Raw genomic sequence first — 72,089 nt, forward strand, 5'->3', positions numbered from 1 at the left:
TCATTCGGTTATGGAAGTCTCAAGTTCCTAGCAAAATCAAATTTTCGCTTGGAGATTATTTCACAATAGGTTACAAACTCGGGATCAATTAGCGAAGAGAGGAATTATTTCGGGTCAGCTTAATTTGATGTGCCCGCTTTGTTTAGGTCAGGAAGAGAATCTCATTCATCTTTTTTTCACTTGCTCGGTAGCGGTTTAGGTTTGGCATCAGGTTTCCCTTTGGATTGGTCTTGTTTCTTTCATGTCCTTTGTTTTTGTTTTCAACCACTTTGTGGGGCTGCTGCATTTTCTCAGTAAGAAGGTGACAAAGTCCTTTGGTTCTATTTTTAGGTTGGCTCTAGTTTGATCGATTTGGCTTGTGAAGAACGACACCCTTTTTAAGGGTGATCACAAAAGAGTCCGGGAAATTTTTGAGTTGGCTAAATCTCTTGCTTGAGACTGGTTTCATTCTAGGACTAAGGGGACCCTAGTTGCACTTGGTTGCTTTGGTTATTAAATCCTTTGACTTGCATTCACGCGGTTTTATTGTAATTTTCTTTCGGTCGTTCTTGTATATGGGTTGAGTATCTCTTATACTCCTTATAATCAATTTTTGCTTATTAAAATAAAACATGGACTAAGTCCAGTAAACACCTTGCTAATTTTAAGAAAGCTTAATTAAATTTCTTATCCATTTTTAATTATTTAGTATGAATCTAGCTTAGCACAACTCTTCAGAGAGTCATATTAAATTCATTATTTAAAATGTAGAAATACAATAATATAAATTAATGAGAAGTATCAGAAGAGGATATCTCAGATAACTCCAAATTTCAATTCTTCTAACAACTTTAGTGTGAATCTTTCTTAGCACAATTTTTTAAAGGGTCATATTAAATTCATTATTTTTAAATGTAGAAATATGATAATATAAAAAAAGGAGAACTATGAGAATAGGATGTCTCAAATAATTCCAATTTTAATAGTCCTAACAACTATAATGTGAACACAATGCAATCCATGAAAACAAGTAAATGAATCATAAATTTTTGACCGATCAAGTCTTCAAATTTCATTAATCAATAGAAGTATAGTTAAAAACCTTCATGCACATAAAAAAAACGCTTATAAAATGGCATTAAGAAACTGTCATTCCAAACACATTCAAATCAAATCCACAAATTAAAAGCCAATTGCCAAAAAATGTCTGCAAATGATAGCAATGGAAACATTGATCTAACCATTTATCGTCAATACATGCTTCATCTACCCAATAAACTCAATTTCAACGCAAAACTCGAAAACTTTGACTACATTTTAGGGTTTGCTAGCGAAGACTATATAGAAGGAAAAGGCACAGGGAATTTCAACCCTACTTGGAACCTAAATGATCTCAGTCCTGAAAATGTAAAGTCATTCAAGGATAACAATCCTCAAGTGAGGGTGGTTATAAGCATAGGAGGCGTTGGCGATGAATATCCATTCAATCCATTCGATAAAAATACATGGATTACCTACGCAGTCAACTCGATCAAACAGATCATCGTTCGTTATGATCAAATCCATAAATACGAAAACTTGATTGATGGTATTGATATTCACTATGATTCCGTCGAATCAAATGAGGATGATTTTTCGTATTGTGTTGGTGAGGTTATAAAGCAACTAAAGAATGATGCACCTTTGTCCATCAATGTGGTATCTATTGCTCCTACAAAAAAAGTTGAATCTTACTATGAAAAATTGTATTTGGACAACAAAGACATGATTGACTTAGTTGATTATCAATTCTACAATCAAGAATTCTCCTCAGAGGATGAAGTTGTTGAACTCTATAAGAAACTAGTAGTTACCTACAGTCCTTGTAAAGTCTTACCAGGATACACCAATCCTCCTGACCCTATACTTATGGATGGCATCATGTACCTTATCAAAAACAAATTAGTCCCTGGAGTTTTTGTTTGGAATGCTAATCACTCTACCACTGGCTTCAACTCTTTCTTTATTGAGAATATGCTACTAGCGGATCAAGAATCATGATCAGTGGTTCTTTGGTGTTTCCTTGAGAATTTGGTCTATTGTTGGTGGATTTGATGTCTGAGCTCTAGCTTGATCCTTATTGATTGGAGATTTGCTGTGTGGGAGATTTCTGAGCTTTCGATTCCTTCGTTTTGATTTTATTGTGTGTATTCGTTAGTTGTATGTTTTCGTTCATTCTCTTTGCTATGTTTTCGTTTTTGTGGTTGTCACGTTGATTGTTGGTTTGCTGGTTTGAGATTTCTTGTATCTGCCTGCTCTTTTTGTATTCTATTGAGTTCTTTCACACTTCTTTTTTATAATATTTTATAATTACATTATGTTTTATAAAACTATAGCTAATAATAAGTTAATACTAGTTATTAGAGAGTTTGTTCTAACCCGGAGATTTGTGAGAATCGGGTCGAAGAGTAGTTTTGGTTTGACAGGATTTATACATGTTTTTATACATGTTGTTGAAGTATATTCACATGCTGGTGTCAAAGACTTGCATATTATAGTCGAAGTTTGCTATAGTATGTGGGTGTGAAAATGATAGGGTTGTTAGTATTTTGAATTTGGTCTGTTTATTATGTCTAATCGTTTAAGTTAGCTTGTAATGAGTATTTGTGAAAAAAGTCAATTAGTTTAGTATTTTAGATTTATTATAAATAACATACTAGTCTCTCATCATTGCATATTGAAAATCATAATTTAGGGTGAGAGAGTTATTTATTAATCTTATTTATAATTTTGATTGAAAGAGAAAGTTAATAATATTAGCTATAAGCTCCTTATCATCTTTTCTATCCTTATGTGTTTCTTAATCACAAAGAAACACAGGTTATACTTTGTTTATCAAGACATTATTTTCATAACACCATTAAATATATATACATATTTTAAAGTCTTCTTATCTTTTTATTTTTGGTCAACAAAACTATATATTTAGTAAAAGTATGTATTATCCATGTTATTTTACTTTTCTTTTATTGGAGAAAAACATAAGTATTAGTCATTTTATATTCTTTATTAAACTTTTTAAAATTATGTATACAATCTAATAACAATAAATTTTATTTAATACAAATTTATTTCAAAGTTCAAACATTGAATAAATAGTCCCACATACTAGTGTTTTAAAAATTGGACCGGCCGGTCGGACCGATTGAATCGGGAACCGGTCAGGTAACCAGTCTGGTTCAATTGTTAGATCGGATATGTCATTGAACCGGTGTGAACCGGTACGTCAAATCTGGTGTAAATCAGTAAAATTGGAAAAACCGGTGGTTTAATTGCATTTTAACAAAAAATTTATTTAAAAAATTAAAACGACGCCATTTTGATTATTTTAATAAAAAATAAAAATAAAAAATAAAAGAAATAAAAATAAAAGAACTTAAATAAAAAATAAAAATAAAGATGTTGCGGACGGTTGACTTTGTTGCATATGGTTTTGATATTGAAGAAGAAGATCCCTACATTTAAACAATTTTCCTTCCTTTAAATTAAATTTAGTAGACAATGAAATTATTTAGTTATAAATTATTTAATTATATATTATTTAAGTAGATTATGTTGCGATTAAAGTTTGTTTGCAGTTCTATTTTATAATTTTGTACTATTTTATTATGTATAATATCTATGTTTAAAATTTGAATTTAAATTATGAACTTGTAAATTTATTTATAGTATGATATTTTAAAAAAATTTAAGTGCTAGTTATATTTTATAGACACTAAATCGTCCGGTTTGACATGTTTTATACCTATATAATTTTGTTATAACGACCGGTCTATTGAACCGAGTTATCCGGTTTAATCTGGGTTAATCATGCAGTTCGACTAGTGACCCAGTGGTTCAACCACTAAACTTGTGGCCCAATACCCTTACCGGTTTGATGTCCGGTCCGGTTTTTAAAACACTGGCACATACAAATATACATTAAAAGTATATTTCAACTATGACTTTGTTTAGTAAAATATGTTTTCGAGCTTATAACCTATGTCTTATAAGTTCATATAATAATTTAGACCCGTTTGGTAACAGTTTTTTCATCACAAGCTTATAGCTTATTTTATTAGCTTATAATTTATTTTCCAGACGCTATTTCAAATAGCGTTTTAGCTTATGTCTTATAGCTTATTATTTTTTCTTCCTTTTTTATCCTTATTATTTTAATAAAAATCCATTTTTAAGCCTTATAATTTATTTTAATTTAAAATAAAATAATTATATATTAAATATCTTTTATGTCATTTTACATTTATAAGTTAATTGAACTGCTAATTTTACCAAACACTTCAATTAGCTTATAAGCTATCAGTTTCAATCATCCGCTACAAGCTATAAGCCATCAGTCATAAGTTATAAGCTATCAGCTAACTTATCAGTCAATCGCTATTTTTACAAAACAGACTCTATATCATCGTGACATATTAAAAAATATACTTCTCCGTTGTTCTAGTAAAAAGGAAAAAATAAACATATATAAAATAATTCACTTATTAGTTTTTTATCTAAGTAATTTACCGGCTGAAAATTGATTGTTTTTATTGGTGAATAAATGGAATTTCGCATATTCAAACCTACATCTTTGGTGGTAGATGCCTATACACAATTACCAACTAAGCCGAAAGGTTATTTATTTTTATATGTACTTTTGTTTTGAAATTAAAAGTTTCAATCACATTAAAAATTTGATGTGAAACGATAAGAATGACAAACAAAATAAATGATTTTGGACAAAAAAATCTTTATATGAATAACACAACAATTTAAATTGACCGAAGAAAATGAAGTAAAGATAATAAACACAATAATTTATTTATCAAGTTTGATCAAATAAATTTAGCCTTAGAGAGAGAGAATGTCTCTTACTCAGTATAATTCATAGAGTTGATACAAAAGATTATAATTACAAATGAATTACAAAAAAGTGTTATCTAATTTTCCAAGAACAGTCCTATTAATTTTCTATTTAAGTGTTTCTTATTCCTCCTTACATATCTCCAAAAAATTTCCAAATTCAAAAAACACAATCTTAAGAATTTATATTTATCTCTCTAAAATTATAATTAAAATTGTCAAACTTTTCTCTTTGTCATCACATCTAAAGTTCTGAAGATTCTTAAGAGAAAAATGATAAAAAAAATACATATTTATAAATGCCGAAACCTAACAAAAATTTAACGAAACCTAAAGAAACTTTATTAACAAACTAATCCACAAACCAAAACAACCAAGACCAATACACGAAAACTACTCGAACCAGACACAATAACTCAACGGACACGAATCACGTCCCCGCAGAAAACTAATCTGGCTGCTGCTGGCAGCCAAACCCTCCAGAGAAAAACTTGCATGGATACGCACATAAATCATTAGTGTTAGAAACAACCAATAAGAAAAGAGAAATTTTTAAATTTATTCAAAATTTAACTTCTTTTTTAATTGGATTCATGGGGTGGTTGTGATTGAGTAGGAAAGAGAAAAAAAATATTTTGTTTTTTAATTAATAAAAATTTGTGATTGGTTGTTTGTAAAACCAGTTGTTATGTTTGTGTTCATGCAAGTATTTTTCAACCCTCCACATCGATTGCGTTGTCACACTTGCCCCACCGCCAGCCTCCGTCGACCTCCAGATTAATTTTCATTTTTTTGTAATTTCAAAATATATTTCTTTTTATTTATCAGTTAAGATTTTGGGTGTACTTTAATTCAGGGGTGGACCTATAGCCCAGCGAGTCCGGGCACGCGCCCGGGCTCAGCCTCTCCTTTCGTTGTATTCTCCCCACCTAATAATTGGTTTTTTAGACAACACTAGGGGAAAAATTAGTAATTTTTAAACAAAATTAAGGGTAAAATTAGTAAAAACAGGGTGTAAAATTTTTGAACAAAATTAAGGGCAAAATTTTTAAACAAAACTAAGGGTAAAATTAGTAGAAACAGAGTGTAAAATTAGTAAAAACAAGATATAAATCTTTTGCCCGAGCTCCCTCCAATTTCTGACTCCGCCACTGCTTTAATTGCTTGATTTTTATTTATTTCATACCTCGATTTTTCTTAAATATTTGTTTTGATTAATTTATAAGAGTAAAATCTCAAAAGAAGCCAATATTTAATTCATTATAGAAGAACGATTAAATAATAATGTTGTCGTGATCTATATCCATCACATAAATACGCAATTAGATCACAACTTAAAAGACTCGTAGAATAATCATTTGGGTCAATTTATTTGAACTAAAAATTTCCTTAGAAATATACTCGCCAAACATTTTCATATTAATACTTTCAAAATACAAAGAAGACCAAGATTACTGATACTTATTTCATTTTATTTTCTTCCTATCAAAAACAAGTAACATAGATATACTACTAGATCATGATGATTTGAACTTGGGAAGACGTTTCTTCTTGGGAGCTTCATTGAGTTGATTCACCTTTCTTGAAGTCCCGGACGACCCAGCATCAACACAAGATTTAGCCGCCAGCATATTAATCTTCTTCGGTCGGCCTCGTTTCTTCGGCTGGATAGATGAATCAGCTGCTGGAAGATCAATAGGATCCATAATTTGGCTGAGAGGTTCGTCCACAACCAGTTTGGATGAGTCAAGGTTCTCATCAAAACTAGTGTTTTGTGGTTCACTAGGTATGAGAACATTCAAAGGTAATTGTGGCTTCAGAGGATTGAAAAAATAGGTGGACAAATCTTCACACATAGGAGCCCTAGCACTCTCAAACATGTCATCCCACTCTGTAGTGTAACAAGCAGAAAGTTCTTCTGTTACATAAATGTATTCATAATCGTTAACATTGTCCACCAATGGTTTGGGTGGTTGACAAGTTTCAGAAGAAGCTGGTGTTGGTGTTGGGAGTTCCATGTTTTCAAATGAACCATTGTTGTAGTTCGACATTTTTCAGCTCAACTATTTGTGTTTTCTAAGTGAACTGAATTGAGTGTGCTTGTGTTTGTGACATTGCACTCTTCCATTTTATAGTGTCACTTTATAATTACATTTTTTATTATTTCATTGAATTTTGATAAGTTTCCGTATGGCAAATTTTATCTTTTAGAGAAATATATTAGTTGTAAATTTTTATATGTCATTTTAAAATATTAATAAAATATTGGATGTTTATTTGTTTTTTTTATCACCGGTTTAGTCCGGTTCGGAGATCAGTTTTGGCATCAAGTGGTTACAGCCTCCTCCCGATCGCAGTTGCACGGGATCGAACCTGTTTATTTTATTTTTGTCAATTACTATTAATTATTCAATTTTTTGATTTGTTTAAATAATTATATTAATAAAGTTCATTTAATAAAATTAATTTTTAATTCTTTTTATATAATATAATTTTAATAATGTCAAATAAAAGAATAGAAATAAAATATATAAATAAATCTAAGAGTTAAATATACGATACCCCTGCCTTTGTAGTGAGTTTTGATTTTTTTTCTCCTTAAAATTTTTTTTTTATTTCATCCAATAATTTTTTTTCTTTTGTGAATTCTCCTCATAAAGGTATAATTTTAACACTGAATTTAGAGGATAAATAAAAATAATAATATTTACAGGGGTAGCTTGTGGTTTTAGTGGACAAAAGACCTAAAATTTTCACATTTCAAAAAAATTACAAAAAAAATTTATAGAAATAAATTGAATTTCGACTATATTGCAGTGGTATTAACCCTAAATCTAATTACAAAAGAGACATAGAAACTCAAAATGATCCAAAACAAAAATACGTCGGCTCCTATAACAAAACAGGAAACTAAGAACAAAAATACTTTAAGAAAACCAGACAACACATCCTTCAACAAACCACCAAAACTAATATCCACTTTGTTATTTTTCTTCTTTTATTATATAAAATTAATTCTAGATGCATTTTTTTTATATTTTTTATTGACTGATTACATAATTAATAATTTGATAGATATAGTATTTAATTCAAATTAAAATAAATTAATACATTTACAAATAGGTGAAATGTTCATTTTTTTTAGCTTATAATTTTATTTATAACATTTAGCAATATGTTTATATACGATGTTTTGTCATGTTTTACAAGTAATTTTTCATTTAAAAAATAGAAACATCGTTAATTTTAAGTGTAAAAGTATGAGAGAGTGACCAACATTGTTTAAATTTCTTTCACATTTTATGTTTGTTTTGTTTAGAACAATTATAAGCCGAAAGACAAATGAACAATCACACGTTGTCTTATTGTTTAAGAAAAATATATTTCATTTGTTGAAGGGTCAGTGAAGTCATATGGTTGAGAGGTATGATAGAGGAGTTGGAGATCACTTAGCCAATCATCATGTATCTCATGAGAGGAAAAACACATTGACAATCGTGTTTGCATTTCATAAGGGACATGATCGAGTCAACGGAGATTTTGGTTCATAAGATGGCTTCAGAAGATAATCTGATAAATATGTCCTCTAAATCATTCCCTAAACTAAGGTTCTAGCAATTAATAGATAAATTGACATCATCGCCGGTTTGAATGTCACAGTGATATATTGTGGTAATTTGGCTTAAAACCCGCAAGGAAAGTTTTGTGAAAATGCAATGGGTGGGCATTAGTATTTTTCGAGCTGATATGGCAAAAAATATATGTTTTGTTGTCATGAGCGATTAGTGGAAGGAAAATTCTTCTGTTTGGGCAATATGGAAAATTTTAATGAGAATGTTAAACCTGGAGGATAAGATTATATAGGGTGGATTTTATGCATGTTGGCATCATGTTGGCCCAAAGACTCCTAGAGTAAAAATATGTAAGTTTTGGGATTAGGATCGTCTCCATTTTCTTAGGAAATGGGCATCTCCATTGTTTCATATATATGGTTGACACCTGGTACACTTAAAAAGTTGCATTTTCACAAAACTTTCCTTGTGGGTTTAAATCCAAATTACCACAATATATCACGATGTCATTCAAACTGATGGTGATTTGAATTTATCTATCAATTGCTAGAACCTTAGTCTAGGGAATAATTGAGGGGACATATTTATCAGATTCTCTTATAAAGCCACCTTATAAACCAAAATCTCCATTGACTCAATGATGTCCTTTATGAAATGAAAACACGAATGTCAATGTGTTTTTCCTCTCATGTGATACATGATGATTGGCTAAGTGATCTCTAGTGATCTCTAACTCCTCAATCATGTCTCTCAACCATATGACTTCCTTTACTCTTCAACAAATGAAATATATTTTTTGCAAAATATCCTTTTTGGTCCTTTTAGTTTACCTAGGGGTCCATTCTGGTCTCTTATCTTTAAAAAGTTTCTAAATGGTCCTTTAATGTTCAAAAAGGTCCACGTTAGTCCTTTTGGCCCAATTTTCATAAACACCGTCAACTTTTGCTTGCAAGGCATCCTACATGTCCATTACTAAATACCACGTATTATTTATTTTTTATATTTATTTTTATCCTAAACTATTTCTAGAACCTCCGTTTCAACAACTTGTTCTGTTCCAAACAGTCCTAAACTCCAATGTAGTACTAACCCCAAAAATTCTAAATCATTCACCCACTCCAATCCCTCTTGCCCAAAATCACCTTCAAGGAACTGCAATTTACATAGCTGAATGCTCTCATACTTTTCATTTTCCTTGCATATCTTCGCACATGACGAAGCAACCATTACACGTGTGTCCTGTTTGTGGAACAATCTGGAAGGAACTACAAGTGCTTGCAATTCACAACGAGAAGAAACCTTTAGAGGGAAACAAAGACGCGAGGAATTTCAAAGTCTATAACGATGATGAACCTCTTATGTCACCAACTTCACTCTCTAGCTTTAATCCAATTCCTGAATCAAAAAACGGAACTGAAGATAAGGATGACACAATGCTTGATTCTGTAAACCCAGATTTTTCGCAAATCTTCCACTTGTTTATGTAAACATGGCATAACTTTTGGTTTTTTTCGATTTCCCCCAAATTCCCACTAGATTTGGTTTCTTCTTGGTGTGTGTATCAATTTGGGGGAAAATTAATCGTAGATTTCAAAATCCCTAATTTTAGTACTTTTTAGATAATGTTCGTATTTTATCATGAATAACCCTGATGAGGGGAATCAATTTCCATGATGATATTAGAAACTGATTTCAATGATGAAATCACTCTGGGTTTTGAAGGTGAAAGTCAATTGGGATTTTGAGGTGAAAACCAAAATTGATTTGGATTATGAACGGTCAAATGAAATGGAAAACTAAAATGAAAGGCAAAATAAAAACTGAAACATGAGGATGAAACAAGAAAATTGATCTGGGAAGGAGAAATCAATTGGGATAAACTATAACATGAAGATAAAACTAAATCGATTTACAGAAATAAACATGGAGCTGAGTTGCACAGTGGTAAAGATGAAATGTAGCACCCAAGGTGTCCTTGGTTAGAATCTTAGATCAAGGCAAAATAAGCTAACAAGTTAACGATGTTTCAAAAAATTGGACGGAAAAGACTGGCGTGGACCTTTTTGAACAATTAAAGGACCACATTGCAACTTTTTAAAGATAAGGGACCAGAATGGACCCCGAGGTAAACTTAAAGGACCAAAAATGATATTTTGCCTATAATTTTCTTAAACAATACATAACACTACCACTGATTGTTCATTTGTCTTTCAGCTTATAAGTGTTCTAAATAATACAAACATAAAATGTGAAAGAAATTTAAACAATTTTGGTCACCCTCTCATACTTTTACACTTAAAATTAACGATGTTTCCATTTTCTAAATGAGAAATTATTTGTAAGACATGACAAATCATCGTATATAAATATATTGCTAAATTTTATAGATATTATAAGCTAAAAAATGAACTTCTCATCTATTTTCTATAAAAAAAACGTGAGAGGGAGACCAAAAATATTAGGATTTAAAATAGACAATCAAAACTGTTTGAATTTAATATAGAAGGACTAATTTAGTGAATTAAGAAAAATTGAACATTCAAAACTGTAATTTAGCCAAAATATTATACCAAAACAAGTTATTCCTTTTTAAGTCGTGTAAATAAGTGAGTTTTTATAGCTAAAAATTAAGAAAAGTGTTATTATAAATTGTCATTTAAAAGATTTTTCATACTATCAATCAATCATAATCGTTTAATTGTTAGAAATATTTAATTATTAATATATAAATAATTTTAAAAATACAAAATATTAGTTGACTGCAATATGTAAAGAAAACCAGTTTCTATGTATTTTATAATTAAAAACTAAGGTTAAATACAATAAAATATTTATTATTATTATTAGGGTAATGCTAACGAGTGTTCCAGGAACACTGGTTAAGAGTTTAAAATGGTATATTTTATTTATTAAATACTTTTATTAAATGTAATGAAAATTAAAATAATTGACTATTATAAAAAATAAAAAGTATGTTTTTCTTAAAAACACTTGTATTCAATGCATTGCAAGTTTAAATAATTGATTTATTTAAAGAATACTTTTTATATTTGGAATCCTTAACGGCACTCGTTAGCATGACCCTTATTATTATTATTATTATTATTATTATTATTATTATTATTATTATTATTATTATTAATATTATTATTATTATTATTATTTTATTTTAATGTATTAATTTATTTTAATTTGAATTATGTAATCAGTCAATAAAAAACATTAAAAAAATACATCTAGAATTAACTTTATATAATAAAAGAAGAAAAATAACAAAAGTGGATATTAGTTTTGGTAGTTTTAAGGATGTGTTTTCTGGTTTTCTTAAAATAATTTTTGTTTTTAGTTTCCTGTTTTGTTATAGGAGCCGAGGTATTTTTGTTTTGGATCATTTTGAGTTTCTACGTGGCTTTTGAAATTTTATTTATTTATTTTAATTATATTTATTCTTATATTTGACATTTTTAAATTTTATATTATGAAAAGAATTATAAAATAATTTTATTAAATGACCTTTATTCATATAATTATCTAAATAAAATTAAAAAAATGGAATAATTAATTGTAAATGACAAAAAGAAAATAAACATCAAATATTTTATTAATAATTTAAAATGTCATCTAATTTACAATAAATATATTACTCTAAAAAAATAAAATTTGTCATAGGTGAAGTTATCAAAATTCAATGAATAATAAAAAAATATAATTATAAAGTGACACTATAAAATGGAAGAGTGCAATGTCACAAAGACAAGCAGACTCAATTCAGTTCACAAAAAACACAAATAGTTGAGCTGAAAAATGTCGAACGACAACAATGGTTCAGTTGAAAACATGGAACTTCCAACACCAACACCAGCTTCTTCTGAAACTTGTCAACCACCCAAACCATTGGTGGACAATGTTAATGATTATGAATACATTTATGTAACAGAAGAACTTTCTGCTTGTTACACTACAGAGTGGGACGACATGTTTGAGAGTGCTAGGGCTCCTATGTGTGAAGATTTGTCCACCTATTTTTTCAATCCGCTAAAGCCACAATTACCTTTGAATGTTCTCATACCAAGTGAGCCACAAAACACTAGTGTTGATGGTGACAACCTTGACTCTTCCAATTTGGTGGTTGATGAATCTAACAACCAAATGATGATTCCTGTTGATGAACCAGCAGCTGATTCATCTGTCAAGCCAAAGAAACGAGGCCGGCCGAAGAAGATTAATCGTCTGGAAGCTAAATCTGATGTTGATGCAGGGTCGTCGGCAACGTCGCCAAAGGTGAATCAGCTCAATGAAGCTCCCAAGAAGAAACGTCTTCCCAAGTTCAAATCATCATGATCTATTAGTATATCTATGTTACTTTTTTTTAATAAATATTTATGTTTGCTAAGAAAATATAATCAAATAATCTACCAGTAATCTTCTTTTGTATTTTGAAAGTAGTAATAAAAATCTTTGTTGAGTATATTTCCAAGGATTTTTCAGTTCAAATATATTTATCCAATTGCGACTCAAATGTTGATCCTATGGATCTTTTAAGTTGTGTTCTAATAGCCGATGTATATGATGGATATATACTAGATTACGACACCATTTTTATTTTAATCATTCTTCTATAATGGACTAAATATTGCCTTCATATGAGATTTAACTCTTTTTAAGTAATCAAATCAAGTACATAAGAAAAAATTGATGTATGAAATAAATAAAAATCAAGAGGTCAAGAATCCCTTAAAATCTTAAGTGATAAAGAGAAAAAATATGTTTCGGCAGCAAGGTCAGTCTGAGTAGAGTTGTTAAAATGGGCTGAAGCCCAAGGGCCGGTCCATCAGGCCCGAAAATAATTAGGACTTGGGCCTTATTTTTCGAGCTCATTTACATTCGGGCCTTTCTAAGCCCGGCCCTAAAAAGCCCTAAAAAATATGGGTCGGCCCGTATGGGCCATGGATAGCCCGTCAGTCCGAAAAAAAATTAAAATTTTTAATATAATTAGAAATTATCTTTTCCTAATTCATAAAGGTATCCTATAAACAATTTGCGTCTTATGTATTTTAATTTTATTTTGGTATTATAAAGGTATAAATATCAAACAAAAGTTGATGGTTTGACTTAATTTCAAATTAAAAGGTTTCATCCTAATATAATTATGTAGATAATATAGAAAAGACACCATGATGTATTCTAATTAAAAATAAGGTTGAAATGAGATTTAAAAAGTTTTGATGTAATTTTTATGGTAGGATAGAGTTAGTACAAATTATATATATAACAATTTGCTATAAAATAATATCCCATTAATCTAATTATAATTGTTATAAAATTTTATAACAATCTGTTGTTATGATTGTTATAAAATTATAATTGTATATTTATATCTCAAAATTTGTTGGAACAAGTTATTTAATTTTGTGTGCTATATTGGATAATTTCTAATATATTTTGAATAGTTGAAATTAAGTTAATATGTTGTTTTACATTTAAATTGTAACTTATATAGATTATTAAGAAATCGTAATTTTAGATATGAAAATTAATAAATGTGAAGAGAGAAAAATAATACTCATTAATTTTAACCATTAGATTGAGAATAATCAACGGTCATGATGAGGAGTAAGTCTTGATAACTTACTCTTGGAGTAAGAATATCCCTCCTATATATATATATATATATATATATATATATATATATATATATATATATATATATATATATATATATATATATATATATATATAGGCCCGTTTAGGGCCAGGGCCGGGTAGCCCGCAGCCCAGACAGGACTGGGTCTGGGTAGTAAAATGGAGCCCATTTAAATATGGGATTTTTGGGCCTGGCCCGTTTAGGGTCGGGTAGCCCATTTTGACAACTATAAGTGTGACAACGGAGCAGGTGTGGAGTGTTTGGTTGTCGACGAGCGGTGGTGGTCGGTAGCTTCAACGATTGAGGTAGTTTCAATGGATAATTTGGACCCATACCAAACCCGACCAGACAATTCGCGTGTATTGGGATTGGTTGTTTTGGTTTGTGGATCATTTTATTAATGAGTTGTGTTTTACATCGTTAAGTATTTGTAGAATTTCAACAATTACAAATATGTATCTATATCACTTTTGTATTTACAATCTTCATAATTTTAGAGCTAGAGACAGAGAGAAATGTTCAGAATTGCTTGTGGTATTCTTAGAGAGACAAGGATAAATTTTTAATAGTGTGCTCTTGGAATTTTGGACACCTTGAAAGATATTTAAGGGAGACTCTGAAACATTTCTAAACACCTTGAACTTGAGTAATTCGTATACAAAAAGTTGGAAAGATTGAGAAATAGTTATACAAAATATGGTTTGTTCTTAGAAACTTTGTAACTATTTTCTTGTAACTCATTGGTAATTTTTTATAACAAATCTTATAATTAGTCATAAATTCTCTATCTCATCTAAGGTAGATCGTTTGATCCAGTTGAATAAACAAGATATTGTGTTTATTATCTTTACTTTTTCTTCGGTCAAGTTAAATTGTTATCTTATTGAATTATTTTTGCTAAAAATCATTTATATTTTAGTTGTCATTATTAATTGTTTTTACGCATCAAAAATTTTTATGTGATTAAACTTATCAATTTCATAATCTAAAACAATTTTTTGGGGTCATGTAATATTTTAAAGTATGGTTTATTTTTCCTTTTTTACTTTAAAGGAGAAATATACTGTTAATATGTCACAAATATATTGTTAATATTTACAATGTTTGAAATAAATTTATATTAAATAAAATTTATTGTTATTAGATTGTATATATTTTAATAAGCTTAATGAATATTATATAATGACTTATACTTATGTTTTGTTCAATAAAAAAAACTTGAATACACCTTTTGATCCGCTTATTTGATATTTTTAATTTTTTACACTCCTTTTAAAAAATTAGTTAAATATGGTAGGCATTTTAATGGCGTGGCAAAGACTGTTTTGTGCCACATGTTATAAGTTGATGCCACGTCACTATTTTTTATTAATTTGAAACCGATAAATATTTTTAATATTGTAAATCATTTAAAGTAATTTTTGTTTTCAATTCAAATTATTATTTGGAATTAAATTTAAGGTTATATCAAGGGAACAACTTCTCTACCCATCACAAAAAGTTGGGTAGTGTACCTCCAACCAATCACATGATTCCATCTCATTTAATACATTTAATTATTTCTTAAAATATTATAAATGTTTGTTGTTTTCAAAGCATTTTACAAAGGAGGTAACTTTACCCAACTTTATGAGTTGGGTAGATAAGAATTCACCTATATCAATTTGTTCTCTTTTGTGTTATTCCAGTTCCTCGCTTTGTACAAGAGCCCTAATTTCCCTCTTTGTATCAGAGAGTGAGTTATCCATTTTTTGTTCTAATTTTTGTAGCACCTTTCATATGAAATCAGTTTTGTTCTTCATTTCCAAGCACTAATAGGATGTTTTTAATGTCTTGCTTGTAACAGAGCGAAGCATTTTTGCAATGAAGAACAACCCACGACATTCATGAAAAAGAGGCGAAGAGGTTAAGTTTAGTCTCAGGTATGTGTATTGTTGTTCCCTCTTTTAGAAACCCAGGTAAATGTTATTATTTCTGAATGTGGTCCATATGTTAAACCCTAATTTTTTGTCAATTGTATGCACTACTAAAAAAAAATTATCTCGGACGCGAATTGCATTTAACCTCGGCTACAGAAGCGATGTAATGAAGGTCGTCATGAAAAACAACCACTTTACTTCTCGGTTATTAAAACACTGAGAGGTAAAGTTATATGCACATGGGTTGGATCATCAGCAAAAGCTTTTTTATATTTTCAAAACTATCGTCGCATACCTCTCGGTTTATGAACAAAACCGAGGGAAAAGATAAATTCTTTTTTTTAAAATACTTGTTAAATTGTTTACACAAAATATTAATAAATTAATGTGTTTACAAACTACATTGTTTACACATAATATTACATTGCTTACATAGAATATTAAAGTAAAAATTAATTTGTCTGTGAAGATCATATGTTGGATCTTCGAATCAATGAATTTTAGGGAAGATCAAATGTTAAATGTGACTATATTCCTAATGGCTTTTGCTTGCATTTGTTTTTTATATAAAAAAAATAGATAAATGAAATAAATATTTAAGTTATATGACTTTCTGCTCTAATAAATATTAAAGAATACAAACCTTAAACCCAAATAGTTTTCTGCACTTGCAATCCATCATAGAAAAATTTTCCAAACATCTTATGTTTAAAGTGCTTCATATTTCATTTTCAATTTTTGATATTCAGAATTCTTTTAAGGTTCACGCAGATCACTAATGGCAGCGTCTTGAGCATTGATACTCATTAAATGGACGGCAAAGATTTATTTAAGAATGGCGAATATCCTTAATAAACATACTTATAAATCCCCTCAATTATGACAAAAAATGAGGTAAAAATTATTTATTTCCATATACCCTTTGGTTTCAGTAGAAAACTGAGGTGAGTAAGCTTTTATTTTTATTTTTAAAAAAAATTACATTGTATACAGAGAATATTAAAATATATTGTTTATAACAAATTCATATTCATCATTATTGTAGTTATTATTTGAGAATAACAAATCTTTGTTATCATCTAGATTTTGTTGCATATCCTTTGTTTAAAGTTCAATGGATTGAATGCATCCAACATCTGATAAGTTATATGCTCCAACCATTGAAAAATGTTTTTCCTACACTTGCAATCCATCATAAAGAACTTTTCAAAGCTTATTTAAGTTTCAAAATTTTATTATCTTGAATAAATGCTTTCACAAGAAAGAGAACAAGAAATATAGTGGTGGATGTAGATATTTTCTTGTGGATTGATGTCTTGGCAATATTTTGAGCAGTGTTTTTTATGAATGTAGGGGTATAGATTCCTTGTTGTCGCTGTGCAAAAAAAACCCTCGTTCCTGTTCTAAAATCGAGGGAACGGTATTTTATTTTTTAATTCAAAAAATAAAATAAAATAAGGAAACCCATTAGTTTTAGTAAAAAACCGAGGTAATAAGTGTCAAGCAAAAAATGGTAAATGATAAAAAATTGAAAGTAACATATCATGCTTTCATTTCAATTTTGTGTCATTCACCTTTTTTGTGTGCAATTTACACCATGTTTAGGAATAAATTTCTCAATGTTGGTAGACGAGGAAAGCAATGTTGTTTTCTTTAACTATTATACGAGATAGATTGCAAGGGCAGAAAAATGTTTTGTTCAAGATAGGATAACACAGAACATTGAATATTTTTTCTTTCTTGCAATCCATCCCAAAGATGAGGAAGAAACCAATATGGCTCTAATGACTTCAACATCTTCAGACATAGAATTTGACTCAGGTTCTGGTTCAGATTCTAAGGAAGAAGGTGAGGTATTTTCTAAACTTTCTCATGCTGATTTAATTACTTTAATTCATGACCTCGTGGATCGTTGTCAAGAGAAAGCCAGACAAATGAAAATTCTGAAAAAGCATTTTGAACAAAAAACTAATGAATTAATATCTTTTCAGAATCAATTTAATGATTTAGAAAGAAGTTAAATTGAAGATGTGTCGGATAAATCCCTGAGTAAGTATGAAATGGTTCTTCAGAAGTTTGTCATTTTTGGTTTTAACAAGACAAAACTTGCATCCATGATTTATGGTGTAAGTATGAGCCAAGGAGAAGGTCTTGGTTATTCTTAGAAACCTATCCATTAATGGTTTGGAACTATAGTTAAACCAAAGGACCCTTCTTCTTCTTCAATTTATGATCAGAAAGGACTTTTTTCATAATTTGTATTAGTTGTTGATCGTGAGGCTCTAAACCTATCAAAAACAAAAACTGTAGAATTAGAGGCTCTGAAGAAATCAGAACCAGATACCTCAAAGTCAAAGGTTTTAGAACTAACCCAAGAGGACCTATGAAATTTGGGTACCTAAATCTAAAATCAGTTTTGCTACAGATTTGTTTAAAGGGAGGAGGAGCAAAGCATCAGTCTTGGTATCTAGTGTTTACCGTGAAAATTGGTAAACAAGCATTAGTCTTTGAAAAACAAAAAGTGTTTGGTTACTCACAGGATCGACTAGAATGATTCTAGGACATGTGCTTTAAGTTTCAAATTTTCTTGTTTGAACTGAAGAACATTTTGACATATAACATGTTCTTTAAGAAGAAAAAAAAGTTGTTTGATCTCTATAGACTTTTAGACGTTCTAACTTGCACGATAAATAACGTAAAGAGCAATAAAAAGGATAAATTGCACTAATAATAAACAACAAGAATGTAAACTTCTGGAAATGGTAAAATTGTATAAAACTGTAAAATAAATATAAAAGATAGTGTTTTTACACGTACATTCTTAGATGACTCGTTTCTCACACGCGGGGACTTTGAATAATTTACTAAGATTTTGTATACAAAGTGAACACCTCTTCGTAGCCTGACTCCCCTGCGAGCCCTCGGCATACTCCCACTGTCTAGGATCATGATGTAGATCACTCTCTTGGCTCTTTCAATTCTTCTTAATTCTCCGCTTTGCCTTGTATTTCACTTGCGGTGGACACATAGAAGTTGTGGATGGGTGTGTTAGTTCCCAAACCTTTTTCTTCAACACCCTCTGGCCTACAATATCCAAAATACTGAAATATGTCTTCAACTCTTCACAATCTACTTCTAAATCTCACTGTGCACAACTCTCATCATTACTGACCTCATGCTCTACAATTTGCAATTTCGTCCAAAATACATGAATTGAGTCTAAAGAAACAAGATTACCTAGTATTTGGAAACCAGGAAGCTGACACGCACACGGTAACCCATGTGTTGTTCTAATGAAACAACTACGTCTTTCTAGGCTTGAACCAATAAATTTTACACTTTTTAGTTCCTTTTCAATGAATGGTATATAATGTCTTGAGACAAAAACATGCAAGTAGGTATAGAATGGAGTGTTATACGGATGCTCAATGTTGACGACACTTTTTTGAAACAACACTCTTATTGAACATAGTTGCAACTTCAACATGGTGTTCAGCGCATCCCAACTTCGGCATAAATCTCTCTGGATTATAGTCAACGTGTTTTTTAGTCTCCAATGAGCATAATTCACCCTAAAACCATAATATATGTGTGTGTGTGTGCAGGGCCGGCCCAATCGGCCCGGAGGCCCCATTCAAATTTTAAAAATAAGATTACATTTACGAAAATACAATTTTAAAAATTATGATTTTACACCTGTTTTTATTTAAAATGATATAAATTGAAAAATAAATTATTAATTTACACCTATTTTTTTAAAAACAGGTGTAAAATCTACTACTTTTGTAATTAAAAAAGAATATTTGGGCCCCTCAAAATTTGAGGCCCAGTGCTGCAGCTCATGCTGCACATGGGGAAGGCCGGCCCTGTGTGTGTGTGTTAAATTCTGATTAGTTATCTAATAACATCAAACTGTCATGTTCTGTGTACCTGTGTGTTGTTGTGTTCCCTAAATGAGAGACTATGTTAGTCCAAACAGCAACAAACCTTTCTTTATAAGGTGTCAACCATGTTTCATTCACATATTTAACAAATAAAGGAATATCAGCACAAACAGTCTCAAAGTGCTTGAAGTGTTCGAGAAATTCAGTTTCTGTATTTGAATACGTGATATTGTTCCATAGATTCACGACATGTTCTTGTCTTTCTGATTTAACATACTCCTTACATTTCATACTAACATTTTTTAAATATGGAACGAACACAACAAATAAGTTGCATTTGGAAACACAGATTTCATGGCATTCATCAACGCAAGTTCTCAGTCCGTCACCACAACCTTCGGTAGCAATTTCTCAAAAGAGAACAACTCTTTGAGCTTCTTCAGTGTCCATTTGAAATTCTCCATCCTTTCATGTTCCAAATAGGCAAAGTCATCCGAAAATGTCAACTTCGTTGAAGTAACACCAACAATCTCAAGCAGTGATATCCGATACCTGTACGATCAAGATGCATATAATCAAACTGATCAATCAATATCTACAACATATATCAGGGTGTGCAAATATTCTTACCTATTTGTCTTGTATGTGCAATCAAAAATCAACAGCAAATGAAACATACTCAACAACATCTGCATTTCTGTCAATGGACCTTTCGTGCTCGTTCTGTATGTACTCTAGCTTTATACACCTAAGTACCTTGGAGTCATATCGTACTTCGCCATATCATTCACAAATTGTCTTTCATGATCTTTTAGACGGTCCAATATGTCATGGCCTTCCAAATCCTTATATAGTTTATGATTGTGCATCTCGCATCTAACATTCTTTCTTTTGTAATTTTCTCCTCTCTCACAACCCATGATCAATTTATCTTTCCTCCCTGACCTTCCATTAGCATATTTGGAACGAATAGTGACAACAATAATACCATGTCGTTACTAATAGTCTGTGTCATGCTAAAACTTCAGATCTAGACTTAAATATCTGTCAATTACAACATAGAGGCGAAAAACCTTTAAAAATTACGTTTGTTACATAGAAAACATACAGCATCAGTAGCAAAGAACTCAGTAAAATTTATATAGAAATATGTAGAAGTTGTCAATTCTAACCCACAAGTAAAGTATTTTTCTACAAACTACTGAAAATTTCAAGTATAAACAAAATTTCCGGTATACCAAAAATTTCAAAATTTCCAAAAAATTGTTATTAAATTTTGATGTTTCTTTGGTTTTTCAGAACACCAAAATTTTCAAAAGTTCCAATAAATCATCTCCGAAAACTTCACAATTTCAAGTGAAAACTAGAATTTGGATAAATTTTCAAATTGGATACCAGAAATTTTGATTTTATAGCATATCTAGTGATTTTTTTTTACAGTTTGTAAAATTTTTTGGGGTAAATAATAACGAAGGCATTTTTGTCATTAGAAAAATATATATATATAACAAAATATTTCCAACTACTCAAGACAAACTGCATAGTAAATCAAAAGCCCCGAGACTAATCATTCTTCTCAATCCAAAGTACAAGGAACTGCACCCCAAATCAAATAGAAGGAACTGCACCCCAAATCAAATAGAAGGAACTGCATCACATACATCTACCCCTGCTGCCTAACATGTTTGTGCTAAACCAACTTACATCTTCCGGCTAACAAAAAACATTTAATGATAAGATCTGATATCTTGACCTCCTGCAGATCGGGTATCCCACTGAGAAACTCTAGCTCTTCCCACAACCCTGACTCCTCCATATATCAAATGTCCAACTCTCTCGAAGCATGCCATCGTCTTCAGCAACTGGCTCCTCCTCTTCGTCTAGTGACATAATGAACATACATAAAAAGGGAGATAAGAATATATACCGCCCAATCAACATTAACTTGTAACAAGGAGTCAAAAGCAGACCATGTACTCAGCTTTTCCATGTAAATATTGTCCCTCACAAACTCCCGGCCCGGCCTAGGAATGCGGTGAAGTGATTACAAACCTAGGGACAAGAATAAAAGAAAAATAATCTAACAATGTACAAGACTTATTCATTAGCTACAGACTCCTCCACCCTAAAGTTTGTTGGGGCCGCGGTCTTGAAATGAGGCTTGGAAGGGAAAACAAAAACAGTATTTGAAGAGTTTGAAGGCTGATAGGCTGCTGAATATCTCACAGAAGTCATTGAAAATCTAGGTAACTGTTGCATGCCTGAGGCAAGTGGGACAAGTTTATAACTGACAATGTGTTCTGATTTTGGAAGAACATATACAGTGTCATTATGATACCCACATAGCACAAAACTTTGTGCATCTGCCAATGAGTATTTGATTTCTTGCAGCAACTGTGTCTGGTTCAAAATTCTGATATAGTATGTGAAGGGATCTCCCAAGATTGCATAAGGAGGGCATTCCAAACTCACAATCAATGGCGGTAACTCCACATTCATATCCGGTAGTTTTTGTTTAGTCACAACCCAAGAAGACAAAGTTGCGGTAGAAGCAGATTTCTCTTCTACCCCCAAGTCCCTTCTCCATCTCAAACACGCAGTTCCTAGTCTGAGCTTTGAAATGTTTATATTGGAACTGACAGAAAATACTTTCTTGAACTCTTCCCCGGGAACAAGAAGAGCAGGGTCTGAAAGCTCTTCATTTCCATGTTGTATAGAGCACGTCCTTTCAACACCATCCTCTTCCTCTATGGATATGGACTTCAACCTTAGTGGAACTTCAGAGCAGTTCTTTGCACTAACAACAAGAACAGTTTTTTGGTTTGAGGGCAGTGGCTCTGGCTGATCAGACTCTGCGGCTTCTTTGGTCTTGGTGAGTAACAATGGGTCTCGTCTGAATGGCATCAAATAATGGTGGCTAATAACAATAGGATTGTTCCCTTCAATTTGCAAGTTCTTGTGAACATGGACCATCTGTGTATTATTTGGCTCATAGCCATTTGGCTTATAGCCTAAAGAGACATAAAGCATGATGGGTTTAGGTCGGTGCCACTTGATTTCTAATTTGCAGGACCAGGAGTCCCCATTTTTAATAAAGGGAACAGAAATTAATCCAAATGATTGCTGTATTTTCTTTATATTATCAGAATCTAATTGAGAATCATCTTCCCCTTCTGGTCCAGATATACCAAGCAGCTGAACATGATGGCTTTCCATTGCATACGGCTCAGAGTCTCTTGGACTAAACAAACCACCCCCCTTCACATCCACAAGATTGATCTTCAACTCACCAGAGTAGACAGCATGGCCTTTGGAGAGCAATGTTACAGGTACCAGGAACACCTCTCCAATTAGTGCAGGACCTGAAGCACCAAGACAAAGATCTACCTGTGGATCTGGTTCTTCCACTTGGGTAGACTTCTGGCCAGAGAACACAAGAACTGCATCTTTTATGGGAACAGTTTGTGTGCAATCCTCCGATGTCCAGAGAGGTAAGCTATCAAGTGAGGCAGGACTTTCGGCTCTGCAGCAAATTGCTAAGTGTGATCCAATTTTTGCAATAACAGACAGACATTCAAGTTTTCCACTTTGATCTGAAAAAGGATATAGTAACCCAAATTACAATCAACATAAAATGGATAAAGTGATAGTGATACTTGTAATAGTAATAATAGACATGCAAGTCTCAATATCAGAGTTAGGTTAGATCATACTTTTGAAAAATATCAAAAGATAGGTAGGTAGCATTAGATGAATAGAATGCCTGAAATGTATGTACCTAGATTAATTGATTATAGAAACATTTAAAGATGTACTGGATAAACCTGACAGCTAATCAGAAAAGTAGCTTGTCAACGGTGTCAGACTTACCAGATTGGATGTTATAGGTCAACCTTAGCCATTTATTAGATACAAGCGAAAGAGACGGTGTTGTTTCTGTTCTCTGCTTTAGAGTATCACTACCTTCCACGTAGTGATGTTTTTGGGCATTTGTTATGAAGAAATTACAAGAAGATTGGTTGAACTGGACTTCTAATTGATCGATCTCAACAGTGAGGGGTAAGTGGGAAAGAAGTGATATTGTTATAGAAGTTGATGTTCCAGGCTTGATTGTCTGTTCATGGAAAGCAACGGACGCAAACATCACCAACCTAAGTGGACTCACAAGATCAACCTCAAGCTGAACAAACTCATCTGCAGAAATCTTCAGATTACTAGAATCTTCATTTTTTGTCAACACTGAAGCCTCACCAACAAGTTCAAAAACTTCCTTGTGTACAATTTCTCTTTGCAGTATATTTGCAGGACCAGCTGGACCAGTGTCTCTCTGGACACCAGTATCGGATGATATAGGGAGTGCGGCCATTTCAAGGGAATACTCCACAAAATCTTTAACTGTACCATTTTTCCGGGAGCACTCTCGCAAGTAACCCAAGACCTCCCACAACAAAGTAACCCATCCCTCTTTTCTGTATAGGATAGCAATATTATCAAAAATCGGCTTTGCATTGCCAATTTCACCTTCTGCAAAATATTCTTTGGCCATCTGGAACCCACAAAAGGAACTCATCCTCTGAAGTTTAATACCGCTGTAAGATTCATAAGCTTTTTTTAAAAGAGCAATTATTTCAAGTGAATCTCGGAACCTTCTTCCTTCAGAAACAGCATAATGGGTGTACCCTTCGTCGGTGAGACTACAAATTCAAATGGAAAACTATTACTCAAAAGATGAGAATAATTTTGATGCATTGCTAGTGTAAAATGTGAAGTGTAAAGTATCAACCAATCACAAATCATCATTTAGAAGACTTTTAAGTTGGATATAATGAAAGTCGAACTTTTTTAATGATTGGATGATTATCATTGACTGATAAGTGATGGTGTAAAAATCATTTTTGCACAGACAGTGAATATAAAATTAATCCTTAAAAGATATTTCCTCGGATCATAAGCAAAACTGACTTTTTTGGTTCATTCAACAACCAATATTGTTGAATGAATCAAAATAGTCAATTTTGTTTTGCTTATAATAGTGACCATAGGAAGTAATAAATGTGACTATATGAACTTTAGTATTACTCAACTACGACTTACGGTAGCATATCAACATTATCCCCTTCCTCAAGTAACCGAGCAAACTGACCGACATATGCAGAAGGAACAACTGAATCAGCTCCAATGTCAACCTCATTTGGAATTTCTGACATTGAGATTGCAAGCTCCAATGCTGACCTCTTCTCACTCAAGTAGTGAGCTGCTAACTGTTTCAGTGAATAAATCAAGATTACCCACAGAAGTTCAAAACACATAAACTAATAGACAAAACAGCTTTGCACAGACAGACAGGTTAAGATAACAAACTATTAGATTCTCATAGAAATATACATGTATGTTGCAAACACAAATGTATGAGGGCAAATGTATTGCCCAGGAAGGGCAAAAGACACTTACAGGCTATACACCACAGTCCCATATGAAAAGATACAATGGAAACTAGTTTTAAGGTTAATTAGTGTGTGGATAGACTATGAACAATATAAACATAGAAAAACAATGAAGAGAAGGGAAATGACAAGGTTACTAGCTAAGACAAAAAAGAAATATGTGTAGATAGATTGTAGAATAGAAAGAGAACATTAAAAGAAGAAACTAAAGGAACATAAACGTCAGAGGGGAGGGAAACACAATTCTATTCTCTTGTTTATGTTTAAAACTAACAAGGGCAAGAAAATGGAGAACTTTTTAAAGAAAAAAAAAACTAATTATAATGTATTCTCATTAATTTATCTTTGTATTAAAATGCGAACTAATACTGAAATTGTATATTAACAAAGAAACTTAGAAATATTAAAAAGGATAATAGTAGCTAAGCCATTTTTTCCTCCAACATTCTCCAAATAGGGGGCACTTATAAAAGTGATTGTTGATGAACTTGGAGGATTAGATATGATACTTTGTTTTCCTTCCACCAATTTTAGGAGGGTTTTATCACAATATTCCCTTCCATTTTAAATAAAAGCTGGCCTTCAGAGACTTAAGCAACCAAGACATACGTAAAAATAATTTCAATTTGCTCAATAACCACTAGGAATGAGAATATGCTAGGTCAAGCTAGACTTTACATAAGGCAATTTCTCTTCCCAGCCTTATACATTCTCTCAGGCCCTTCGCGAAATTTCAAAAATGCCCCCTATTTTCGAAGATGCATCTCCGAATACACCAAATTCCATTTTTTTGAAAATAAAATTCGGAGATGCACAACCCAAGTAATTTAAAGGATATGTCCGGAGATGCATCTCCGAACATACCTTTTTTTTAAATAGAAAAATCTAGTTCGGAGATGCAACTCCGAACTAGACAAACATATTAAAAGGTCGCGACAGACCTTCCGTCTTCTCCTTCATTTTTTAGAAAAACAAAAGTTTCTCTCTACCTCTCAACCCATTTCCAGTATACACTCAAGATCAAGTTTTGAAGCTACTACATTCACGTGTTTCTTACCATTCCCAACACGTGCATTCAACATCAGAGCACTCTAGACCCTCGCCAACACATTTAAGAGTAAGTTTATCATTTAGCTTATTTTGAATATATTAATGTATTTACTCAAACGTACTAACTTTAATTATATAGCTTAAATAAGTTAGTGTACAAGTTTGGATACTCTGTTTACATGATTTAGATGAGTTTGGGTGGGTCAGAATGAGCTAGGGCACTTGCAAAAAAGTTTATGCCATGGAAGTTGAACAAAGTTTTTTTTCGGAGATGCATCTCCGAACTTGGCTGTTTCAGGTGTTCGGAGATGCATATCTAAATTCTTTGCTATGTCATAATTTTCTATGTTTTATTCAGGATATGGCTAAAAACCAAGCAAATCAAGGAAGGATGAGGCTTGGGCGACTCACCCTAACTGCCTCATCTCGTCGCGAGAGGGCTAGTCAGCACCAGCAGGCTACAGTCGTCCCCCCCTCTGGCTCACGATAGGGAGGCTTCGGCCTCTAGGAGTCGACTTTCGCGGGGGTCGAGATCATAGAGTGATGCGACCCATGACGAGGATGAGCCCCATGACAAGGATGAACATGTTGCACCCCAGGTTCCAGTTGCTGCGGATGCCCCCCTTGCAAGCTCGTTTTCAGGAGGGCCGACAGACACTTCCTTGCTCATCGACTTAAAATCCATTTGCAAGTGGAATGGGGGGGACAACCTGAACAGAGCTTGCAAGTGGACGACAAAGCAGATGACCTGCTCGTGCACTACTTAAGGTAACTTCCAAATCCAACTATAATGTTACAAACTAATTTTTATTGTTTATACTTGTTACTGATGCTTTTTTTCTTATTGATTTTTAGGGATAGATCCTTGCTCACTATCACCGCATCCACAGGTTTAAACGTTCCCTGGCCTACACTCATGATTGGCCATATGCTTGCAAGTTTGTCCCTAACAGAGGGAATGATCATATCTTGCCATACCGTGTGTACATTGACCGCACTCAGCACGGCGACCTAGAATGGAGGTCATGCAGTACTCACAGGGACTGAGTTCCAGTTGACCCCATTTTGTTATACTCTGGATGGTTGGCATGTGGGACCAACATCTTGTGCAGGTATCTGTCCGAGTGGTGCATGAGGCAATTTGGGTACGTGCAGATCGTTTCCAAGTCACCCTTGCAGGCTGCTTCTAACTGAACTGTCCGCAGAGACCTAGATGATAATCTGGCGAACTGGGAGAATCATCTGGTACCGATGGAGTATCAAACTCATGAGGCCACTGAGTGGTGCATGAGGCAATTTTTTGAAATGGTTAAACCTATTTATGGAAGGCAAAAGGTTACTTCGGAGATGCATCATTAAATTTACCCAAGGGCGTGTTCGGAGATGCATCTCCGAACCAAAATTTGTCAAAAAATAGAATTTGGTGCGTTCGGAAATGCATCTCCGAATTAACCCAAAGGCATTTTCAAATTTTCAAGGGTGTGTCCCATATAGCAAAGGGTGGGAAGAGAAATTGCCTTCCATAAATAGGTTTAACCATTTCAAAACATTAATGGCCCAATTCTAGCCTACCAGCTGTCATAGTCATAGGCTTTATTTAAGTTTGATGTGGCCTTTTGAAAGTACTCCCTCCGTTCCTTTATAATTGTCACTTTTTAAGTTTTTTCACATACCAAGACAATCAATGATTATTGTTACTTTTTAAGTAATGATTATTCTTTTTCCAATAATATCCTAAACTTTTTAATACTTTATTTAACTTTTTCTCTCTCTCTCTCTCTATCGTAATGATTAGGGGTAATTTTGACAAAAGAACAAAAATACTTTCTTGAACATTGAAATGTGACACTTAAAAAGAAACAAATTTTTTTCACAAAAGTGACAATTATAAAGGAACGGAGGGAGTATGTTATAAGTTATAACCTCTTGACTTCTTAAAGGCTTACTTTATATTAACATCTTCAACAAGCTGAGTTTTTTATATCCTTATTCTAATTTATTTGTATGATATAAATATTTTTGAGGTCTAACCTACCTTTTTAGAGATTATGACTATATGATAGTTAAACTTTATTTTACAATAAGGCCTTTTTATATGTCAAAAATCTATATAGGACAATACGTGTAAATTATTGAAAGGATTAGCAAGTATTTGACTTAACACACTATACAACATTTAACACAACAATAATAGTAATAATGAAATATTTATGTTTACTATCGGCTTGGGCCTTAAAGGCTTTTTAAATGGCCTGATGCCAGACATATTTAGTTAAAATAGGCTTCTGAAAATTTCTTGTCCTTTTCTTTTCTTTTTTTAAATCTAACCTAGTCTGGGCCTATCATAGGCTAGACCATAGACCATTCATTGTTCGACAGCCTGGCCTATTTTCACAGCTAATAATCACACAATATTTATCAAAATATTAGTATAAAGATAACGTTGGCTTTAACTAGCTAATTAATTCATCAAAATACTAGATTGAACATATAGTAGATTATAATAAACAGTTATGGCTTTCACTACATGTGAACTAATTTGGCTGGAACAACCTCCTAATGAGTTGGAGTTTTGCAAGTCTGAGTCAATGAGTCTCATTCGTGATAATAGCTTTACATATTGCATCTAATCCATTCTTCCATGACTGTATGAAGCTCATAGAGATTGAGTGTAACTTCATCCACGAGAAGATTATATCTGAGCAAATTGCTACTTCCTTTGTGAACTTTAATGATCAGTTGGCTCATATATTTGTCAATTCTCTCAGTGGTCTGAGAATATCTTATATAAGTAACTGTAACAAGCTTGATGCATATGATATTTATGCACCGGCCAGCTTTGAGGGGGAGTCTTAAGATGTCTATAGATTAAAGCAGTCCCAATCATCTATTCAATAAAAATAAAATTATAAGAAATGTCATAATGTACAAAATGAAGTTCCACCATGAGCTTGAATTGCTCAAATATGAGGTCAATGAGTGCCCATTAAGGCACATGACCTAGGTTGGTGGCCTTCTTTTCACTTTGGAGGGAAGTTGCCTTTGGCACAAGTGTGTAACTCATCAACAGATTTCCTACCTTATCTCGCAAGTTTGAACTTCCCTACACCAAGCTATTTGGCCACCTACGTGACTACAAGTTTCTTAAGTCCCTTGATTACTCTTGCTTCCCTCTTCTTACACCTTTCAACAAACATAAACTCCAATTCAGATCTCAGGAGTGTGTATTCTTGGTTACTCCACCACTCACAAAGAATATAGGTGCCTTGCACCTCATGGTAGAGTCTACATCTCTAAGGGTATTATCTTTAATGAACATCAATTTCCCTATCCTAACCTACTCAAAACCTCAACCTTATCCTCCAACCAATATCAACAATTTCCTTAAATGCTTGCAACTATTTAAGCTATTCTTTATCCATCAACCTCCCTAACCAATACCATAAACCCTACCTCTTCTTTCCCTTCTACTCCTAACTCTCCTCCGACACAAGTCACACCTTCATCTGGCACCTCCAACGTGACATCCCCATCCTTTATTTCTCCACCCCGCCCTCAACCAATCACCAGAATCAAACCTCTCCTAATTAACACTCACCATATGCACACTAGTTCCAAAGATGGCATTATCTACCCTAGACATCATCCCACTCTACTCATTGCTCATGTTGAGCTTAGAAACACAAAGCAAGCATTGTTTGACCCTACCTGGCTAGATGCCATGACCAACTAATATGATGCCTTTATGAGCAATGAAACATGATCCCTAGCAATGAGTCATGTGATATCTTGTTCAAGTACTGAAGTAGAATACATGAGTACAGTATGGCTCTTGCAACCTCTGAGCTTCTTAGGATTCAATGCCTACTTACTGAGTTGGGCATCAGCTACTCCTCCCCAACTATCCATTGTGATAATATGAGCACTATTGCCTTGGCCCACAACTCTATCTTACAGGCTCGTACCAAGCACATAGAGGTTGATCTTTTCTTTGTCGGGGAAAAGGTATTCCACAAGCAACTCAAGATCGTGCACATTTTTGGCCACCTTACATGCTCTTACCAAGCACATGGAGCTTGATCTTTTCTTTATCAGAGAAAAGGTACTCTACAAGCAACTCAAGAGTGAGCACATTTTTGGCAACCTTCAGAGTATTGATGTCATGAACAAGGCCTTGTCTCCAATCAAATTTGAGGGGTTTAGGTCCAAGCTAACTGTTTGGGACTCTTCCTCATCCCCCCAACCCCCCAATTAAGTTGGTAGAGAAGTATTAAGGGAAACAACTCTATTAAAATCTAGACAGCTACACTATTGTACCTGAAGTTAGTTATATCCCTATGATTTATTAAACAGATCAACCATCTTGTAACTCGATAAGAAATCATAATCTACAAAGAGAAGAGAACTTCAGCAAAGAATTCTCTCAACTACTCGTGAATTCTATACATTTCTAACAGCTTTCAAATAAAAGGTTACACGACCTACATCTTGAATACAGTTATAGAACCAACCATTTCAAATATGTCACTATTACAATTAGTATCACTATTGACTATTCAGAATGTAACATCAAGCAATGATTCTACTATAGGACTTTATTACCAAAGAAAATGCTCCAGAATATAATGGAAATCTCAAAGATTGTGAGCTATGTTATCAGAGTAAATAAGAACGGTCTACTCATTTGCATTTCTCAACGTGCAATGTATAATACAAGCTAAAGAGTTAAAAGAGGGGTGCTAACCTGGTAGTAATAAGCAGGATAATATTCCCACTCTGACAGTGGTTTGGATGAAGAGCCTAAAATAACAGGAGGAAAGTTTTGAGTGGCTTTTGAACTTGTTTCCAACAATTCACCAAAAACCAAATATTGTCTACTCATCCACTCCCAGTGTACAAGTATTGCTTCCGGAGCACCAACAAGCCTTTTATATGTATTCTTGTGCTGGCGGAACCACGTCACAGCTTCTGTAACCTTCCCACTATGTAGCAACAAGGTTGATATCTTGAAATGCAATTGTTCAGATACAGATTTTATCTCAACTAAGCGTTGTATAGGAGGTAACCTTGTTGTCACCCCAACAATCTGTGGTGTAAAAGCACAGAAAAATAGATGTGACAAAAGCTCAATAGTTAAGAGACATCTAATAACCACACAAATAATGAAATGTTCATGCAGCTTTATTAATCACTAGAAATCATAGAAGAGGCAGTATGATATTTTTTAGAGTTGAAGACAATTATGGCAAGTTAAAGCAGAAATGTCCATGTTAAACATGTAAAATATCAGTTGATATATATCCTAATGGAGGATGTGAAAAAATCCACATCATAAATCACAAGGATCTTATCATCTTAATATACATATGGCACAATGAGAATTAATTTTTTTGTTAACCAACAGATGGAGCAAGCATATAAAACCAGTAATAGCATTCCCGCTCTAAGCAGAGAAATATCATCAGTGGTGAAACAAAATTAGATAACTAAACCCCAACAATTATTCAAACCTACACGTACCTCTCGCAGTGTATGATAGGCCTCCTCATAAAATTTCAATGCTTCAGTCCAGTCACTTCGAAACTCTGCATATACAGCAACCTAGCAATTCATGGCATCTAGATAAATAATGTAAACTTTATTTTGTTAAATTAAAAATATAAATAATGCAGACTTAATAAAAAGTTCACTGACAATAAATGAAAAAATAAAGTCAAAAGACAAAACGCGTCAGCCAACGTATAACACAATAAATACAATTTCAGTCCATACTCCTCAAGGTTCCTGTTTCAATTATTGTTTTCACTTATGACTACAAAAGTGTCACCTCATTTCCACTATGGTTCCTGCTTCAATTGATTAAATTTATTAAAAATGGGAACAAATAGAAAACAATGTGAGTTTCGTATCAAAATATGAAAACAAGACATAAAAACAGAAAACGTCAAATCCAAAAACCAAACATGCCTTAAGAATTTCATTCTTTTATACTACTACTTATAAAATTGGCTATAAGGTACATAATCCGTCAACCAACATTACACTGATCCAAGTGGAACTAGACTCAGATCCCTAAAGTCAGGTCTCGGGTGCGGAACTTGTAGATGGAAAAAATGTGGTTGAGAGGGGAGACTATACTAAAGATGACCAATCAGTTCCCTGGCAAAGATAAGTCATTGGCAAAGCCGGGGAATCCTTCGCACCAATAACATGATTACCAAATTAAATTACACAATCCACACTTCCCATAACTAACAAGACCAAAGAAAAATCAGAAAGAGAATAAAACTAAACATAATCTCAGCTGATAGGCATATTATGGAGCACTCACACTATCATTGGCATGGCACAAACACTGTCACGTAGACACTAGTAATAATTTCAAAAAATGGAAGTGACTCTGTGCAACCACATGTGTCAGACTCGTAGACATGTTGAAGTGTCGGTGCTACATAACATGTTAACAGTGCAAGCCTATTAACTAAAAAATACAACAAAATGAAAGATTCATACTTTGAAGCAGTAACGAACAATCAACTCCACAGCGCTAACATTCTTCTTCTCTATCCTCTGTTTAACCCTTCTTCCTTCTTCTTTATAATACACACCCGATAATTCCGAAAATATACTCGCCAGCCTGAATCCAAACCAAAAACATTCCCATTCATAAATTAAAAAAAAAAAAACATAAAACTTCCCAACAAAAATCCCATACCTGTTAAGAGAGGATTGAAATTCTGAATCATTATTAGGGTTCAATATAACAACATATTTCGCCTCTAATTCAGCTCGTTTCCTTAACGCAATCATTCTATCTTCACTAACCTCATCTACAATCAACCAATAAAAACCACATTATAAGTTATAGCATGTTTGGTTTGGCTTTTAGAATAGGCAAAAGCAATTTTAGAGATGTAGATTTAATTCTTGAGTGATTTTGACGTGTTTGGTTTTTCTAAAGTGGAATTGATTATGCCTCCTTAATTTTGATTCTACTATAAGCTAGAATTTGTAGCTTCTGAGTTTAAACGTGATTTTTACATTGAAATTTGTTGTTCAACTCCCTTTTACAAAAATGTATTGAAACATAAATCAATTTTGCTCAACTCGATTCACAATTCTGTTAAAATCAATTCTACCAAACTCAGTTACGTTTGCCGTCAATCCAAACACACTTAATTTTAAAAAACTGAGAAATAGTGAAGGTCAAATAAAAAACAAACCGTTTGCATTGGTGTGAACAAGTACAACAACTAATTTGATATTCCTGGCACGAATAATACTTCTGCAAAAACCAAAAATCGTTAATAGAATGCGTTAAAATAGGGGGAAATGAAAACTATGATGACGAATAGAAAGTACTTGACGGAATCGAGATCGGAGCAAACTTGAAGCCACTGAGAGGGATCGCCGAAAACATGATTAGACGGAAAAAGCGCAGCAACAACGGAAGGGACTTTGGTACGGTGTTTGAGAAGCCAATCGCGTTTCAAGATACCGTTAACGATGAAAGGAGGCGGCGACGCGGCGATAATGGAATCGGGATCGGTTTTCTTTTTGTTGAAAACGTTGATTTTGGATAAATCTGGAAGTGCTAGAGTGTTGATTGGAGGTTGTTGTGATAATAGGTAGGTTGAAATTAGAGGGTGGAGATCGGGGCAGCCTACCAGGGAGGTTAGGGTTATGGGTGGAGTTCGTAACTCTTCGGGGTATTCTTCCATTGTTTGTGGTTTGGGATTGGATCTGGATCGAGGTTGATGAGATGGAATGCAGTGGCTGCTAGCACTACTACTTTGGCAAGAGGTTCTTCTGTTTAGTCGTTTGGGTGTGAGTTAGTCATGGAGTATTTCTTCGGGAATGAAATGTGTGAAATGAGTTAATCACCTATGTGCCTCGGACATATACCCTTATGAACTTTTATGCATAAGTAAGTAAATAAATAAATCCTTTGATTTAGATACCATTGAACTTTTTTTTGTAAGTTTGTATTGATGAGATACTATTGAACTTTTTTTTCTAAGTTTGTATTGATGAACTAATGTAATTGATGAGATACTATTGAACTTTTTTTTCTAAGTTTGTATTGATGAACTAATGTAATAGAGTGGAATACAATGTGATAGAATGAAATGGAGTAAACTTAGAATAGATAAGAGATTTTATTTTATTGTTTGTGAATTTTTTATAATTTAAAAGAATAGAATCAAATAAATTAGTTTATTCAATTGCATACACTTTAAATGTGGAGAATGAAAATTGAAGGAGTTGATGGAATAAGATGGAATAGATTCAGTCATGTTTCATTCCGTTCAATTCATTCTTTGTAAATCTAAACAATAAAATCATATTATATACCTGTTAGTTTGGAGATTTTAGCTGAAAGACTCGACAGAGAATGTTAATAGCCATGTTTGAAAATGACTAAGTATGAAAAGACCTAGTATTTGACACACTATTCACATCGACCAAGATGGTTCGACTAATTTATTAGGCTTGGTTTGGAAGAGTCTCGGTAACAGATCTACAAGACTATGATCACTCTCTCTTTAAAACATGTCCATAATCTCGAAAAGGGTTTTGCACAAATCAATTCTTCGACAAGGTGTCAAAGTCGACGTGTAGTATATTTTAGTCTAGAAGTCAGTTACACTAGGGATGTTTCAATAACACTGTAGAAATCGACTAGAGACTCTCGACAAAGGCAACTAGGGAGTTCAAAAGGAAGTTATTAACGTGGTGAATGGTTTGATGCAGATTTAACATTGAAGACACGTGGAAGCAAACTGGAAGGCTGAAGCCCAAATAAGAGGATATGTGTCAAGTTTTATGGAGATAATTGTTGTCGGCGGTTAACATTGTAGTAGTATATAATTTGATCGCATTGTTGTGATCAGGGTCGCAAAAAATCATCGAATATTATCTATAAAACTTAGGGATCCAAGTCACAGAGAGAAACAATTTTTGAGAAAATGTATGAGTTTGCGTCCTCTTTCTTTTATTTCTTTAAAACCTTTAATTGAAGCATTTATGACATTTGTTATGCTTTTTGCTTATTGTCTTTTTCAAAAGAAGTTCTACATGGTTTTCGTTAGAATTTATGTTCAGTTTGTCAACATTTAAACATTTAAGTTCCAATCACAAACATTTTTCATTGTATTTTTATGCATTAATTGTCCTTGAGATTTTTCGAGTTTAATCTCTTAAATGATTTTAAATTCTGTAAAAAAAAATCAAGTGGGACCCTTTTATGCAAATAAATTTTAACTTCTGTAAAAAATTGGTGTCTGTTATTGTTTATTAGTTCTTCATACATGGAATGTCTTTAAGTGTTAAGTGTGTATGTGTTTAAGAAGTGATAAACTCGTTCTAAAAGTGTTAAAGTGTTGATTTGGGATTGTTGACATAATAGGTAGGTTAAAATTAGAGGGTGGAGATCGGGGCAATCTACCATGGAAGTTAGTGTTATGGGTGGAGTTTGTAATTCTTATAGGTAGTCTTCCATTATTTGTAAGTTGTGATTGGATATGGACCGGGGTTGATGAGATGGAATCAAGTGGTTGTTGTCGCTACTATTTTGGCGAGAGGTTCTTCAATAATTGTTCTATTTAGTCGTTTAGGTTTGAGTGGTTCGGGGTAGTGTTTCTTATAGAATGGAATATCAAATGAGTTAATCATCGATGTGTCCCTGAAATGGTAGGTGTTAAACATTTACCCTTATGAACTTTATGATAAGTAATTAAATTTAGTTGTTTGATTAATTTGTTACGGTACTCCCTAATTGGACTGGTTGGTCGAACTAGTTGAATCGAGAATTGAATGGGTCATTGGTCTAGTATGATTGTTGGATTGATAAGCTATTAAAACAGCGAGAATCGTTTAGAATCGGTAAAAAATCGGAAAATTAAATGTTTGCTTTTTTACCTCAAACAAAATGACATCGTTTTGATAATTTCTTTTAAAAATAAAATAAAATATAAGTAGACATCATATTGATTCAAATTTTTATACTATTTCCCGTATAATATGCAATTATTATTGCATATATTTATTTTGATATAATCCAAACCCATTGGACATAATATATTTTTGGACTCATAACTATAGTCTGACAACTTGTTAGCTTATGGAAGCATTTCTTTCAGCAATCACTACTATGGAAAACACTAACAATGACGGTTGTGAAATGCATATAATGACGGTAGTACATCCCTTGTTAGGTAGCATGTGATTGTATGTATGTTGGTTACCACAACGAGCGTGTGACTGTTTTTATAAATTAGATAGTGTGCTACTTATAACTACGGTTTATGGAAACAACCGGTGTGTTACAATAGAAAGCATCAACTGTTAGAACATGAAATGTTCTGATCAATATTTCTAGTTTTGATGATAACATTATATATGAATTTTGTATAAGACATTGTGGTACTCTGATTACTCACTTTTCCCTTTCAGGAAAATTCTAAAAGAGTATGCACTAAATCATCATTCAGAAGCTCTGATCCAGAGGATCTGGATGACTTCATCAGAACATAGTCTGGAAGACATCAAAAGATGGTCTCGAGAAAATCAGAACATGGTCTGGAAGGCATCAGAAGATTGCAATTAGAAGCAATGCTCTGAAGATCTGATGGTATCACGCTACAAAGAACTTCCAAAGTCTTATGACTAAAGTTGCATCTGCACCAACGCTGAAGACTCTGATATTCAAACGTCATTCTAATAGTCTGAGTCCAGAAGCAAGTACGAGATGAAAAATCTACAACGTCAAATTTGTCTGACTGACAAAAGGAACGTTAGAAGCTACAAAAGACAAAGTCAGCAAGAGCAGTTGAAACATGGCTCGAGGTAGTTGACAAAAGAGTGAAACATTAAATGAAACAGTGTACTATTCACGTAAAGCATTTAATGCTATTCAACGGTTACATTTCTCACTGTCTATAAAAGAGAAGTTCTGATTGCTGAAGAAAAAAAAAACACATGCTAAGAGACCTTACGCTGCCAAATTGCTTCTTAACATTATCACACAAACAACAAAGAAACTTCATCTTCAACCTCACAAATCTTGTAATATCTTAGTGAGTGTTAGAACTTAATATTGAGAGAAAAATCACTTGGTGATTATAGCTTATTAAGAAGCACATCAAACTCTTGTAATATTGTTTACTTTTGTAAAAGGAAATTCCTAGAGTGATCAAGTTGTAATCTGTATACTCTAGAAGACTTATAAGTTGTCTAAGTGGTATACCATTGTAATCAAGGTTGATTAGTGGATTAAATCCTTGGTTGAGGTAAATCACTCTGTAAGGGATGGACTGGAGTAGTTTGATTAACAACGAACCAGGATAAAAATAACTGTGTGATTATTTTTTATCTGCCATTTTTTAGAAACAACCCTTATTCAACCCCCCATTTCTAAGTGTTTTTAACTCCTTCATCAACCCCATATCATACCATAAACAACAATTCACACATTTTTTAATATAACCTTGTATTACATCAATGACACAATTCCATTCGAGAATTTTGAAAAGACAAAGAGATGTAATCATTCAACAGCTCGAGGTTTCCAACTTTCAAGAGAAGAACACGTAGAGAATTGAAGAAGCAATAATGAGTAAACTTGACGTGCGCGAAATCTTTTGAATTTTAGACATTGAAAGTTTAGACAAGAGGAAGAATCAGAAGAACCAATATAAAAGTGGAATTCTTCTTTGAACCAAAACACAAAAAGAACTTCATCCAAAGGAATCAGAGAAGACGAAGAATGAAAATTAGTACTTCTGCTGAAACTTCCAACAATGCGGAGAGAATAGAAGTTGTTGTTTCTCCTATGAAAAACTTTCCTCAAAATCAAGAAGAGGACCAAGTCATTCAAAGTTGTTGTGGTTGTACTGAACCTTTGAGACCCAGGAGAGCTCTCATGAAATGAGATCTAGAATAAGAAGAAGAAGGGTGAAAAGACCAGTCATAATTGATTCGGATGATGACGACGAAGTAGATTATACTTGGTCAAACTTTCTCTAAGGCATATCATTTAGATATGATTAATAAAAAAAATGACAGACCTTTTTGTAAGTTTTCAGCTTAATGTTTATTTAATGAAAGTTGTATTCAAGGAATTCTATTAACGTTTCTAATCTATTAGCATATTTTGACGTACACATTAATCCAGGGATTTCATCCTATGGTTTCAAGGAATTCAATAAATCTTTTCTCATACACAATAATCTATCAGCTTTCATCCTATGGTTATATACTACAAAATCTGAATAAAACCAAAACACAGTTACAATTAAACGAAAATAAAGGAAATGCGAATGTCAGAAAATCTAAAACATTAACAATACACATTCATAAGAACATAAACAAATGTGGTAGCCACAAACATTCATAAGCGTCAGAGAGAGAGAGAGAGAGAGAGAGAGAGAGAATGGTGACGCACCATAAATGATATTCGAATAGGATGGTGAAGACTTCGCTTTCAGAAATGATGTTTGAATAGGATGATGAAGATTTCGCTTCTAGAAATGATATTTGAAGAGGATGGTGAAAATTTCTCTATCGTTGTCGTCTCGTTCGTTAGGGCATTCTGGTGTGTTATAAACGAAAAGTAAAGTACTTGATATGTTTTAATGTTGTGGGAAACAATTTCACAACTGTTGCGAACTTCAACTGTAGTGATATATGAAACTTATAACCACGGTTGAAAAAAACAATCGTAGGTGTCATACTTTCAATTTTTAACTAAAAAAATATTAAGCGACGCACACTTATTTTTACTTTAAAAATGGAAAAATGTTGATGTTGGGATTCGAAGTTTGTCATCCAACTTATATGACAACGGTTCTTTATAGGATCTGTGATGAAAAATTTCTTAATAAAAAAAATAATGTTCGTAGAAAATGTGATAAGACTACGATGGATATATGGTCATGGTAATAGTGTCACCGAAAGTGTATTCTATAGTAGTGAATTCAAGAAATATTGTGAAACTTTTATCTGTCCATCCACTTTTTGCCTTAAAATTAAACAGTTTTAACACCATGAACAATCATGTAAATTTTGTACACCCCTTATATAACGACTTATCCTTGTCACTACTTAAAGTATCGTGCATATGAGATTTCCTAAAAAATATTCTCCAATATCGCATATCATATCTTCTAGTTGATCATCCATATCTACATCAACTTCATGTATTTGTAACGTCTCAGTTTGATTTTTATCCACTTCACCATGTCACGTCCATATTGTACAATTTTGACTGATTCCATACCAACATAGGTGATTTAATATTACTTTCTTTTCAAATATTTGATATTCTCACATATAACACTAGGACAATAAAAGATTTCACTGTTGTCTAGAATTTTTCTTTCAGTGAATTCAAGAAATTGAAAAACTCCTTTCTTATACCCCAGACTTAATCTATTAACTTTCATCTAACTACGCACAATCCATAATACATTCAGAAATTTATATCAAATGCTTGCAAAATAATGCATCTTAAATTTAAACTTTTCTAAGTAAAAATAATTTACTAAGTCACATATTTAAAAATAAAACATTGTTTAGTCACACAATAATACAACAACTACAACAACAACAATATATAACATAATCATCAACAACATATAACATTTAAAACTTTGCCAAGTTACCACGACTAAACACCACCTCCAACAACATCAATTTAAAAACACAACAAGATGCAACATTAAAACTCTATGGTTTAAGGTATCAATAGCAACAATATTGTAATACGGTGAACTGACTTTTTTGAAGAAAATGTGCGGATAGCAAGAGTCGTCACCGACTTTTATTTTATCCAATTTTAGGAAAGGCTAAAAGAACAGGAAAATACCTTTTAAAAAGATTTTGAGTTCGGGGGGTAAGTTATACAAAGGGAAGGTGTAAGGCACCCTTTGCATCCATGGTTATCCATGGGCTCTTAATTGCTTAGCTCACTTTGTTTGAAATGTTTGAATTGTTTGAAAAGATTTTCGAAGAAGAACTTTAGCTTGTAAATAAGCGTAGTCTTTTTGAATTTTGATTTGAAAAAGAGGTGTGAAAAGTAATTTGAATTAGAGCCAGCAATCAGTAGCAACTACCCTAAGTTTGAAAATTCGTTCTTTTAGCTTTTCGGGCGAAAGGGTCTATCCATACCATGAGAGGGCAGGAAGTCTTTCAATTGGATGTTTGAAGGGTCATCGAGATATCATTTACCATAAGACTGTCCCTTGCCATAAAGAAGGCAGGTAGTCTAAGGGAAGGATATAATAGTCATTAATCTTTCTAGGCATCATGCGAGGATACCTTAGCAATTGGGACAATTATTCCGTATAAGGCAACTTCGAGGGACAATAACTTTGAAGGCAACACTTGCTTTAGGTATCCTCGGAATCGAGGGACTTTGACTATTTAGTACGTTTAGAGGCAACAAGGCAACAATATAATAAGGCAACAGGCAACAAGAGAGGTTACCCTAAAGGTGTGTGGGTGCAACAATCACGTGGTTCAATTCAGTTATTTATCTTATAATTAGTGATCTAGGTTCAGTTAATAATCTTGCACCCCCTATTTTACTAACCACGCAGTAAAAATGGCAGAAATTAAAGGCAAAAAGTAAATTCCTACGCTATTACAATAAACACCTGCGGGGATGGGGAAATTAAAGCGAAAAATAAGAGGGTCAATAATTAGTTTAAAATCTTTATCTTGAGTCTTGATCTCCCTCGAACCCTGAAAATTAAAAGGAAAATAAATAAGGGAAGTGAGTGTATGTGGAATTCATTGATATTGAAACGAATCCTATTTAGGCAAAATAAAAATAATATTTAAACAAAGAAAGCACTAGAACTTAGCTTTTTGATCCGACGGCGCGTAGTCGGAGAATACTGGAGTAACCCTGAAAAGCCAGACAAAGAAGAGAAATTTTAGTGCATGAATGATCTACCAACCTTAATTAATTTAAAGATCTATAAACCTTAAAAAGAAAACTTATTGTAACCTACAGAGTTTATAAATAAAAAATAAATGATGTTACAGAAACCTTGAAAGGTTAATAAAAAGGCTAAGAAATCGATTAAATAGAACAAGGGTTTAAAAATAAACACAGAGGTTAATCCTAATTATCGATTAATTAAAAGTGTATTCGAATTTTAATATATATATAGAAAAAACAATTATTGGTGAAGAATCAGTTTTTCGATTAAATATTAACGATTAAAATTTACTATGTAAATTAATTTATAAAAATATAAAAGAATTATAATAAATAAAAAAAAGGAAGGAAAAGAGTATAAGTAAAATTGTTTATGTAATTAAAAATAAAATTAAAAATTAAAAAAACACTTAGCTGGGCGTGGGATGTGGTGTGTTTGTCCATTGAAAGAGCATGGTGGTCCTGCATCATAGTGGTCGTTGGATCTTGTCTATTGAGCATCCATTGGCTAGTAACTGGAGGTGCACAGTATCCTGGCCTGGGTGTGTCACGCTGGATCGCTGAATAAGAATAGAAAACAAAGTATCAAAAATACACTCAGAACTCAGGGATCGAACCCAGGTTCTTGGACTACCTCACATGTTGCGTCTACCAGCGCTGCTGCGACGTTTAGTTGTTAGTGATATAATAAACAAATACTAAATACGAAATTAAGATCAAATATCAGATTCAAACTTAAGTCTACGCTGGGCCCCACTGTTTGCACGGACAGCCAGTAGTTATTGGAGAGAGGAAGTTTGAATTTTTGACCAACAAGTAGAACGATGACACGCGAATGGGAGAAAATTGGGTGTTGACTGGCCATTGACACCGCGCCACCTGCATCGTCTTCTTCCTTAAAATTCACAGAATTTTTAGCTACGAATTTTCTTTCAATCTGGCCACGGTTTAGCTACGACTTTCATGGTAGCAAACCTGCAAAACACAACAACTGCAAAATACAAGCCAATCATGCGTAACAAGAGCCCAGATCGGATAAGTAATTCATTACGATTCGAATGGTGCTATTATCACGATCAAAAATCTCCTTTAAGCATGAGAACTAAGGTGCACTTCGTTAGTGCCCTAACAATGGTGGCACACCATGGCTGCATCGAAACTCCACGCCAGTGATTCTAATCGCTTCTAAACACTATCATGAACTTCAATATGCAGTTATCTTGTATAAAAATACGATAAAACATGAATTGCAAAAAAAACAAAATATGCATGGAGAATGATGAATTGGATACATGCGTTTAGGTGTCATGGGGCCTTGATAACGATGCATTCTCACCTTATACCTCCTTAGGAAAAGAAATATGAAGTTACTTTGGATTGAAGGGGGCTGCAAGTAGGAATCCGAAAATTCAATTTTCTTGAGATTTTTAGAGAAAACTTCTAGGGTTCTTGAGGCTAGGGTTCTTTCTTGAGGCTGCAAAATCGTGTTTAAGACTGAGGGGACCTTTCTTTATATAGAAGGCTCAAATTAGGTCAACAAGAATGGCAATAAATCAATCCTTGAGAGAGATTGGAAGTTGATTGGAAATTTCATGAAAATCTTCTAAATTTGGATTTTTGAATATAATCTTGCACCAATCATGCTTTGCACGAACTTTAACTCAATATTTGAAGATTTGATGATTGGAAAATAGATCTTTGTTTAAATATATTCATCTTATATTTTATTTATTTTATTTATCATTTAAATGAACAAAAATTCACCTAAATATAAATAAAATCCATAAAAAAATATAATAATATACTTATGGGCCTTGAATTAACCTATGGACAAGTTTAGAATCCAAAAATTAGGCCCATTGATTCAAAAGATCATTTGTGCTCATATTGGCTTTCATTCACTTTTCTAAAAATTGCTCAACTTCAATGATGCGTATCTCCCTTTTGGTTTCATCTCGATTGAGTTTACCATGTTCAAGTTATGAGCTTTGAGAAAAAAGTGATTTTTTGCGATCCTTTAGAGGGACCTGTAATGTTTTGGCCCATATCTCCCGACTGGTGCATTTCTAGACTTGACTTGTGAGAGACAAAATTGTTGAGAATTCAATTTCCTTCAAATTGAGCTTTGGATGGAAAATTTCTGATGTTCCATGTGGAAGTTATGGCTGGTCAAAGTTCAGTTGACTTTCTCCTATACAAACCCTAATTTAGAAACTTAGGTTTTTGATGATTTTGGAGCTTTCCTTGATGCATCATGATCAATCCTTGATAAAATGATGAATGATACTTCATAATGAGGATGTTGACCAAAAATCAGAAGTTTTGTCTGTGGTTTGACCATAGTTTGACTTTTAGGTCAACCGGTCGATTATTGATCGTTTGAACTATAGACTGAGTATTCTGAAGAATCAGAGCTTGAAACTTGTCATGAGAATATTATAAGGTATGTGAGAGACACTGAGATCCACTTGAGGTGTCAGAACCTGATTTCTCTTTGAGAGGAGCAAAACCCTAGTTGGGGGGTCGTTGTTTAGGAGAGAAACTGTATGCTTCCTCCTTGTGTATCTTTGAGTATTTGAAGGTCAGATGGACTGAAATATGAGAATATGATGGGCAAATTTTGGGGTATGACAGCTGCCCCTGTTCAATTTTCTTATACCTGAGGATGTAGATTGGCTTGTGTGCCTGTCGGAGTCTGAAGGTAGAAGAGGATTGAACACTAGAATACCTAAGGAATTTGCCCTTGCTGAGATAGGGACTTTTTTGTAGGAGATGGGCTTAAAGATGCCATCTGATCTGGATAAGTACGAAATTCAGGATAAGTTATACGTTTAGACTATGTCTGAGCTTGAAGTATTGAAAGGCGCTTGTCGGAGATGGGCTTGAAGATGCCATCAGACGTCGGACAAGATATTTGTCTAAAGTTGATGCTTTTCAGACTGAGTTTTATGCATTGATTGTATCTAAAGTAATGTATTATAGAAGATTTCCTGGAAAGGTTCCTGAATAGATAGATCAATGACTGAGGTAAAAGAGATTAGGCTTTAAACAAAGCTCGGGAAGGAATTGTCTTAGAGAAGACTGACTAAAGAGTTTCCTGAAAGGGTAAGGGAGGTCTTAGAACATATTGGATAAATATGTTGAGGGAGATTACCTAGATAGGTTGATATATGTCTTAAACAAGATTAACCTAGAAAGGTATGATATGTCTTAAACAAGATTAACCTAGAAAGGTAAGATATGCCTTAACAAGACTGACCTAGAAAGGCTCCTAGAAAGGATGTGATACGTCTTTAACAAGACTACCTAGAAAGGCTCCTAGAAAGGATGTGATACGTCTTTAGCAAGACTACCTAGAAAGGCTCCTAGAAAGGATGAAACGTCTTAGAAAAGATTACCTAGACAGGTTCCTAGAGAGGATATGAATCATCTTAGAAAAGATTACCTAGACAGGTTCCTAGAAAGGAGGATGGATGTCTTAGAAAAGATTACCTAGAAAGGTTCCTAGAAAGGATGATGAACGTCTTAGAGAAGACTACCTAGAAAGGCTCCTAGAAAGGATATGAGATATCTTAGAAAAGATTACCTAGAAAGGTTCCTAGAAAGGATGATAAACGTCCTAGAGAAGACTACCTAGAAAGGCTCCTAGAAAGGATATGAGATATCTTAGAAAAGATTACCTAGAAAGGTTCCTAGAAAGGATATGAGATATCTTAGAAAAGATTACCTAGAAAGGTTCCTAGAAAGGATGATAAACGTCTTAGAGAAGACTACCTAGAAAGGCTCCTAGAAAGGATATGAATTATCTTTGAAGAAAGATTCGGAATGAAGCATCAGAATTGCATTTGTCTTTGAATGAATGTTGAGATTGAATTGTTGATATGATTGTATTTGCACCGCACTTGGATGATGATATTTTTTTGATTATGAAATGACCTGAAAAGGAAAGATTAGTTTTATGCAATATCATGATGCATGTATTGAGATTCTCGAAATAAACGAGAGTATTGTATGTTATGCATGTATTTATGATGCAGGGATGGACTATATAGTCGGAGCATATCGATAATTCTTGTATAACAACTGCTGGTTGAGAAAATAAATCTCTGTGTGCTGTTGGAGATAATGACAAGAGAATTCCTGTCTTTCGTTCGATGATATCCAGCTGGGGATTTTTGGTCTTCGCTTGGGGATGAGATTGATTTGAGTGATCTGATCCTGATGTATCCTGGGGACAAGAGGGATGAGTATGTTATCCGACCTGATTTCTGAACGGCAAATGAAAATAGCGAGTTTGAATAAATCATGCTAGAGAAGAAGATTATGTCGGAGAACCGGCAGTATCGGAGGTATGAACTCTGTTGGGGAACCAAGTCTTTGTTGGGAAGAAATCGCTTGAAGATAACTTGCTATGTGGGGATATGCTATGAAAACTGCTCTGTGGGGAAGATTCTCCGAGATTTCAACTTTCCATTGCCCCATGTTTTTGAGTATTTGGAAAACACTCTTAACCATATATGGTCTTTCGCTTGCGGGAATATAACTGCCCCTGGATTCAGTATCCTGGTATGCTTGATACTTGAATTTGGAATTAGAGCTTCAAAGGAGAGACAGAAACTGACATCATCTGATACTAGTAGCTAAATAACATTTGTTGAGATTTATGACTGATGTGACATGCCCCTAATGATGGACTAATTTCTCTGGGTTTTTTTTTTTTTAGGGCCTCTGAGAGATTCCATGAATTGTTATGCCCCTTGTACAAACAAGCTTTTAGCTGATCGAGTCATGCATGCGAGACGTTTCTGCAAATTTATTCGTCGGGAGGACTTTTAGTCAGTAATTATGCCCCATGCATATTCTTTCTGATGCCAAACATTTGAAATTACATAGGCAAAATTATTTTATAATGACACTCATTAAAATGCAATGCATATGTCTGTCTTGGAGTTTAAAAACAATTTTAGTAAGACAAAATATGTAAGAAAGTGATATTTGTAAAAACACGATATCAACTCAAGATTTTTGGTAAACTTTGAGGAGTCAGGATACCCTTTTTATGACAGTATGCTTTCGAACTAACCATGCTTCAGTTAGGACTTTCAAGGGTTGTAACGTGGCTTGGTTCACGGTTTAAAAAACAAAGGATAAAGGCTCAAAGTTTATTTGTACCCATCCCAATCTTCGTGATGTTCTTCGATCTTATGCTCAGTTAACTTTGCATTTAAGTTCTAGCAGGTCTTGAAGTCGTAATGTTGACGTTTGATGATGGTTGAAGCACCAAAAGTTTATTTGAAAAGGCAGTCATCCTTTTTTGTAATTTTTCTTTTGTCGAGGATTTGTAGCGACCTCTTTTTGACTTTGTTGTCCCTAACTTTTGCCTGAACTGTTTATTTTGAGATTACAGTCAGCGGGATGTTTCGATTTTTATAAGTCTCCTTCATAGGTTTTGACTTAAAAGTTTTCTTTTTCTTTTATGGATATTGACTGCCTGACTTGAGAATCACGAGAATCCGTCACTTATGTAAAGCACCTGGTATAATTGAGGTAACTGAGTAACTACCCTGCCCCAGGTTATGATTAAGGGTTTTAATCTGTATGAGAAAGAAAACTTCCACTTCTTAGGCTCGAAGGGGTTGACGATGGATTAACATCCTTATATCTCCACTGTTTAGGAATTGAAACAAATGCCTGTACATCGTCAGCATAGTCCGCTCGAAAGCATACTGTATGAGGTTGCGGTATCATTTTCGTCATCCTCCCTCAAAAGGCTTACCGCTTTAGCGAGAGTTAAATATCATAAAGAAAACTAAGTAAAAACAAAGTTTAATATAGAAATAGGAAGAGAAATAAATCAAGACAAACATATGCAATGCATTAATGATTATGATAAAATAAATAGAGTCTGACATAAGACGAATGTTTAAACAAACAGGAAAGAAATTGCGAACGCGAGTAAATTAATGATCTAAATAGCCATCCTTTAGACTTTGTGTGGCTTCTCTGGTTGCCCAAATTCAACGATCCCTTCTTCAATCAAGTCTTGAATTTTATGTTTCAAAGGCCCACACTCTTCTGTATCGTGACCAGGACTATTTGAATGGTAAGCACATCTTGCATGATGCTTGTACCCAGGGACGGGATTAGCAGGAGCTGATTATGGAGGCAGTAGAGTTATCAGACTCCGATCGAGCAAGTGTTGCAAAGCTTGAGCCAATGGCATGTGTAGTGGGGTAAATGACCTCTTAGGTTTTGATTTCCAAGTACGTTGGCCACCTTGTTGCTTGCGTTGATCTTTTTGTTGTTGTTGTGTTGGAGCCTGACTAGAGACCAGGACTGCCCCAACAGTGTTGGATTCATTCTTCTGATTGTATGGCTTTTTCACAGTACCAGAAGAAGTAGCCACCTGAATTTTTCCGCTTCGGATACCACTTTCGACACGTTCTCCAGTCAGTATGAGATCGGTGAAACCAGACGAGGAGCTTCCAAGTAAATGGTTGTAGAAAGGACCAGTCAGTGTGTTCATGAACATATCAACCAATTCTCTGTCAGTCAAGGAGGGTTTGACTCTTCCAGCTAGATCTCTCCATTTTTGAGCATACTCCTTGAAACTCTCCTTGGGTCCCATAGACATGCTTTGTAGTTGTATGCGAGTTGGTGCGAGGTCAGCATTGTATTGGTATTGCTGGTAGAAAGCAACAACCAAATCTTCCCAAGTACGGATGTTGGTACTTTCCAGTTGATAGTACCATTCGAGTTGAGTTCCAGATAAACTCTCCTGGAAGAAATGGATCCAGAGCCTCTTATCAGCAGTGTGGGGCTGAATCTTTCTTACATAAGACCTCAAGTGCATCTTGGGACAAGAGACTCCGTCATACTTAGCAAAGGCGGGAGTTTTGAATTTCGGAGGAATAACTACCCCAGGAACGAGTCCTAGTTCTTCAAAATCCAGCCCAGGTACCTTCTGAATTTCCACGCTTCTCAGGCGCTCTTCAAGTAGTCTATACTTCTCATCAGCATAATCCTCGTCTTGAGGATACTCATCTTCTTCTTCTTCTTCCTGGTCATCAGAACCAGAATGGCTTCCCTGATTGTTCTTGACACTAAGATCATCTCCTTCCTCTTCCTCTTCCTCATCTTTAGGAATTCCAGTTATTGCAACCTTCTTGGGACGACCCTTGAATCTTCTTCCCAGGTTGATCACTCCTTTGGGCTTCTTGGTCTTTTTCTCCTTCTTAGTCAGAAGGGCTTTCAGCTCGTCTTGCCCCTTGGATAAGTTCAGGATTAGATCTTGAAACTGGGCATTCTGAGCTTGAAGGTCTTTGACTGATTGCTCGAGATTCATGATGCTGAAATAAACAGCGAGGAGGTAAGAAACCTGTGGTGGGAACCTGTGATGCAATGTTATGAATGCAGATGCAATATTTTCAAGGATCTCTGGAAATTTAGTTAGCAACGTCAAAAACGATTTGGTCGCTTCTTCGTTTGAAGAACTCTGATTTTTTGATGTTCTTCTATGGGAATCAAGCTCACCATATCCAGTGGGTCATAGCATCTGATTCGGGGACTTTTGAATTTGAAGGTACATGGCTAGAGGAAAATAAATCCTCTTGCCCCTTGATAGGTACAACGTCTTTGAATTGGAAGGTATGTGGCAAGAGGAAAGTAAATCCTCTTGCCCCTTCATAAGAGTTCAGTCCTTGATAAGAGCACCTGAAATTGTGCGCCCTAAATCCTAAGATCCTTGAAAGGGTTAGTTAAATCATGTTATGCGTATGATGTCATGATGTCATGAATGTTATGTGAATGCAGTGCATCAGGCAAAGCGTAAGATAATAAGGGCAAACAAGTCTTTTAACAAAGCCTGCAGGGAAACAAAGGTTAGTATCAAACGCAAACAAGTCACACAATTTTGCCTTATGGTTAGGCTTGCACGTGGTCCAAAGGTATGTACCCTCCCCCCTAAAGTTTAGTCGGTTCAACCTGTCCTATGTAAGGATTGGGTTCTAGGGAGCTCATATCATTGACCTTTCTCGAAGGCGCTTATCTCAGTTCGGCGATCGAATCACCAACCGAGAAGGTCCTGAAAGTCTAGTCCATATGAGTGTAGCTTCGAGTATCAACCAACTTCAGTCGGAACCAAAGCCAGCCATCTCGCTACTTTCTAATAGGCCAAAGTCAAGTTCAACTAAGGTTCTAGGGCAAATTAGTGCTTAATGACACCACGCAGCAGCCAAGTGTTTCCTCAAGTCGGATCCCAAGGAACACCAGGACAAACAAATGTGTCACACTAACGATGGCCACCAGATCAACCACATCAGTATACGCTGTGCAGTCTCCTTGGTCTCATGCCATTTACCTAAGGTTCTCAGATCCGGGTTAGGATCTTTCACACAAGTAAATACCCAAAACAGCCTTTGAAATATAAAGCAGACAAAATCAAACAATTAAAGTGATCCTAAACTTTAAGGTAACCCCTCTTTTTTTATCGAAAGCATCCCCAGCAGAGTCGCCAGTTCTGTAATACGGTGAACTGACTTTTTTGAAGAAAATGTGCGGATAGCAAGAGTCGTCACCGACTTTTATTTTATCCAATTTTAGGAAAGGCTAAAAGAACAGGAAAATACCTTTTAAAAAGATTTTGAGTTCGGGGGGTAAGTTATACAAAGGGAAGGTGTAAGGCACCCTTTGCATCCATGGTTATCCATGGGCTCTTAATTGCTTAGCTCACTTTGTTTGAAATGTTTGAATTGTTTGAAAAGATTTTCGAAGAAGAACTTTAGCTTGTAAATAAGCGTAGTCTTTTTGAATTTTGATTTGAAAAAGAGGTGTGAAAAGTAATTTGAATTAGAGCCAGCAATCAGTAGCAACTACCCTAAGTTTGAAAATTCGTTCTTTTAGCTTTTCGGGCGAAAGGGTCTATCCATACCATGAGAGGGCAGGAAGTCTTTCAATTGGATGTTTGAAGGGTCATCGAGATATCATTTACCATAAGACTGTCCCTTGCCATAAAGAAGGCAGGTAGTCTAAGGGAAGGATATAATAGTCATTAATCTTTCTAGGCATCATGCGAGGATACCTTAGCAATTGGGACAATTATTCCGTATAAGGCAACTTCGAGGGACAATAACTTTGAAGGCAACACTTGCTTTAGGTATCCTCGGAATCGAGGGACTTTGACTATTTAGTACGTTTAGAGGCAACAAGGCAACAATATAATAAGGCAACAGGCAACAAGAGAGGTTACCCTAAAGGTGTGTGGGTGCAACAATCACGTGGTTCAATTCAGTTATTTATCTTATAATTAGTGATCTAGGTTCAGTTAATAATCTTGCACCCCCTATTTTACTAACCACGCAGTAAAAATGGCAGAAATTAAAGGCAAAAAGTAAATTCCTACGCTATTAGGATAAACACCTGCGGGGATGGGGAAATTAAAGCGAAAAATAAGAGGGTCAATAATTAGTTTAAAATCTTTATCTTGAGTCTTGATCTCCCTCGAACCCTGAAAATTAAAAGGAAAATAAATAAGGGAAGTGAGTGTATGTGGAATTCATTGATATTGAAACGAATCCTATTTAGGCAAAATAAAAATAATATTTAAACAAAGAAAGCACTAGAACTTAGCTTTTTGATCCGACGGCGCGTAGTCGGAGAATACTGGAGTAACCCTGAAAAGCCAGACAAAGAAGAGAAATTTTAGTGCATGAATGATCTACCAACCTTAATTAATTTAAAGATCTATAAACCTTAAAAAGAAAACTTATTGTAACCTACAGAGTTTATAAATAAAAAATAAATGATGTTACAGAAACCTTGAAAGGTTAATAAAAAGGCTAAGAAATCGATTAAATAGAACAAGGGTTTAAAAATAAACACAGAGGTTAATCCTAATTATCGATTAATTAAAAGTGTATTCGAATTTTAATATATATATAGAAAAAACAATTATTGGTGAAGAATCAGTTTTTCGATTAAATATTAACGATTAAAATTTACTATGTAAATTAATTTATAAAAATATAAAAGAATTATAATAAATAAAAAAAAGGAAGGAAAAGAGTATAAGTAAAATTGTTTATGTAATTAAAAATAAAATTAAAAATTAAAAAAACACTTAGCTGGGCGTGGGATGTGGTGTGTTTGTCCATTGAAAGAGCATGGTGGTCCTGCATCATAGTGGTCGTTGGATCTTGTCTATTGAGCATCCATTGGCTAGTAACTGGAGGTGCACAGTATCCTGGCCTGGGTGTGTCACGCTGGATCGCTGAATAAGAATAGAAAACAAAGTATCAAAAATACACTCAGAACTCAGGGATCGAACCCAGGTTCTTGGACTACCTCACATGTTGCGTCTACCAGCGCTGCTGCGACGTTTAGTTGTTAGTGATATAATAAACAAATACTAAATACGAAATTAAGATCAAATATCAGATTCAAACTTAAGTCTACGCTGGGCCCCACTGTTTGCACGGACAGCCAGTAGTTATTGGAGAGAGGAAGTTTGAATTTTTGACCAACAAGTAGAACGATGACACGCGAATGGGAGAAAATTGGGTGTTGACTGGCCATTGACACCGCGCCACCTGCATCGTCTTCTTCCTTAAAATTCACAGAATTTTTAGCTACGAATTTTCTTTCAATCTGGCCACGGTTTAGCTACGACTTTCATGGTAGCAAACCTGCAAAACACAACAACTGCAAAATACAAGCCAATCATGCGTAACAAGAGCCCAGATCGGATAAGTAATTCATTACGATTCGAATGGTGCTATTATCACGATCAAAAATCTCCTTTAAGCATGAGAACTAAGGTGCACTTCGTTAGTGCCCTAACAATGGTGGCACACCATGGCTGCATCGAAACTCCACGCCAGTGATTCTAATCGCTTCTAAACACTATCATGAACTTCAATATGCAGTTATCTTGTATAAAAATACGATAAAACATGAATTGCAAAAAAAACAAAATATGCATGGAGAATGATGAATTGGATACATGCGTTTAGGTGTCATGGGGCCTTGATAACGATGCATTCTCACCTTATACCTCCTTAGGAAAAGAAATATGAAGTTACTTTGGATTGAAGGGGGCTGCAAGTAGGAATCCGAAAATTCAATTTTCTTGAGATTTTTAGAGAAAACTTCTAGGGTTCTTGAGGCTAGGGTTCTTTCTTGAGGCTGCAAAATCGTGTTTAAGACTGAGGGGACCTTTCTTTATATAGAAGGCTCAAATTAGGTCAACAAGAATGGCAATAAATCAATCCTTGAGAGAGATTGGAAGTTGATTGGAAATTTCATGAAAATCTTCTAAATTTGGATTTTTGAATATAATCTTGCACCAATCATGCTTTGCACGAACTTTAACTCAATATTTGAAGATTTGATGATTGGAAAATAGATCTTTGTTTAAATATATTCATCTTATATTTTATTTATTTTATTTATCATTTAAATGAACAAAAATTCACCTAAATATAAATAAAATCCATAAAAAAATATAATAATATACTTATGGGCCTTGAATTAACCTATGGACAAGTTTAGAATCCAAAAATTAGGCCCATTGATTCAAAAGATCATTTGTGCTCATATTGGCTTTCATTCACTTTTCTAAAAATTGCTCAACTTCAATGATGCGTATCTCCCTTTTGGTTTCATCTCGATTGAGTTTACCATGTTCAAGTTATGAGCTTTGAGAAAAAAGTGATTTTTTGCGATCCTTTAGAGGGACCTGTAATGTTTTGGCCCATATCTCCCGACTGGTGCATTTCTAGACTTGACTTGTGAGAGACAAAATTGTTGAGAATTCAATTTCCTTCAAATTGAGCTTTGGATGGAAAATTTCTGATGTTCCATGTGGAAGTTATGGCTGGTCAAAGTTCAGTTGACTTTCTCCTATACAAACCCTAATTTAGAAACTTAGGTTTTTGATGATTTTGGAGCTTTCCTTGATGCATCATGATCAATCCTTGATAAAATGATGAATGATACTTCATAATGAGGATGTTGACCAAAAATCAGAAGTTTTGTCTGTGGTTTGACCATAGTTTGACTTTTAGGTCAACCGGTCGATTATTGATCGTTTGAACTGTAGACTGAGTATTCTGAAGAATCAGAGCTTGAAACTTGTCATGAGAATATTATAAGGTATGTGAGAGACACTGAGATCCACTTGAGGTGTCAGAACCTGATTTCTCTTTGAGAGGAGCAAAACCCTAGTTGGGGGGTCGTTGTTTAGGAGAGAAACTGTATGCTTCCTCCTTGTGTATCTTTGAGTATTTGAAGGTCAGATGGACTGAAATATGAGAATATGATGGGCAAATTTTGGGGTATGACAGCTGCCCCTGTTCAATTTTCTTATACCTGAGGATGTAGATTGGCTTGTGTGCCTGTCGGAGTCTGAAGGTAGAAGAGGATTGAACACTAGAATACCTAAGGAATTTGCCCTTGCTGAGATAGGGACTTTTTTGTAGGAGATGGGCTTAAAGATGCCATCTGATCTGGATAAGTACGAAATTCAGGATAAGTTATACGTTTAGACTATGTCTGAGCTTGAAGTATTGAAAGGCGCTTGTCGGAGATGGGCTTGAAGATGCCATCAGACGTCGGACAAGATATTTGTCTAAAGTTGATGCTTTTCAGACTGAGTTTTATGCATTGATTGTATCTAAAGTAATGTATTATAGAAGATTTCCTGGAAAGGTTCCTGAATAGATAGATCAATGACTGAGGTAAAAGAGATTAGGCTTTAAACAAAGCTCGGGAAGGAATTGTCTTAGAGAAGACTGACTAAAGAGTTTCCTGAAAGGGTAAGGGAGGTCTTAGAACATATTGGATAAATATGTTGAGGGAGATTACCTAGATAGGTTGATATATGTCTTAAACAAGATTAACCTAGAAAGGTATGATATGTCTTAAACAAGATTAACCTAGAAAGGTAAGATATGCCTTAACAAGACTGACCTAGAAAGGCTCCTAGAAAGGATGTGATACGTCTTTAACAAGACTACCTAGAAAGGCTCCTAGAAAGGATGTGATACGTCTTTAGCAAGACTACCTAGAAAGGCTCCTAGAAAGGATGAAACGTCTTAGAAAAGATTACCTAGACAGGTTCCTAGAGAGGATATGAATCATCTTAGAAAAGATTACCTAGACAGGTTCCTAGAAAGGAGGATGGATGTCTTAGAAAAGATTACCTAGAAAGGTTCCTAGAAAGGATGATGAACGTCTTAGAGAAGACTACCTAGAAAGGCTCCTAGAAAGGATATGAGATATCTTAGAAAAGATTACCTAGAAAGGTTCCTAGAAAGGATGATAAACGTCCTAGAGAAGACTACCTAGAAAGGCTCCTAGAAAGGATATGAGATATCTTAGAAAAGATTACCTAGAAAGGTTCCTAGAAAGGATATGAGATATCTTAGAAAAGATTACCTAGAAAGGTTCCTAGAAAGGATGATAAACGTCTTAGAGAAGACTACCTAGAAAGGCTCCTAGAAAGGATATGAATTATCTTTGAAGAAAGATTCGGAATGAAGCATCAGAATTGCATTTGTCTTTGAATGAATGTTGAGATTGAATTGTTGATATGATTGTATTTGCACCGCACTTGGATGATGATATTTTTTTGATTATGAAATGACCTGAAAAGGAAAGATTAGTTTTATGCAATATCATGATGCATGTATTGAGATTCTCGAAATAAACGAGAGTATTGTATGTTATGCATGTATTTATGATGCAGGGATGGACTATATAGTCGGAGCATATCGATAATTCTTGTATAACAACTGCTGGTTGAGAAAATAAATCTCTGTGTGCTGTAGGAGATAATGACAAGAGAATTCCTGTCTTTCGTTCGATGATATCCAGCTGGGGATTTTTGGTCTTCGCTTGGGGATGAGATTGATTTGAGTGATCTGATCCTGATGTATCCTGGGGACAAGAGGGATGAGTATGTTATCCGACCTGATTTCTGAACGGCAAATGAAAATAGCGAGTTTGAATAAATCATGCTAGAGAAGAAGATTATGTCGGAGAACCGGCAGTATCGGAGGTATGAACTCTGTTGGGGAACCAAGTCTTTGTTGGGAAGAAATCGCTTGAAGATAACTTGCTATGTGGGGATATGCTATGAAAACTGCTCTGTGGGGAAGATTCTCCGAGATTTCAACTTTCCATTGCCCCATGTTTTTGAGTATTTGGAAAACACTCTTAACCATATATGGTCTTTCGCTTGCGGGAATATAACTGCCCCTGGATTCAGTATCCTGGTATGCTTGATACTTGAATTTGGAATTAGAGCTTCAAAGGAGAGACAGAAACTGACATCATCTGATACTAGTAGCTAAATAACATTTGTTGAGATTTATGACTGATGTGACATGCCCCTAATGATGGACTAATTTCTCTGGGTTTTTTTTTTTAGGGCCTCTGAGAGATTCCATGAATTGTTATGCCCCTTGTACAAACAAGCTTTTAGCTGATCGAGTCATGCATGCGAGACGTTTCTGCAAATTTATTCGTCGGGAGGACTTTTAGTCAGTAATTATGCCCCATGCATATTCTTCCTGATGCCAAACATTTGAAATTACATAGGCAAAATTATTTTATAATGACACTCATTAAAATGCAATGCATATGTCTGTCTTGGAGTTTAAAAACAATTTTAGTAAGACAAAATATGTAAGAAAGTGATATTTGTAAAAACACGATATCAACTCAAGATTTTTGGTAAACTTTGAGGAGTCAGGATACCCTTTTTATGACAGTATGCTTTCGAACTAACCATGCTTCAGTTAGGACTTTCAAGGGTTGTAACGTGGCTTGGTTCACGGTTTAAAAAACAAAGGATAAAGGCTCAAAGTTTATTTGTACCCATCCCAATCTTCGTGATGTTCTTCGATCTTATGCTCAGTTAACTTTGCATTTAAGTTCTAGCAGGTCTTGAAGTCGTAATGTTGACGTTTGATGATGGTTGAAGCACCAAAAGTTTATTTGAAAAGGCAGTCATCCTTTTTTGTAATTTTTCTTTTGTCGAGGATTTGTAGCGACCTCTTTTTGACTTTGTTGTCCCTAACTTTTGCCTGAACTGTTTATTTTGAGATTACAGTCAGCGGGATGTTTCGATTTTTATAAGTCTCCTTCATAGGTTTTGACTTAAAAGTTTTCTTTTTCTTTTATGGATATTGACTGCCTGACTTGAGAATCACGAGAATCCGTCACTTATGTAAAGCACCTGGTATAATTGAGGTAACTGAGTAACTACCCTGCCCTAGGTTATGATTAAGGGTTTTAATCTGTATGAGAAAGAAAACTTCCACTTCTTAGGATGGATGGGGTGCTCAAGGGTTAAGGGTTTGTGTTTGGATTTTGATGTGTTATTGTACTTTCTGATTAGTGTGATGTGTGTTTCTAACTCGCCATAATCGTTTTCGTGGTTTCTTTGAGGGCTTGAGTGAGAGTTTTGAGTTTAGGGTTCGGGGGAGGAGATGTCGGGTTCGCAAAATTTATGTGTTGTTCTTTAAAGTTGATAAAAAATTCACATTTGTAGGCAAGATTTAGGCGAGGTTTAAGTTACATGTTTGGTGTTTTAGTCGAAGAATTAGGCATGAGAAAGGAGAAGCTTCCATTGCGTTTTGTGTTGATTGAGGGAAGAGAGAGAGAGAGAGAGAGAGAGAGAGAGAGAGAGAGAGAGAGAGAGAGAGTCAAATAAGACAGAAGAAGATGGTGGGCATTGGATTTGTTTTTAAAACCGAGTCACTTGTGTTTTGTGCAAACTGGATCCACCTCCCCTGAATTGGCCCAACTGGTTTACTTGTTGCTGTTAGTTTTTCACTTGTGTGTTGCTACCCAGAACTATGTAGCCTTGAGTTCTTCATTGTACCTAGAGATACATATGAGCGAGACTCAAAAGTCTTGTCAAACACAATAATAAAAAACCAAAACCCCTTTTCTTTGTTTCTCCTCGCATAATAAGTAAAGAATCGCATGTAAACATCACGCTTACAATCGTCACGAGACTAACTAAATGGGTTCCATTGGATATAATGAATGTGAGGAGTGCTAATATCTTCCCCTTGCATAACTGACTTTCAAACTGTAAATTGGTTGCGATGACCATCTTATTATTTGGTCTTTGTGGGTTTTATAGATACTTTCTCTTTTATTTTAGGAATAAATAAAATTTGGTGGCGACTCTGTTTTTTTTAGCGTGCGGTGCGCTTAAATATTTTTTGCGCCGCGACATGGTATACATGAAGTCTTTCTAAAAAAACAATAATATTTATACATACTATATGTTAGACTTAAAATTATATAGTATATAATTTTTTAATTAAAAATTTATTGAATAATCTAAAATATCAATAATGTTTCTCGTGAAAATGCATGTAAATTAGTTAAATTTAAAATCTAAACGGTTTAATCACTAGTTAACAATTGTGGTTGATTATAGTATAAAACCGAGTGGAAATGCTATATTAGATCTTCTAATACATATGAGATACCATTACTCCTAAAATTAGAATTTTCGAGAAGTTTATTGAAATTTATCCTTATTTCAACAATTTACTCACAATCTCATTAAAAATATTTTATATATTTTTTTAGGTGGCGTCTAAGGTGAGAGATTAATTAAATTCCTCATTGGTGAAACATAAAAATGTTATCATTATATTTAATTGACGATTTAAATTATTTTAAATTAAAATGATAACATATAAACTTTTTCACACTCAACCATGTTTACATTTATTCTAATATATATCAGTTGCAGTAACATAACTTTTCTTTTTAACAAGGTTCTTTCATGGTGAAATATATTTAGCGATCTTATAGATCATGACATAAGCAAGAAATTAATTTGTTTAGGTTGTGTAATTAAGACCTATGGTAAAAATGTCTCGATATTATTAATCAAGAACTCAAGCATATCAAAGACATTCAGTCAAAACCATATTAACAATCACTACTTTTTTTCATTCTTAAATTGCTTTATCCATTCATTGCTTCATATATTCATTTTTATTCTTCCTAGAAAATATTTCTCATAGGAATTAGTGAAAGCATATCCTATTCACAAAGTCTCAAACCTAATTTCAATTTTTTTTATTTATGAATTATTTGTTTGTGCAATTGGTATTGGTATTCTATTATTTATTTTCATAAATGTTACCACTACTATTACGGTTGAAGCATTTCTCATGGATGAGAAAGACAATCATATTTGCTAATAGAGAAAAAACGAACGTGAATACAAAGTGGAAATGTATATTTAATGTGGTAAGGACTAGAGAGACAACATGAACTTATTTTATTTAAGGGTCAGAGTCAGATTGAATGGTACACTGGTGAGGGAATTAAATGATCCTCCACCCTAGAAGCCATCATTTTTTTAATATTCTAAAGTAATTAATATTTAAATTATTAAGGCAATATTTATCATTATTTTTTATTAATAGTATAATTAACAACAAAATAATTAATAAGTAATTTTTTTATTAAATAACTTAATGACTTATTAAAAATGAATGCTTAAATACACTTTTAGTCCTTGTATTTTGATCAACTCACGAAATGGATCCTGTGTTTTTCAAATCGAACAAAGTAGTCCTTATACTAATATTTTTTTTTGCAATTTTAGTCCTAACTCTCATTTTCCCCTCCAGAAATGCACAGATGGTAAATAAACCCATATGTGGCAGTGCCAATCTGGAAAATTATATTTTAAAATACAATTGAAAATTTTAATAAAATAAAACAAATGAAACATTTCATAAATTTAATAAAAGAATAAAACTCAGTTTCTTGAAAATTTAAAAATCCTAATCCCTAAATTGGTTCCCCAAGTCGTCTTCTTCAGAAACATACTTCTCCCTCCCCCGTCTCCTTCAAAAACTATCTTCTTCCTCGTTATCTCCCTCCTTGTTTTCTCCCTCTTCATCAATGTCACAATCATATATTGTGTCGAGTAACAATTATGCACCACGAAGAAGAGATGTTTATTGCTTCTATGACATTGATTCACCTCTCACTACTTCACGGACAACTGGGAATTCTGTGCGTAGGTTTAATAGTTGTGGGTTATACAAGGTAAATGCAGTTTGCTAGTTTGTTTGTGAATGTGTTGTTTTGGAATCTTAGGCGTAGGTTTAACATTGTGTTGCTTGTTTATGAATGCAGTTGCAGGGACGAAAGAGATTTAATTTCTTCAGTTGGTACGATGAAGAAATGTATGTGCATGCAAAGGAGGTGATTTTGTCACTAATGAAGAAAATTGACGAATTTAAGAAGAAGGATAATATAAAGCTGAAATAAGACGAGGATTTGAAAAAGAAGCTAAAGTTTTTGCCAAGGATTGGTTGTTGCATATGTTGTGATCATTATGGGATTGCTCTGTCTTATTACCTTGAAGAATTGAAGGTTTGAAGGCTGCTATTTACTTCTGATGATTATATTTAGGTGTTATGTCTTGTAAGGCTTGTATAGGTGTTATGTCTAGGAAGGCTTGTTTAAGTGTTTTTGTTTAGGTGTTTAGTAAGATTGTTTATGTGTTCTTTATTAGGGCAACAAGGATGATTATGTTTAGTAAGGCTTGTGTATTTATTCTTGTTTAGTTGTTGTAATTTTCAATTGAACTTCAATGATGTTTAAATGAAAATGAAAACTGAATTAATGAATTCTGTTGAATCAATCAATTGAATCAATGAAAATTGAACCAAACATAAATTAATTGAAACTATTAATTGTCATTACAATCAAGCATAATAGTCATTACATCACCAAAATAGTTGTCATTACAACCAATGTTGATTAAGGCATTACAATCAAGCATAATTGTCATTACATCACCAAAATAGTACCATAAACCTATAGGTTGTGGAGTATACATTGACAACAAATTAAACTTATAAATGGTCTACATGTGCTAGCAAATGCAGCCTTACAAGCTTCCAGGCAAATATTAATCCTCTCAAAAATAGGTCTCATTTAGTTCTAGCTTGTTTATTGCCAGCATTACCTAACACATTCATAATTTGGTTTTAAACTTGTAACTTGCCAATATTGACTTCCACTCCTTTTAGCAACTAACATATGAATTGGGAATTTTGGTTGAAATTTCACAACCACCCTGAATGCATCATTTTTCTTGAACCATAAACTAGTTTTAATTTCCTTTCCATAGCATTATCCTTGACAACATCCAAGATGAGTTCCTTTGAGACAAACTGCATACCTAACTCAAACCTAACAGGATCACCGCTACCAGGAACTTTGAGAGTAGGGAATTTCCTTTTGTGAACAACTTCATCATCACTTTCAACTATAGTATGTAAATCACTTTCATCTTGGTCAGACTCTTCATAGGCAGCTTGTGTTTCATTCAATTTACCACCCTCTTGATTATTTCCAGCAAATGTCTCAGTAGGTAATTCATGTGTTCAATCCCATTATTCTCCTTTAACATGTATAACAAAGCCAGTTTCACTTTCACCTTCAGTTGGAACATAGTCTTCATATTCTCCACTAATATAACCATCTTCAGCATCATGATCATCATTTCTTACCTCATCAGTATCTTCATTCTCAGCATCTTCAATAATACCTTCATTGTTGACATCTTCTTTCTCACATATAACCTCCTCCATAATAACTTCTTCAACATCAGAATTGACTCCAACTTCTCCATTAATATAACCATCCTCACCACCTTGGCCATAATTTCTTACTTCATTAGTACCTTCATTCTCAGCATCTTCTATAACACCTTCATTATTGACATCTTTTTTCTCCCCTATAACCTCATCAATAACAACTTCTTCATCATTCCTAACCTCATCATTCAAATGACCTTCATCACCAAATTCAGCTACATCTAGTATACCCACTTCATGTTCAACAAAAATATCTATTATAATATACCCTTTAGAGGCTAAAAAGGCAGGATCAATTTCGTGAGTTGATCAAAATGGGATGACTAAAAGTGTATTTAAGCCAAAAATGAACAAGTGAGCTACCTTAACGGAACATTAATAAATAAATTATTTGACACAATTAATAATGACTTGGCAGTTTTATCATTAAATCAACATAATTAATCATGGAAATAACTTCTCTATCTATCACAAAAAATTGGATAGTATACCTTCAATCATAAATACTATTTAATTTTAACATATTTAATATTTATTAAATAATATAATTATGTATTATTTTCAAAATATTTTATATTAGAAATAACCTTATCCATCTTTTTGAGTTGGATAAATAAGAATTCACCATTCTTTAAAATCACATGTAAATTAATTAACACATTTTTGTGGAATACTAATCTTGTGATAGTCATTACGTGTAAGATAAATATCTACATACCAAAGATATTGAAATAATAAGAACAAATTATTAATATTTATCTCTAGATACACATTTTCTAAATTTTTTTTTAAAATTATTTTATTAAACAACACTGATTTTATTATTGAAATGAATATTGCCGTCTCAAGTTTTTGGAGGCCTTGTATAGGTTGATTATAGTTTAACTATGACAATATAATAAGAGATCCTATTTAATCACGTTTTAAAAATGACAAAGATTTATGAGATCATATTTAATTACTATAGTTTAACACTTAAAAATTTAAAGCTCATGTAGTAGTCCACCTTGCACGCTCTCAACTATAGCCTTGAAAATAGTATAATTAACTATTTTTTTAATTTTTTTTACATAATTTAAGTATAGTATATATATTTTTTTAGACCAATAGAATATTAAAATTTAATTTTTTAAGGCATCTTAGAAATATTAACCGGGTAGAATAAATATAAAATTCCTATAAATGGAAAATAAGCAGAGTAAGTGAGCATCTTAGGAATATTATACGTGTAGAATAAATATAAAATTTCTATATGCAACAAATACTTTAAAACCTTTAAAAAAATGCAACATTAACGTATGTCTTTAAAGGTATAATTTCTATAAATTTAAATATATTTATTAACTTTTAAATAATAAATATAATATAAATTGCTTATTAAAAAAAATTATATTTTTTTTAATTTTTATAATATACTAATCCTATCTTTAATAAATTTCGATAAATATATCTTATCTCAGACGACATAAATAGACCGACTGACTTCATTATTCTATAATTTCGTAACCGCATGGAATACGAGTTCATAATTAATAATTTTCAATATAAACCTACTCTTCAATTATTAGCACTATAGATAAAAAAAAATCACGTAACAAAAATGTTTATTGCACGTTGCATGTGGAGAGTGAGACATATAGTAAATCTTCCGTTCAAATAAAATTCAAACAAGCGTCACACGCAGTACTCGTGGGCAACGAATCAGCGCGCCAACCATTTTTCTATTCTCTATTCTCTCTCTTATAAACAACCGTTACAAATTTTTCTCATTCATTCATTCTCCACTATTTTCTCCCTTCCTCTCATTTTCTAACCAACCAAACAAAAACATTCTAACCCCTTTCCCATTTCTCTCTTCCCCAAACTCCCTTGTTTTCGCTTCTGGGTTTTTTCTTCCGTACGTTGCTTCCATTTTCCTTCGCTTTTTTGTATCTGCATTTCGTGGATCAAAATTCGTCGGAAAATGGAGCATCGCCGGAGAGATCAAAATTCCTTTCCTACACCCGTTCACCCCGGCGAACTCCAAAAAAACCAGAAGCTCGCATCTACCGACTCACACGCAGCTTCTCTATGCATGGCTAATGCGGTTTTCTTCGGTTTATTCTTCTCCGTCGCGTACTTTCTCCTCCACCGTTGGCGCGAGAAGATCCGTACATCCACTCCTCTCCACGTCGTTACTGCGTCCGAAACCGCCGCTATTGTTTCTCTTGTAGCCTCCGCCGTTTATCTATTAGGCTTCTTTGGTGTCGGATCTCGTGCTTCCTTCCCGGAGGATCTCTCCGATGAAGAGATCCTCGCTAAGGAAGATTCAAGGATATCAGGACCGTGTCCTGCCGCACTTGTCGACACCGACGCGAAACCAGCAATAGCTCAGTCACCGAAGATTTACGACGTTGCTGCACCGGTGAATCTCTCAGCCGAAGACGAGGAGATCGTGAAATCGGTTGTTTCCGGTTCAATTCCGTCGTACTCGTTGGAATCTAGGCTTGCTGATTGTCAAAAAGCGGCGGCGATTCGTCGTTCGGCGGTTCAGACAATTACAGGGAAGTCTTTGGAGGGTTTACCGTTGGAAGGTTTTGATTATGATTCGATATTAGGTCAGTGCTGTGAGATGCCGATAGGGTTTGTGCAAATTCCGGTTGGTGTTGCAGGTCCATTGCTGTTGGATGGAGTTGAGTATACAGTACCAATGGCTACAACGGAGGGTTGTCTTGTTGCGAGTACTAATAGAGGGTGTAAAGCTATTCATGCTTGCGGCGGAGCTTCGTCGGTTTTGCTTCGAGATGGAATGACTAGAGCACCTGTGGTTAGGTTTTCATCTGCTAAAAGAGCTGCTCAGTTGAAGTTTTACTTGGAAGATCCACTTAATTTTGATGCTCTTTCTCTCACTTTCAACAAGTATGAATTTCTCTTATTTTCTTTTCATTATTTCAATTTGGTTATGACTTGTGATTTGTGAATTATTATTATTAGGTTAACAAATGTGTATTAATTTTGATGCAATTGAGATCAAATGATTTGTGGGATTTTGAATCCTCTCAGATAGAAATTTAGGTTAAGGGATGTGTTGAATGTTGATTGAAAGGATTTGAATCTAGCTGAAAAAGTAGAATGGGTCCCCTGCAATGGCATAGATTTAAATTTTAAGTTTATTTGTCTTTGATCCCACATCCCTTCATCATTGCAGTGGATCTAAGTAAGTCTGTGAAAAACAAGGCCGCCTTTGAGGGCGTGCAAGGTGGACTACCACATTGCACAAAGTTTGATACGTTTAAGTCGTGTCTTAAAAAGGCCTTCTAAAATATTTTTCACAGTTAAACCATGACAAAACAGGACTCCTATTTGATTTGTCTCACTTCAATCTTGGTTAACCTACACAGAGTCTCCGAAAACTTAAGACGGTCCTGGGGAGTAGGACGGGAAATAAGAGAGAGATAAAGAGAATAGAGAGGGAATAAATTGATGAGACGGAGAGGATCCACACTTAGGTGTTGATTGACACCCTGTGTTTCGCATGCTAAATTATAGTTCATAGATTAATCTAATGGAAAATCTTAGTTCATAGATTGATCTAAATGTTGAGAGATCAAAACTTTTAGGGGTTGGAGTTGATGGAGAGGTCAGATAGGATCCATTTTATGGAGGGTATTGAGATGATCTAATTTATTGTGCTATCAATACTTTCAGTTTTTGGGATTACTGGGGTGATAAATTAAAATTGGGATGTGTTATTGCTTGTTCATTAATAATTTAATGGATTTGTGCAGGTCAAGTAGATTTGCTAGATTGCAGAGCATTCAGCCTGCTATTGCTGGCAAGAATTTGTACATTAGATTCCGTTGCAGTACAGGTGATGCCATGGGGATGAACATGGTATCAAAAGGCGTTCAAAATGTCCTTGATTTTCTCCTAAATGATTTCCCTGACATGGATGTCATTGGAATCTCTGGTAAATACATTAACTTGTTTATTTATAAGTTTTTTTTTCCTGCACACCTGTAATTCTAATATTGTGTTTTTTAATATGGTTGAATTGAAAGTAGTTACTAATGCTTTCATGCGCACTGTTGGTTTGGTTGTGGCAGGAAATTACTGTTCCGACAAGAAAGCGGCGGCTGTGAACTGGATAGAAGGGCGTGGTAAGTCTGTGGTGTGTGAGGCTGTAATTAAGGAAGAGGTGGTGATGAAAGTGTTGAAGACTAATGTGGAGGCATTGGTTGAGCTAAACATGCTTAAGAACCTAACTGGCTCAGCCATTGCTGGTGCTCTTGGCGGGTTCAACGCTCATGCTAGCAACATTGTCTCTGCTATCTACTTAGCCACTGGTCAAGATCCTGCTCAGAATGTGGAGAGTTCTCATTGTATTACCATGATGGAAGCTGTGAATGATGGCAAGGACCTTCACATTTCTGTCACCATGCCTTCCATTGAGGTACAGGAATTCATGTTCCCTTCGAAATTAAATACAACATTATCAGAAATTCACACTTAATGCAAATGTTACATCTTTTCCATTTTTACCCAAGCATTCATGTAGAAGCAAACTTGATTTTTTTAAAATTCCTTCCATTTCTTTGTATCATTAACTAGATTTCCTATAATGATGACAAGATCCTTTGTTCTTATCATTCAGGTTGGTACTGTGGGAGGAGGAACACAACTTGCATCTCAGTCAGCTTGTCTTAATTTACTTGGTGTGAAGGGTGCCAGCAAAGACTCTCCCGGCGCAAACTCTAGGCTACTGGCAACCATTGTAGCGGGATCAGTCCTCGCCGGGGAACTATCACTCATGTCTGCAATTGCAGCTGGGCAGCTAGTTAAGAGTCACATGAAATACAACAGATCTAGCAAGGATATCTCCAAAATCGTCTCATGAGCTGGCCACATACAACGCAATAATAAACTTGTAGAGGGGACCGACACCTCTAATAACGACAAGGTATATAGTTATAGTTAACTTTCAAAAGGACTATTGGTGGTGGCCAAGGGTGAATAAAAAATGATGATTGGCATATTTTCAATAATACATCCAGCTCAACAAGAGCATGTGGTAAGAACTAAGAACTAAATAAGAAAAGCTTAACCACCTAGTCCATGTGAAGACATTGTATTTTATGAGATTGTACAAAAGGGTTGAATCAAAAAATGGAGAAAAATAAATAGCTAAACTTTGGCTTAGTTTTTATTCTTTTTGTTTTGTTTTAATTTATTCTGTACTATGTCATTCTGACATGGAAAGCTATTGCCTCAAAGATTCAGTATTTTAGTGTGTATGAAGGAGTATTTTGCTTTGTTGTTGTAATCTCCTAGTTCTGGTAAATTTGTAACTTTAGCAAGAGCTGAGACATCAATGAAATGTAGAGTTGTTGATAATAATCTCTGGTTGTCTTTTGGTGCTTGGCATTTGGGACGTTGTGCAAATACTTTAGATCGGTTTTTCCGAAATAATTTTTATAGAGATTCTAAGACAAGAGAGTTTAAAGGGATATTCATGTGCCGGTTTTATTTATGTCTTAACGTGTTGCTTCCTGGCCAAAATTCTTGAATTTAATCCATTTTTTTATTGGATTAAACTTTTGCATATGTGTGTCACTGTGTGTGAATCAGAAGTCATAACAAGAAAGTAAGGAAGAGTGTGAAGAATGAGTTCATCTTTCGTATATGATCTTACTATAAATTTGAAAGAATTAAGGTTCGGCTTAATGTGAAGGGCAAGAGACGGAATATTATAAATAATTGGATCATATTTTATTCAATATGATAGAAATTTTTTTCTCTGATTCATATTTTTTGTTTTCTAATATAAGCTAATTAAAAAATAGTAGAAAAAAATTAATTATTAACTTATTCTTAAAAAATATATTCTAATATATATATATATATATATATATATATATATATATATATATATATATATATATATATATATATATATATATATATATATATATATATATATATATATATATATATATATATATATATATATATATATATATATATATATATATATAGAGGGCATATCATATGAGAATGACATATTTATATGAGAATGTGAGAATGAATCTGAACCATTGGATTTTAAAATAAATGGTGGAGATTATAAGTGAATCTTTTTTTCTCTCTCCTACTTCATTTATTTCAAGATGCATGAGAGAGAAAAAAAAGATTCATATATAATCTCCACCATTTATTTTAAAATCCAATGGTTCAGTTTCATTCTCACATTCTCATATAAATATGTCATTCTCATATGATATGCCCTCTATATGAGGGCATATCATATGAGAATGACATATTTATATGAGAATGTGAGAATGAATCTGAACCATTGGATTTTAAAATAAATGGTGGAGATTATAAGTGAATCTTTTTTTCTCTCTCCTACTTCATTTATTTCAAGATGCATGAGAGAGAAAAAAAAGATTCATATATAATCTCCACCATTTATTTTAAAATCCAATGGTTCAGATTCATTCTCACATTCTCATATAAATATGTCATTCTCATATGATATGCCCTCTATATGAGGGCATATCATATGAGAATGACATATTTATATGAGAATGTGAGAATGAATCTGAACCATTGGATTTTAAAATAAATGGTGGAGATTATAAGTGAATCTTTTTTTCTCTCTCCTACTTCATTTATTTCAAGATGCATGAGAGAGAAAAAAAAGATTCATATATAATCTCCACCATTTATTTTAAAATCCAATGGTTCAGATTCATTCTCACATTCTCATACAAATATGTCATTCTCATATGATATGCCCTCTATATGAGGGCATATCATATGAGAATGACATATTTATATGAGAATGTGAGAATGAATCTGAACCATTGGATTTTAAAATAAATGGTGGAGATTATAAGTGAATCTTTTTTTCTCTCTCCTACTTCAATTATTTCAAGATGCATGAGAGAGAAAAAAAAGATTCATATATAATCTCCACCATTTATTTTAAAATCCAATGGTTCAGATTCATTCTCACATTCTCATATAAATATGTCATTCTCATATGATATGCCCTCTATATGAGGGCATATCATATGAGAATGACATATTTATATGAGAATGTGAGAATGAATCTGAACCATTGGATTTTAAAATAAATGGTGGAGATTATAAGTGAATCTTTTTTTCTCTCTCCTACTTCATTTATTTCAAGATGCATGAGAGAGAAAAAAAAGATTCATATATAATCTCCACCATTTATTTTAAAATCCAATGGTTCAGATTCATTCTCACATTCTCATATAAATATGTCATTCTCATATGATATGCCCTCTATATGAGGGCATATCATATGAGAATGACATATTTATATGAGAATGTGAGAATGAATCTGAACCATTGGATTTTAAAATAAATGGTGGAGATTATAAGTGAATCTTTTTTTCTCTCTCCTACTTCATTTATTTCAAGATGCATGAGAGAGAAAAAAAAGATTCATATATAATCTCCACCATTTATTTTAAAATCCAATGGTTCAGATTCATTCTCACATTCTCATATAAATATGTCATTCTCATATTTATATGAGAATGTGAGAATGAATCTGAACCATTGGATTTCAAGATGCATGAGAGAGAAAAAAAAGATTCATATATAATCTCCACCATTTATTTTAAAATCGAATGGTTCAGATTCATTCTCACATTCTCATATAAATATGTCATAATTAATATTTTTTATGAAAAATTATTATTATAAAAACTTTACAATTAACTTATGGAAACTAGAATATTTAAAAATAAAATTATTATTAATTTTTATGAAAAGTTATTATTGATTTTCAAAACTAGCTAGAGATGTGGGTGAAATTGCTATGTCCACGGTTTCAATTTTGATGTTTGTCTAGTTTTTATATTATCGTGTTTAACTTTTTATTATTGAATTTCCTCTACTTAGTTTTGCACACATTTTTTAAATTGAATGCATTAAATTAAATTACAAAATAAAAATTATTGCAAGTGGTTCAAGTCAAATTAGTCAATTATTTGAGTCAAGAAACGCGTGATTGAATGACTCTAACAATATTTGTTATAAATTCATGAAGAAAGTGCTAACAAGAATCTCTTTTAAACAATCTCTAACACTCACTTTTTATTAATTGAAATATGTGTGGGTCTCTCACTTTGGAAATGGATTTCACATGAAGGGTAGGATTCACATATATTTCAACCAATAAGAAAGTGAGTGTTGGAGAGAGTGTTGTTAGCATTTTTCTAAATTCATTATTACACTTTAATTTTTTCAAAAATTCAAATTTTAAAAGGGCGATTTAAATCAAGGTTATTGAATACGAATATTTTTTGTCATTGTCAATGTGGCTCGAATCGCAAGTTTTTCTGGCTCAAATCAGAAGCAAACTAGATTCAAATCAAGCTAAATGAGGACTCGAATAAAAAATACATTTCAAAATCTGAATTTCTGTTCTATCAGTCTGATTCGAAAAAAAAATTTCTTGACTAAAATCACAAGGTCAACATTCTGATTTTAAAGTTTTTGACTCAAGTCATTTTTCATTTGACTCAAGTCACACAAAACTGCACTTGACTCTAAAAAAATGAGTACTTTTGTTCATTTTTAGCACTCTATCTGAAGCACATATATAAATATTCTTATGTAATTTTTCAAGCAAAAAACGTAGATGTGAGTAATACATCACAACTTTAAGAGCTTTTAAAACATTGTGTTCTCAGTACAGCAAATTACAATATTCTTTTAAATCTGCATTAATCTTTAACCTCTAGCAAGATACTATGAATTGGTTGCTTCTTAATTTTTAGAGAGTAAAGTACTTGAACTGTAGGTCAAAATTAAGATTGTATGGTGTTACTGAAAATTTGAACATCCAATAGGAGTAAAAAGAAAATGATTTCTTCTCCACCTAAGACTTTGATAATGCCAAAAGAAGGTAGACACATAATGAAGTTAGGAGTTTCTCTTCCATTAGGTTGAATCAAAAGTTCAGACAAGGGACCAATACGATCAAGTGAAGATTGTTGTGGAACAGATGTTTGGAGCTGACCTTGGATCTAATTAAAATATGATCAATACTGAATGAAGGTGTTGGAGAATTCAGCTGCATGAGTCATATACAATAGACGAAGGAAAAATTCAGATTAAAGTTATTACTTTTTTAATTATAACATCTGGTTCCTTGATTGTATAAAATATATGTTGTATGATTGTCAAAATAATGAAATACTACTAATTTTCAATGAATCGTCATTAGAAACTAGATTAGGCGCAAAGTGAAGACGAACTCGTTGAACGAATCTAAACCCTGGTGCAATATTCTTTCTCTATCTCCTTTTAATTTATTATATATAATTACATGTTTAGGCTTTTATAGTTTTTCTTATAAATCTCACGATGTTAGGTTTATTCTATTAATATCATTTTGTTGTATAAAGTGTAGGTTTGGTAGTGATTAAGTCACTCAGATTATGTTTCTTGCAATTAAAGCTGTCTGTAATTGTAATATTAGTTTGGTTCAATTAATCAATAAAATTGACAACTTGTTTAAATTGGATTAATCATTAATTGAATAAATTATTAACAATTCCATTTTCCATTATGTTGTCTGAACATAGAGAACATCTGATATCAAATTCAACACAAACACAATAAGCTTGTTTTTTTTTAAATTTTGAAAAGAATTTTTGAAAGGTAGGGTCTATTCAAACCCCCATTTTAAACATTTTCCATCCATATTCTTCTCCAATAATTGACATCAAGAGCTAGTCTTTTGATCACATATTGCGACTTCAAAAGTTCAAAATATGAGCAAGGAAGATCTGAATGGTGCATACAATAGAGCTCCAGATTCAAGGATAAAAACTATGAGTACCGAAAAGATAACATGTATGTTTATTTAATGTTAGTCGATAAAATGTTTTGGGTTGCCATCGAAGATGGTCCTTTTGTCCCATCAATGATCATTGAAGGTGTTGAAACTATAAATTCCCCCAAAAGATTAGAATGATCAAGAAACTAAGAAAACTTCATATGATTTGAAAGCAAGGGAAATGAATTGGTTGCAAGGAACATGAATATGCGGGAAGAATGTTAAATATAACAAATTGCATTTAAATTTACAGAACTTCAAACCAGTTTGTGGTAATTGTCATTATTGTTATTTTAGGTCCACAAACAAGTACTGGATTTTAATTTATGTACAAGAGAACATTAAGGCTCTGTTTGGTAAAATTAGCGGTTGGGTGATAAGCTAGGTTATAGCTGATGGCTGATAGCTTATGGTTGATGGCTGATAACTTATAGTTTATAGGTGATGAGTGATAGCTGATAAGCTATTTAAACTGTTTGGTAAAACTAACGGTTTAACTAGCTGATAAATGTTAAATGACATAAAAAATTTATTAATTAATAATTAAATGCACATTTAAAATAATTAAAATTTATAAGAGTATTAATGAAAGAAAAAAAATGATAAGCTATAAGCTAAAACACTATTTTAAATAGCGTTTGAAAAAAAACTATAAGTTAATAAAATAAACTATAAACTCGTGATGAAAAGACTGTTACCAAACAAGTCTTTTGTTATCATACGAGTTTATAAGTTATAAGCTCAAAATATGACTTACCAAATAAAGCCTAACTTTTGTCTTAATAATTATTAATATTATTGTTATTTTTTTTAAAAGACATTATTTGTTATTATTATTTTTTAAAAAGATTAATAGTGTTTCAGGATAATTTTATTTGTTTAAAAAGATATGTCTTTTAAAAATACATGTATTTAATGTATTAAAAATTAAAATAAATAATTTTAAAAAAAAAAATTTGATATTTTTAAAAAGTGTTTCGGATGCCCTCGTTGTTAGATGAGTATTTTCTTGAGAATTTCGTTGTAGACCACCATATGGGGAGAACTTCCAGCGAAAATCTAAAAATACCGCTATTTCGAAAATGCATTTTCGAAGTAATTTTTCTCTCCAGATTTTTCCAGAATCCAGAAATGCATTTTCGAAAACACTTTTTTCACAGTCAAACACGCATTTTTTCGGAAATGCATTTTCAAAGTGGTGTTTTCGGAAATGTATTTTCGAAATCATTTTTTTAGGTAAAAAAAAGGT

At 33.5% G+C, this 72,089-nt stretch overlaps 3 protein-coding genes across 4 annotated transcripts; 2 read left to right on the plus strand and 1 right to left on the minus strand.

Annotated features, from left to right (window-relative positions):
* Nucleotides 1-1,182: 1,182 nt before the first annotated feature.
* LOC131645237 (chitinase 2-like) lies at nucleotides 1,183-2,019 on the plus strand. The gene has a single exon (XM_058915914.1). The coding sequence runs from the start codon at nucleotides 1,183-1,185 to the stop codon at nucleotides 2,017-2,019; it is 837 nt and encodes a 278-aa protein (XP_058771897.1).
* A 19,263-nt stretch (nucleotides 2,020-21,282) lies between these two features.
* On the minus strand, nucleotides 21,283-34,280 carry LOC131641414 (uncharacterized). Of its 2 annotated transcripts, XR_009295528.1 has the most exons (10): nucleotides 33,739-34,280; nucleotides 33,600-33,661; nucleotides 33,092-33,206; nucleotides 32,890-33,013; nucleotides 31,897-31,977; nucleotides 31,121-31,462; nucleotides 24,977-25,143; nucleotides 23,753-24,576; nucleotides 21,853-23,475; nucleotides 21,283-21,762 (listed from the first exon to the last, which is right to left on the minus strand). XR_009295528.1 is itself a non-coding variant. In XM_058911717.1 (9 exons), the coding sequence occupies exons 1-9, from the start codon at nucleotides 34,095-34,097 to the stop codon at nucleotides 21,980-21,982; spliced, it is 3,570 nt and encodes a 1,189-aa protein (XP_058767700.1). In that variant the 5' UTR covers nucleotides 34,098-34,280; the 3' UTR covers nucleotides 21,284-21,979. The 2 variants fall into 2 exon arrangements, 1 of the variants encoding a protein (XP_058767700.1); XM_058911717.1 differs by having other exon boundaries at nucleotides 21,284-23,475.
* A 28,468-nt stretch (nucleotides 34,281-62,748) lies between these two features.
* LOC131641424 (3-hydroxy-3-methylglutaryl-coenzyme A reductase 3-like) lies at nucleotides 62,749-66,354 on the plus strand. Its single transcript, XM_058911724.1, has 4 exons — nucleotides 62,749-63,876; nucleotides 64,746-64,927; nucleotides 65,064-65,410; nucleotides 65,612-66,354. Exons 1-4 carry the CDS (start codon nucleotides 62,942-62,944, stop codon nucleotides 65,852-65,854), a joined length of 1,707 nt encoding a protein of 568 aa, XP_058767707.1. The 5' UTR covers nucleotides 62,749-62,941; the 3' UTR covers nucleotides 65,855-66,354.
* Nucleotides 66,355-72,089: the final 5,735 nt, after the last annotated feature.

Source organism: Vicia villosa, linkage group LG1, assembly GCF_029867415.1.
Source record: "Vicia villosa cultivar HV-30 ecotype Madison, WI linkage group LG1, Vvil1.0, whole genome shotgun sequence".
NCBI lineage: Eukaryota > Viridiplantae > Streptophyta > Magnoliopsida > Fabales > Fabaceae > Vicia > Vicia villosa.

What these genes read in the sequence shown, in the direction of transcription:
- LOC131641414 (XM_058911717.1), bottom strand. Translation starts at nt 34,097, where the DNA reads ATGGAAGAATACCCCGAAGAGTTACGAACTCCACCCATAACCCTAACC. An exon ending in TCCGATCTCGATTCCGTCAA is followed by an intron (nt 33,662 to 33,738) that starts GTACTTTCTATT and finishes TGGTTTTTGCAG; the next exon opens with AAGTATTATTCGTGCCAGGA. An exon ending in TGTTCACACCAATGCAAACG is followed by an intron (nt 33,207 to 33,599) that starts GTTTGTTTTTTA and finishes GGTTGATTGTAG; the next exon opens with ATGAGGTTAGTGAAGATAGA.
- LOC131645237 (XM_058915914.1), top strand. Translation starts at nt 1,183, where the DNA reads ATGTCTGCAAATGATAGCAATGGAAACATTGATCTAACCATTTATCGT.
- LOC131641424 (XM_058911724.1), top strand. Translation starts at nt 62,942, where the DNA reads ATGGAGCATCGCCGGAGAGATCAAAATTCCTTTCCTACACCCGTTCAC. An exon ending in CTTTCTCTCACTTTCAACAA is followed by an intron (nt 63,877 to 64,745) that starts GTATGAATTTCT and finishes GGATTTGTGCAG; the next exon opens with GTCAAGTAGATTTGCTAGAT. An exon ending in GGATGTCATTGGAATCTCTG is followed by an intron (nt 64,928 to 65,063) that starts GTAAATACATTA and finishes TGGTTGTGGCAG; the next exon opens with GAAATTACTGTTCCGACAAG.